The sequence below is a fragment of the Quercus robur genome, chromosome 3 (assembly GCF_932294415.1).
Source record: "Quercus robur chromosome 3, dhQueRobu3.1, whole genome shotgun sequence".
NCBI lineage: Eukaryota > Viridiplantae > Streptophyta > Magnoliopsida > Fagales > Fagaceae > Quercus > Quercus robur.
This window is the reverse complement of record NC_065536.1, coordinates 67,770,064-67,842,152: the sequence shown is the minus strand read 5'-3', so window position 1 is coordinate 67,842,152 and position 72,089 is coordinate 67,770,064. Positions and strand designations below refer to the sequence as shown.

The following is a 72,089-nucleotide window of genomic DNA, read 5'->3' as shown; positions in this document are numbered from 1 at the left end:
TCCCCATAAGCTTGAGTCTGAGGACCACGCAAGGTCTTGGTTCTGTCTCGCACTTAGCTTTTGTGTTCAATGTGCCTAGTTTCCCCATAAGCTTGAGTCCGAGGACCACACAAGGCCTTGGTTCTGTCTAGCACTTAGCTTTTGTGTTCAATGTGCCTAGTTTCCCCATAGACTTGAGTTTAAGGACCACGCAAGGCCTTGGTTCTGTCTAGCACTTAGGCTTTGTGTTCAATGTGCCTAGTTTCCCCATAAGCTTGAGTCTGAGGACCATGTAAGGTCTTGGTTCTGTCTAGCACTTAGGCTTTGTGTTCAATGTGCCTAGTTTCCCCATAGGCTTGAGTCCGAGGACCATGCAAGGCCTTGGTTCTGTCTAGCACTTAGGCTTTATGTTCAATGTGCCTAGTTTCCCCATAGGCTTGGGTCCGAGGACCATGCAAGACTTTGGTTCTGTCTAGCACTTAGGCTTTGTGTTCAATATGCCTAGTTTTCCCCATAGGCTTGAGTCTGAGGACCATGTAAGGTCTTGGTTCTGTCTAGCACTTAGGTTTTGTGTTCAATGTGCCTAGTTTCCCCATAGGCTTGAGTCCGAGGACCATGCAAGGCCTTGGTTCTGTCTAGTACTTAGGCTTTGTGTTCAATATGCCTAGTTTCCCCATAGGCTTGCGTCCGAGGACCATGCAAGACTTTGGTTCTGTCTAGCACTTAGGCTTTGTGTTCAATGTGCCTAGTTTCCCCATAGGCTTGAATCCGAGGACCATGCAAGGCCTTGGTTCTGTCTAGCACTTAGCTTTTGTGTTCAATGTGCCTAGTTTCCCCATAAGCTTGAGTCCGAGGACCACGCAAGGTCTTGGTTCTGTCTCGCACTTAGCTTTTGTGTTCAATGTGCCTAGTTTCCCCATAGACTTGAATCCGAGGACCATGCAAGGCCTTGGTTCTGTCTAGCACTTAGCTTTTGTGTTCAATGTGCCTAGTTTCCCCATAAGCTTGAGTCTGAGGACCACGCAAGGTCTTGGTTCTGTCTCGCACTTAGCTTTTGTGTTCAATGTGCCTAGTTTCCCCATAAGCTTGAGTCCGAGGACCATACAAGGCCTTGGTTCTGTCTAGCACTTAGCTTTTGTGTTCAATGTGCCTAGTTTCCCCATAGACTTGAGTTTAAGGACCACGCAAGGCCTTGGTTCTGTCTAGCACTTAGGCTTTGTGTTCAATGTGCCTAGTTTCCCCATAAGCTTGAGTCTGAGGACCATGTAAGGTCTTGGTTCTGTCTAGCACTTAGGCTTTGTGTTCAATGTGCCTAGTTTCCCCATAGGCTTGAGTCCGAGGACCATGCAAGGCCTTGGTTCTGTCTAGCACTTAGGCTTTATGTTCAATGTGCCTAGTTTCCCCATAGGCTTGGGTCCGAGGACCATGCAAGACTTTGGTTCTGTCTAGCACTTAGGCTTTGTGTTCAATATGCCTAGTTTTCCCCATAGGCTTGAGTCTGAGGACCATGTAAGGTCTTGGTTCTGTCTAGCACTTAGGTTTTGTGTTCAATGTGCCTAGTTTCCCCATAGGCTTGAGTCCAAGGACCATGCAAGGCCTTGGTTCTGTCTAGCACTTAGGCTTTGTGTTCAATATGCCTAGTTTCCCCATAGGCTTGCGTCCGAGGACCATGCAAGACTTTGGTTCTGTCTAGCACTTAGGCTTTGTGTTCAATGTGCCTAGTTTCCCCATAGGCTTGAATCCGAGGACCATGCAAGGCCTTGGTTCTGTCTAGCACTTAGCTTTTGTGTTCAATGTGCCTAGTTTCCCCATAAGCTTGAGTCCGAGGACCACGCAAGGTCTTGGTTCTGTCTCGCACTTAGCTTTTGTGTTCAATGTGCCTAGTTTCCCCATAAGCTTGAGTCTGAGAACCACACAAGGCCTTGGTTCTGTCTAGCACTTAGCTTTTGTGTTCAATGTGCCTAGTTTCCCCATAGACTTGAGTCTAAGGACCACGCAAGGCCTTGGTTCTGTCTAGCACTTAGGCTTTGTGTTCAATGTGCCTAGTTTCCCCATAAGCTTGAGTCTGAGGACCATGCAAGGTCTTGGTTCTGTCTAGCACTTAGATTTTGGCTATTAACTTCTCTCTCCGTAGGGGATTCAATGGACTGAACAACTAAGCCCGCGAGAGTTAGCCCCTTGTCAGGTGCCCAGGGCAAATGTCTAACGTCAAAAGCCCCTAGGACCACGTTTCACTTAACAACCCTTCCCGCGTAATCAACGCTTTGAAGTATGGGCCTGAGTGGAGGCTGAGTGACGACAACGACGATGTGTTTTGGGAGACAAGGGAGGGGCTTTCGTGTAGCTTGTACCACCGCCACAACAGTCTTTCTGATGGACTCCTGATGGCAAGAGCTCGACCCCGCCATGATTGGTCGTTGCATTTGCTAACGCTCCAGCTCTTCCCACAAACGACACCAACTGTAGGGTCACAATTCGGGGTCCGGGCCCAACAATTATATGGTTCCGGCCCAAGGAGCTCTAAACAATGAATTTGTAGAGAGTGGGTTACTAGAACTAGGCTTTGGTGTGTGAATGACGACCATCAAGGTATTTCCCATGGGCCAAATTTAACAGAGAGAATTAGTCCTCGGCAAAATCCGAGGAGCTTTTTTTGGTGCTTCCGATGTGTTGGGGATCCATCCCCCCCTATTTGTTTCTCTTTACTCCCCTTTTATAGTCGTTTTCCTCCTCCTGACTGGGGTCTCCAAGGCAGGTACTTGTTCCATCCGCCCTTATTTCCAGTTGTTGGAAGTGGTTGTAAGGACAGAGAAGTATGGCTGTGTCAGGCACAAGGCATTGAATACAATAAATGCTGCCTTCACTTGTACACTTTCGTTCTATCTGTCGTCTTTCTCCACTTTCGTGCTTTCCCTGCCCTGTGGAACGGTATGGAGTTTCGCCATTGATGGTCTGTTACCTCTTTTACCCTCGGCTATATCCATTTGAGGAGGATTTTTTCATGGCCAAGGAGGGGTTTTTCCATAGACTGGGCCTCTGACCCAGTATAGATATTCAAACGGGCCTATTAGTCTTTTTCCCCCCATAGTAATCATATAAATGTCTTCCATAAAAATAATTAACTATAAATATTTAATATATGCATTTACTCTGTTAGCTAATTCAATGAACTATTTTGATATAAATGCAAACCTTGTTAATATAGAAACCTAAATAAAGAAATCTCAAGGAATGAACCATATAGGCACATAGTATAACTTTATACTCTCTCACATAAAGTCTTCAGCTTAACTTGTGCATTAACCATAAAAATAAATAAATAAATCCCTTAAAAAAATAAAAATGAAAGATAGTAGGACTGGGCCTAGACTTGAAAGTTGTTTTTAATGGCTGGGATCGAGCTCAAAAGGTATGCTCCTCCCCCAGCCTAGGCTAAGCTGGGCCCTGTGTTTTTCTTTTTTATAAGTTAAGCCTAACTTGACCCATGACCAGATATACTCCCCAAGAATTGGACGAATCGTATCCAATACTGAAAATACAGTTTCTTTGAATTTCGGCTTAAATTGAATGAGAGATTAAGCCCAATATCTGACCATCATGGTGGGTATGGGTGTCCTTTAACTCAAGGGCTTGGGCACGCACAAGATTCACTCAACCTAAGATGGATCTCCCATTCGGTAACAAACTTACATTACTATGCTCGTTAGGCCAATATCTATTGATAAAAAAATATAAGACATTTATTTTCTTATCATATTTATTTTATAAAATAATCGATTCTTCCTTCATTTTTTTTAGTATAAAAAATGCAATTATCTTTTTACTAATATGGTACAATCTCAAACTTGGGTCATTGATTTAAGATGGGTCGAAATCGAATTCTATTATGGATTTACCATAAGAGACCTAAAGGATTTGGATCTACTCTGAAGATCATGTGAGTAAAGTTTGGGACTTGTTAGCTCATAAATTCTACTTGGCAAAAACATCGAATTGAATAAATGAGGTAAATCTAAATAATTTTACAGTCTTTTCTCAACAAAAATATCTAAATTGTTTACATTTTCTATATTCTACTACATTTTTTTTTTTATTGCTAATAAGCGGAGGAAGGGGGATCTGTAATTTTGTATCCAAGTTTCACAATACCACATAGTCACAAGAATACTCTGCGACATTCTTTAAGCGTAATTTCTTCCCTACATAATCAACCTACTTCACTTCGTTTTTTTTTTTAGGAAAGGATCAAATGTGTAAGCTTAATGGTGCATCACATAGCCCAACACAGTCAGGCTAGGCAAGATGAACACTTTAAATTTTGTTTTAAATTTTCACTTTTCCTTTTGTAATCATATGAAAATCAGAAAATGGGTGGTATTTCTCTGCCTTGATAAATCTTGAACTCAAACGTTACAACAAAATACAAATTGCTCAAATTGTATATGTTGTACACCATCTACGATTAATTTGAAGTAATTAAAAGGACATAATATATTTCATAATTATTGACATTAGTCATAAACCAACACGATGCGTTGAAAAAATTAAGACTTATAAGCGTTAATTCTAAATTCTTCTTAAAATGATGTGATTTTTTTTTCTCATGAAGTATAATTGATATAATGTATTAGATTTTGTTAATTAAGCTATCTATATTTTTTATTTGAAGGTGCCTTAAATTTTGTAAGTTTTTTTTTTTTTTTTTTAAAAGGAAGCATAATACATTTTACATTCAATTATTATATAAAAATGCGAGATATTTTGTAAATAATGTAATATGCTTTTAGTACTCCTTACAAACGGTTCATCATCTATACATCTTGATTAGCCTAAAAATAAAGCAAATATAAGTACATTCATAACTTATATTAGGAAAAAAAAAAAAAGACTTTGTTTTTTAGAAACCTAAGAAAAAAAATTCAACATTATACTTAGAATATGACATAGTTCTCAATGAAACCACTACAAAAAAATGGGGCTATCCCAGCGTTTTCAAAACCGCTGGGATAGCCCTAAAAAGCGCTGGGATAGGGTCAAAATTCCTATCCCGGCGTTTTTTTTCCCGGCGCTTCAAACCGCTGGCTTTTGAGTGTGGGGATAGGGTCACGTGGAACTGTACCAGCGCTTTTCAAAAGCGCTGGGATAGGTCCCGGCGCTTTCAAACCCAGTTCCGGCGTTTTTACTTGTGTTGGGACAGCCTTTATGAAAATGTGAATATAACCTATACCAGCGTTTTTACTACTTGTGCCAGCACAACCTATGTCAGCGCTTCTAAAGCGCTGGTATAGGTCATGGATGAATAAAATTTAAAAGGCCTATACCAGCGCTTTCAAAAGCGCTGGCATAGGCGGTACCTATTCCATCGCTCTCAAAAGCATTGGGATAGGTCATTTAAAAAAAAAAAAAAAAAAAATTTCCAAACCCTATTCCAGCGGTTTTCAAAGCGCTGGGATAGGTCATTTTTTTTTTTTTTTTTTTAAATTTATATTTTTTGAGCACCTGTAATGTACCTACAATACATATTTTCCAATACCTATTTTATAGCAACGGTAATGAACCACAATTCATATTTTCCAATAGTAAATACAATAACACATTAAACCAAGAAACTAAATATATTTAATTACACCATATCTATAATTACATCCCAAATGTCTAGAATGTTATATATACACAAAATAAAACATCCCAAGTGTCTAGGATGTTATGAGGCGCACCTACACTACAATTTCACCATTGCACATTGAGTTTCAAAAATATAAGTCACAAAACAAACAATACTCCTAATAGAAAATACTCCACCTTTTCTCTCCAACAACCACCCACCATAGCATACTATATGTATTTACTTAGACAAAATACAAGAAATTGACAACAAATTGAACAACAATATGTTAACATTCACAAAACAAACAACACTCCCAATATATTCCACCTTTTCTCTCCATGCAAACCACCTGCTTGCTCCTAAACAACAACCCACCACATTATTTTACAATTTAAGGGAATTAAGAAGTAGATCTTACTCACCCTTTAGCAATCCCAGTGTTTGCCCACAGAAAGAAGAAAGTAAACTTCAAACAAGCTGCCACTCCTGCAAAAGAGAAATGACCATTGCTCACTACTATGATAACTTAAATGACGTAAATTAATCCAACTAGCTTTTAACCTGCGCAATGCGCAAGATCATTTTATGTATTAATGAGCTTACTTTCAATATAAACTTAGTTCTCATGCTTCCACTACATGCATTCAAACCTAAATAATGGTAGCATATTTAAACATATAGTATCCAATATCCCCTAAAATTTTTAAACATCTCTTCAAATCACTTCATGTGTACTTCCCTCATTCCAAATGCACCACATCAAACACAGCGGGACAATTGTGCAACAAAGCTACCCTTTCCTTTTCCAACCCACCCCTTTCCAACATTCCATAAGGCACAACATGGTTTTGGGCATGAAACAGAATGTGCAAAACAAAGCAAACACCAATAATCTCTACAATTTCAATAGAGAAATAAAAGCAAATCACTAATTTTAAGAAACAGAGAGAAATAAATTGTAATTTATTAAAAAACCTACCCAACCTAGGGTAAAGTTTCTATATGTCACACACAATTAATAGAACTTCAAACACACAAATTCATAATTATCAAATAATTGATGCTAAGATGAACACATGTCATTCCAATAATCCAAACTCATAGGGAATCCTAAAAACAAATGTGGATAAACATAAACTCACTTATGTATTTTCACCTTAATTAAATTGTAGTTCAAGCTTTCCAAAATTTTGTGATGGAAGAAGGGAAATTTATCATACAATTTCATAACACAAAAACCATTATATGAGACTTCTGTGTCTAACTTATAAGCAAAGACTAAAGAGTCCTAGGTTTAGTAGTAAACAGTTTAATGTTTTGTTTAGTTCAAATGATTTTAAATACTTAAGTGAATACAATTCCAATAATATCATAGAAATAGAAGAAGTCCAATAATATTCTTCAAGAGATAGTTAATTTAAAATTTTGAACACATATAGTAATTTGAAATTTTGAACACATATAGTATAAGCGTTCATTCATAAATTCTAAATAATTTAAACTATAAGCTTTAGCAATTCCTAATTGGAAAATATAATGCATCAAGTATTGTCATTATAAAAAAAAATTAAACTAAAATAACACAATGATGATAGTACAAGAGTGCTAAACTTTATTCAAGACGTATTATGCTGGCCATTATTGGTTTATAACTTTTATAAGTCACATGGCATTTATGTGACACACCTCTATTAATTATTGTTAATAGCATATGGATTAAAAAAAAAAGGTTTGTAATTAAACCGATCTTCTTTTTTTTGGTTAAATAATTTAACCAATCTTAAAGCACAAGGTATGTGATTAAAACAATAGAGGTGAGAGAGTAGTTGTTGAATTATAGTTCATGCAAGTTGAGTAGTGAAGATTTCGATGTAGGGGATTTGCTACTCACAGTCACTTTTGGGCTCCCCCAAATTCTATCTGAGGATTGTGCAAGTCTCTCAATATCCAACACAACCGTTACTGTTTTATCTATGGCTGTAATGTTAGTCTGCAGAGTTAATCAAATATATGTATGTATTAGAGGTAAAAATAAATTGTCAATAAGAACTAGCTAGTAATCTGATACTCATACTGTCATGATTTATTCTATTCAACAACCAGTAGGTTACAAGTTCTCTTTCTAAATCTTTATCTATATCTTAAGAGAATAGCATATCAATTTTAACAAATTAAAAAACATAAAAACAAAATTTAAATCATTGTGGGAAAGGGAAGCTTTAGCCTGAACCCTTAACAGCTCATTATGAATCCAAAAGACAAGATAAGGCCACAACACACAAACACACATGCTAAAAAATTTTACCCCTTAATTTGAACCACCTCTGAAGTATAGGGTTTAAAATGTAATTTGCTCTAAGATTTATTGATATTTGTTGCCTATTTATTTCTCAATATGATAGACCACTTTTCTATAGTCTTTAGAAGTGACTGCAGTCACTTCTAAAGACTACTTGAAACTATACTAATAATGGCTGTAATCACAAGAAATTCATTAATCTGAAACAATTTGGTGAAATAATTATTATGTATCATTAAAGGTAATGTATGAAACACAACCAACTTAACTAAACTAAGTCTTATACCAATTAATTAATTTAGGATAATCCTTTAATTAAAATGAAAGAAAATAGTATATTCTAAATGACATTTAATCATTAAAAAAAAAGAAGTGGAGTGGCATTTCAAGTATATGCTTTTCTTTTTATCTTAATCAAAGAAGTATCTTAAATAAATGTTATGTTCACTCCACTTTGAATGATATTTAATACCCCTTAAGCATACTAGATTTTTAAGGCTGCAGCAAGAAAAGCGAATGACAAAGAGAAAGATTAGTGACTTGTGATTTATCCACTAAAATTGTGGGGGGGGGGGGGGGGGAGAGAGAGAGAGAGAGAGAAATACGTCAGAAAAAAGAATGAGAATTTAAAATAGCTAGGTTGCCATTAATAGATCGGTAAGAGTTCGTGAAGTAAATCATTTCAAGCATCTACACAATTTATAGACATGAAAAAATATAGTACTAGAATCAAAACAACCACCACCACAACATAACAATAATTTTATTTTTTTTGGATAGGTAACAACTTGACAATCAAAATTTAGATCTAATACGAAATCAAAAATCAGCATGAGTACCAAAGAGATTACAATAGATTCAGTAATATCACCCAATCAGACAGAAGGGCATACGGCAAATTTTCTAAGAAGAATGCCCGTGGTACAAAAAAGAAGCTTTGTTTTTTCACTCCTGAGATCACAAAATTAAAGCAAATATAAGTGATACAGTTGACATATATATATATATATATATAACCTGAAAGGTACATTTTAATTGGCACTGCTAACATGATTACTACTTCAGTTTAGTCCTAAGTATATTGATGGTGATCAGTAACTCTCTCTGCTAGTTTATATACCCACACCAAACAAAACATCAAACACTTGATTCTATATACTATAAAGAACTTCTCAGCCAAACACGTCAACATCAGATTACTAACAAAAGAAAAACCCAAAAAGAAAGACACATAAGGCAGGATTTGATATCACAACTGAACTCCAAAACTGTATGTCTTTGAAAAAGATTTAAGATAAGTGAAATGGATTGTGTCAAACTATAGAATACTGAGAAAATAACAACAAAATGCAGTCAAAGCAATATAAGATGATGCCTCTGATATTATAAGCACCATTAAAAAACAATTAGTGGAGCAGGCATATAAACACCTTGCACTATCAAGGCGGACTTGATAACCAACCAAAGAACCATCCTAACCTGGTGAAGGTTCACAACACTCATCAGCAACTCTTTCAGCCACAGAAATAGCCTACAATACAACATAGCAAATATAAACTACAGTTGCCAAGTAAGAAATAAAAGCCTGCCCTGTGTTTCAGTATAAAGCAATCTCAAAATTAAAATTATTTGCAGAAAATTATGCAACAATCTATCTCCTAATGATTAACATAGCAGTCTTATAACATAGTATCAACCAGTCCAGATTAAATATGTTTTTCGAGGATTAATAACAATAATCACACAAAGGATGGTTAACAAACAATGAGGATAATAAGTTAAATAGAGATAATATGTTTCCACCAGTGCATTTGCAGCTGTCATATTGCCTCATAATGCCCCTAAACAAGGCTCAAATAGATTTGCAAGGTAGAGCCAAGCAACCAAAGCCACCATCAAGACAATATTTGCAAGGGAAAATGACTACCAACTACACGATTTCAAGCAACAGGGTAATGATTTTAAGTGTAATAATCAGATAGATGAAATATTTTAAGTTATACCAATTTCCTTATATCAGATAATCGAAATTTAAAAAAAAAAAAAAAAAAATGTACAGAGGCAGATTAACGATTTTTGATGTAAACCTTAGAGAAAATTTTTGTTAGCACTACTGCCATCTACAGTTCCTCCAAAATAGAGCAAACTTTAACCAAAATAAAAAAATAAAAAGCCACAAAATGAACTAAACTTTAACCAAAACCAAAACTAAAACCCACACAATCAACCAATAGTTACACAAAAATATACACATAATCCAAACCAAACTTCAACCAAAATCAAAAATAAAAAACCAGAAATTTAACAACAAATATATATACAAATATTGCTACAAAATAGAAATGAGAGCTAGAGAGACTTACCTTGCTTTGTACAGAGGCAGATTAACGATTTCTAATGTAAACCTTAGAGAAAATTTTTGTTAGCACTACTGCCACCTACAGTTCTTCCAAAATAAAGCAAACTTTAACCAAAATCAAAAATAAAAAGCCACAAAATGAACTAAACTTTAACCAAAACCAAAATTAAAACCCATACAATCAACCAACAGTTACACAAAAATATACACATAACCCAAACCAAACTTCAACCAAAATCAAAAATAAAAAACCAGAAATTTAACAACAAATATATATACAAATATTGCTACAAAATAGAAATGAGAGCTAGAGAGACTTACCTTGCTTTGTACAGAGGCAGATTAACGATTTCTGATGTAAACCTTAGAGAAAATTTTTGTTAGCACTACTGCCACCTACATTTCCTCCAAAATAAAGCAAACTTTAACCAAAATCAAAAATGAAAAGCCACAAAATGAACTAAACTTTAACCAAAACCAAAATTAAAACCCATACAATCAACCAACAATTACACAAAAATATACACATAACCCAAACCAAACTTCAACCAAAATCAAAAATAAAAAACCAGAAATTTAACAAAAATATATATATACAAAGATTGCTACAAAATAGAAATGAGAGCTAGAGAGACTTACCTTACTTTGGGTAGGGTTTGTGGTTTTGGGTAATATTTTTGTGTTTGAAATTTTGGAAAAAAAATGGTGGGTTTTGAGTAAAGAAGAAGAGAGGAGGAGGGGAAATGGGTTAAGGAAGAGAGAGAGGGAGAGGGAGAGGGAGAGAAAATGTGGGTGAGAGGAAAACATCTGAAGCAAAGAAGAGGGAGACCAAAAACAAGAGGCCAAAATTGTGGGAAGGTGAAAAAAATAAGTGGGAAGTCTGAAAACTTTTAAGTGGTACGAGGGACCTATCCTAGCGTTTTGGAGAGGCCTATCCCAGCGCTTTTAGAAGCGCTGGAATAGGTGGACCCTATTCCAGCGCTTTTAAAAGCGCTGGGACAGGCCTCTTTTCATGAGGAAACGGAGCTCATTCTCCATACGGAAATGGAGAGACCTGTCCCAGCGCTTTTAAAAGCGCTGGGACAGGTCATTCTTATAAGGGAATGAGAAAGACCTCTCCTAGCGCTTTTAAAAGCGCTGGGACAGCCCATTCTCCATACGGAAATGGAGGGACCTGTCCCAGCGCTTTTAAAAGCGCTGGGACAGGTCATTCTTATAAGGATATGAGAAAGACTTGTCCCAACACTTTTAAAAGCGCTGGGATAGGTCGTTCTCATAAGGGAATGAGAAAGACCTGTCCCAGCGCTTTTATAAGCGCTGGGACAGGTCTTTCTCATTCTCCATAATGGAAATCAGTAACCCTATCCCAGCGCTTTTGGGCTTCCTATACTAGCGTTTTTGAAAAACGCTGCTATAGGCCTCCTATGGCAGCACTTTGTAAAGCGCCGACAAAAAGCGCTAGTATAGGTTTATCTATTACGGCGGTTTATAAAAACGCCGGGAAAAAAACGCTAGGACAGAACGATTTTTTTGTAGTGAACAACTCATTTTTCTACACAAACCTCTCCTCCCAAAGCATCACCGAAGTGAATTGAATGGACTAAAATGCTATACTGATGTGGCTTAACAAAAGCGTAGCAACAATAAATGTTATGATTTAGTTTTTAAATATTATATAGATATATATAGATGATCTGTTATGAATTGTGATTAGAGCAACATCATTTTCACTTTGACCTAACATTGACATCATTTTTATTATACAACAATACATTTATTGATTCATTTAATAGGAAAAATTCCAAAAACCATTACCTAAAAAAGAAGTATTACATCCACAACATTTTCCCAATACTTTCACAATAAATTATAGGTAGTAAGTTGTTATTGATTATTGTAAGAACTCAAAAGAGAAGCCCAGACTCACTTAGAGTAGAGGCTCCCAGTTCTTCGAGCCCAATACAATAAATGAGAAATTGCACTTTACCCACCTATGGTTTGGCCCGTTTTAACAGTACCAACATGTGGTTTGAAAGTTATCACTTAACCCACCTGAGGTGACCTTTGTTAGACCCCCGTTACCCACCTCTGCACTTTCCGTTAGAAAATCCCCTTTACTATATAAGCTAAAATTAGAACCCAAATAGAACCTCCAAAAAGAAGAACGAGCTATCTCCCTCTCTCTACCTTAGAATCCCTAAAAATCTTCAAACTCATTTCTCTCTTTACTCCGATTGCCAAAATGAAATATGAACATGTCTTCTTCAAGTTATTACTCGGGTTCCAATCTCCATTCATGTTCTGCTGGCCATTGTTAGCTACGAACTGCTTTAACTTTGAACAATTTTGGGAGAAGGTTTTATGGGTGCTGCTATTATGATGTGGTGAGTAAGGTTGTCAAAATCGGGATCCTACATAGGATCGTGAGAGGTAGGTGGGATCGTGGATCGTAAGATCCTACATTATTTGAGAAAAAAACAAAAAATACATATTGGTATGTTAAATAATCACATAAATTATACATTCATTGATATAATTACCATACATCACTACATTCATTTGTAGCATTATTTAAAGATGCTAAAAATCTCAAAATGTGACACTCTAATGGAATATTTTTTATTTGAGTCTAACTGACACTCTCTCTATATTAGAGTGGAAAAACTTGATCTATTGGGATTTTATTTTTCATTTGGGTCCAACTGAGCCTTCTATCAAGTTAAAGAAGATTACAAGAAACCAAGATTGTTTGGGATCGTCAGAATCGTACGATCCTACCAATCCTGAACGATCGCAAAGATCCTTGAAAGATTTAGATCGTTTTAGGTAGGTGGGATCGTAAAATCGTAGGATCGTAAGATCCAGATTGGGATTTTGACAACCATGGTGGTGAGTAACAGTTGGTTTTCAATTTTTTACTTTTTTATTTTCTAGTTTTGTTGGCTTTATGAATACCTTAATTTGATTTTGTTTGTAGGATGATAAACCTACTTGTAAATACTTTTAGGTGGTTGGATGGCAAAACATGTAAGTATGGGTCTGAAGCAAGGAAGTTAATACCGTACGATACTTTAGGTGGTTGGATGGCCACCAATACGATATATTTCGGATACCAATCAATACCGGTGTATCATTTCGAGTTTACGACTATTTTATATATTTAATATATATAGATATATATACACACACACACAAAATCTCTATTCTGGAGCATATATTTATATTTATATTTATATGTTTAGTAGTTAAAGTTCACATAATAATAATTTATTATGAGCACTTAAATTTAAATTTATAAGCATATAATATTTCACTTATTGTTTATCTCTAGCTCACATATCAGCCTATTAATTAATAAAAATATTAAACTAGTGAATGACAATAGTTGAAAATTTGAAATAAAAGATGTCATTAAAATTTCAAACTTTTTTTTTGATATCAAAAAGGTAGAATCATTTTATTAAAGGAAAAGTAATACAAGTATAATAGGGTCCATGGGTTGTACTAGACTGATCAGCAAGCCTGAGCTGTGGACAAGACATAAACCAATAAAATACAACTCAAAATTCTAGCTAGTAGGCTTGAGCCAGTAAACAAGACATAAACCAATAAAATACAACTTAAAATTCTAGCTAGTAGGTCCTTTGATTTGCTACCAGTGCCCGATACTCATCAACTCAAATATCAATGTCTACACGTGTGGTGTTAGTACACACAAAATAAGACTACAAGAACCACACAAAACAAAAGAACCAAGGGGGGTGCAGCTGTAGTCTAAACAACAAATAAGAAGAAGAGAAAAAAAAAAAGAAAAAAAGAAGAAGGGAAGTGAACAGACGAAGCTAAAAGAGGAAGATGAAGGGAAAACCAGCTAAATGTTAACGACAACCAACAAAGTGGTGCTGAGCCTGAAGGCGACGTGAGCCATTTGGTTCTTCTATGTTTTGTTTTGTGTTTTGTGTTTTTTTTTTTTTTTTTTTAAGAAGCTTTTTGTATCGGCTGGTTTTTACTTTCCGCCCGAAATGACCGATATTCTCCGATACGGCCGATATTTTTTCCGATATGAAACAAGGGGGCATTTGTACCAGTTTACTGGCTGGTACGGTATATGCTGGCCGGTATGGTACGAAATTGACTTCCTTGGTCTAAAGTTGCACCCATTGTCCTTGAAAGATTCAATATGTACAAGAATCAAGCAAGAGTTGCACAGGAAAAGGAAAATGAAGCTAGTGATAGGGAAAAAGCAGCTATTGAAAAGGAAAAAGTAGCCAAGCGAAGAGAAGAAAAAGCTAGGGTGAAAGAGATGATAGCTAAAGAGAAGTTACAGAACTAGAAATTTGCACTTGTTGTGTTATGGGGTTTTTTGCTATTTTTTTGTGTTTTCTATTAGGATGAGAGAATTTGGAACAAAGCCATTGAGTCTGCCTTGAAGGCAAGTTGTTGTAGTTATTGTATAATTTTGGGTACTACCACTTTTGGCAATGTTTTGTGTTGATATCACTATTGAGAAGTGTATTCCATGTATTTGGCACTATGTGATGTTATTGTTTATTTGCATTATGTAATGTGTTCTTTATGTAATGTGTTCTTGTTTATGTAATGCTGTCTTCTTTATGTAATGTGTAATGCTGCCTTATTTATGTAATGTGTAATGTGTAACTAATATATAATGTATTCTTGTTTATGCATCCCACAAGATTTTGTTTACATCAAATGAAGAAGCATAAAGAAGTATGTTTTAAAGTAAGAGTACCATTCCATACATATATAATAACATATACAAAATATTGTTTAAAACAAGTGGACTCCACCTAATATTAATGGCTAAACAATGCCAAAGTACAAAAATAATAGATGGTTCTGTCCCCACTAAGATAATCACAAAATAACTTTACAATAGAAAGTTATGACATGCCACTATTAAACATGTACAATAACAAAAAAGTAAAGTAATACAACTGAAAACACACTCTTCAATCTTCATTTCCCAAAGCCCTTGTCGTTGCCCTTGTCGTTGCCCTTATCCTTATCCTTGCCTTGCATACTATCCCTTGTTAAGAACATTGCACCAGATGTCTGAGCTCTTAATCCACCTCTTCCATATGAGAATAGATGACTTCTCCCAATTACCCTTGGTGGTATCAACCCCCTTGAAAGCTGCAAAATATATAGCAACTCCATATCAAGATCTAATCTAGTGTTTTATGTAAGTATAAAGGGTGGTGTTTGTGTATATACCTGAGAAAGAAGTTCTCTTATGTCCCATGTTTCCTTAGGAGTATAAGAGATGAGCTGGCTGCATGAGAACCATTGAGCTGTGGGTGTTTTACTTGGTGGTAGTATGCTTGAATCTGCTGCAGATGGTGGTGGTCTACTTGAAGCTAAAACAGATGTTTCAGTTGGCTGTGTGTAGGGTTTGCCTGTTGGCTATCTCAGTAGCTACTTTTCTAGCTAGTTGACTGGTTGACTTACTTGATGGGTGGTTGGCTTTATTGTTGGATGGCTAGTTACCCCACTTATTGCTTGGATGGGTGGCTGCTTATTTTGTTGCCTGATTGACTGGGCACATTGACTGGTTGTCTGCTTGGCTGCATTGTTTACTGGTCCAAGTGTGTCTTGCTTGCTGATTGGCTGCCTTGTTTACTGGTCTAAGTGGATGCTTTGCTTGCTGGTTGGCTGCCTTGTTTGCAGATCTAGGTGGCTACCTTGCAAACTTCCTTGGTGGTTGTCTAGGTGGCTGTCTAGGTGGCTAACTGGCTGGCTAAGGTACTGAAGTTGCACCCTGACTTGGTTGGTCAGTGCTTGCTTCTTGTCCCTACAAAAAGAATTGTCTTTCATCAAAAAAATATTTGTAATAAAATTGTCATAGTGAACACCTTTTTGCTTTACTTACAAATTTTTTTTTGCCTCTCAAGTCTCTGTCTCCTTTGCCATGGTGTCTCACTAGTTATTCCAGCCTTACACTTCCTTGAATTATGCCTCTCCTTATGGCAAATCCCACATTTTATAGGTCTATTTGACCTTGAAACTTTGTATGGGTTGTTTGGCTTATCTGCATCTTTTTTCCTTTTCATTGGTAGCCTACTTGGAGGCTTGTACACAATTGGAGCAATAAAGACAGGTTGGTTGGTTTCAATCCATTCATCTTGGTCAGGCAATGGGGTAACCATCTCCTTGTATGCAGCCACATAGGCATCCTTTCTATAGCATGCATGCACATAATCTTCAAGCCTCTCTAGATTCTTATAGATTGCTGCAACACCATATTTACATTGGATTCATATCAAATCTCAAACTCTACAACTACAACACTTTCTTGTAATGTTAACCACATGCCTTTCATACTCATTATCAACCTCATATATAAAGCAACTTGATGGAATAGCAGAAAATGACTTAGAGCCAGGTTTTATTTGCTCAAGCTTCTGTACTATGTTTGGACATATGTCACTAGTGCACTTTTCAATCTTAGTCCTCTTACTATACATTCTAGTCATCAACCTAACCCTAATCCGTTCTAGCATGACAATGATTGACTTATCCCTAGTTTCGAGTATCATAGAATTAAATGACTCACTAAGATTGTTCACATAACAATCAGAGATGACACTTAGAGTGAAATATGACTTGGTCCATTAGGTTAGTTAGATGTCTGCTAGGTATTCTCATGCTTCTTTGTCCAAGTCCTTCAAATCTTACATTCTCTTTTCAAACTCCCTAATTGTTGTTGCTGCAACACACCTCCATTATGCAGTTTTCAATTCTAAACCCTTGAAGTTTAACTTAAAGTTACTGTAAATATACTTCACACAAAATCTATGTTCAACTGTTGGGAACAAAATCCCCATGGCAGGTATCAATCCTTGGTTATCATAAATAAAATCAAAAAACATCCAAAGAACAAAAATGAACACCATCTGCCTATCTAACAAAAACAGTGCTTTCAAAAGGCAAAAATGTAATGACTAAGAACAAACAAAAATCTCAAAAAGCAAGTGAATTGTATTACCTTCTACCTATCTGACCAAATTTAGCTTATCTGGTCTCCCAATATCATCTATAAATGTGTGTAAAAACCACACCCAAGAATTCTTGTTTTCTTGCTCAACTACACCTAATGCAACAGGGAAAATATTGTCATTTCCATCCCTTGCAGTTGTTGATAATATATGTCCACCAAACTAGCCCTTCAAACGGCAACCACCTAATCCTACAAGTGGCCTGCACCCCCCCAAAAATCCAACTTTCTATGCATTGTATCTCACATACATTCTCTTGAACTTAGGTTGTGTGTTAGGTTCAGTGATCTCAGTTTACAGAATCACCTTACTCCTCATATCAGTTACTCTTATCATCTCACCATAGTTCCTAAGCTTCCCATACTGCAACCTCTTATCACCTAATATGAACTCTCCAGCTTTCCTCTTAGTTTTGTACACTTGATTTATGCTTAAGTCCATAGACACATCCTGCATAACTCGATGCTTAACACCAGAAATTACACATATGTAGAAATCATCCAAGTACTTCCTAGCTATATATGTAGAAGTGACTTGACTATGCTTGAATGTCCTCCCACATGTACAAGTTGGAACCATGGTATTTATCTAGAAGGTTAACTCCTCTGAAATCTGTGATGCATATACCCTCCAACTACTTTCATACTTGCAGTGGACAGAAATTTTGGTCTTTTCATTAAGCTTGAACTTAATGTCCACGGGCTTTTTCACTACATATTCCCTCAAGGCAGCCCTAAACACTTTCCCATTTGGAAACTTCATACCCTTGCATAACTGAGGGTTACTCATGCCAGTCTTCTCATTGAACTCTGGATATCTCACCCTTTCATCCTCATCCTCAAAACTGTTAATGCTCCTAGTGTCATCATCATTAAGAGCTTGATCACTGGCAGCAAATTTTGGTTTCTTCCCATTATCTGTAACCTACTCCTTTAAATGCTCTCCCTTATTTACCTTTTTAGTATCTTTTTGATACTTTCTCATATTGCCACCTCATTGTTCTGAGCACCAAATATGTCATCAGGATAATCTGGTCTTTCATACCCTTCATCTAGCCAATCAGGTTCATCCACATGAACATCTTCACTACCAACAATTTGTTCATGGGTAGCATTGTTATCCACATTTTGCCCAACACTACCATCCACATGCATTTCTCCACAACCAACAGGTTGCCCACCCCCAACATTATCATCCACAACTCCACTAATACTACTATCCCTTAAACCCTCATCAAGTTCTTCACTAACATCATTTTAGTCAACTACAGATGATTTAAGAGAGACAATATTGTCACTGCCCGTACTGTGTTCACCCATTACTGGAGTCATCTCCTCACAATCAGTATCATCATCTTCATCATTCATTTCCCATGCCTTTTCTACTGCAATTGGTTGATCTGGTTCAACTATAGGTTCTTCAATAGTAATTGGTTCAACTTCAGATTCTACTTAAAGTGTGATTTCATTTGTTAGCCATTCAACATGTAGTTCACACATGTAGGTCACATCATCATCTGAAGTGATTAACCTTAACCTTTTCTCTAAGTTACCACCAGGTATTAAATAGTAAATCCTACTGTTAATAGGTCCCCCAACATCAGCACAAATGTCTTGTATCTCAAAATGGCTTAGTAGATCTGGATCAACATCACCCTTTACATATACCTCACCATCTACATACTCTAAACCGGGGTTCCACTTAAAATTTCCACTATGGTGAATAGTAAAATCAAAATGAATTTCATCAACCATCTACAGGAGTTAAAACACATGCACAAACAACAGTAATTAAATACATAACCAACACATGCATAGAGAGCACCAATCATTGACAAAAGCAAAATAATTTCATACAACATAAAATACCATTTAACGTGGGGTTAGGGGAGACAAGAAACACAACCAACTAAACAATTTGTCTCCATGGATCACAGACAACATAAAGATGTATCTATCCAAAATATTCTTAAGGACCACAGTCATCAATGTCAACTATAAAATTAAGAAATTATTTAACAGAAAACCACTAATTTTATGACAGAAAACCTTTAATCAGAATCACCTTCATCAATCGTTACACATTGAAAAAGAACAAACATAACAATGGTAAACCCTACAAAGTCATTTCATACCTAATATAAAGGAAAACCCAAGCTTCAATACACCTACTTGCTTACAAATGTTCAAATTTCACTTTGGCAACCTAAGTAAAGAAAGAAAGGGATTATGGGTTTGGGGATTTTTAGGGATTTTAAGGTAGAGAGAGGGAGAGAGCTCATTCTTCTTTTTGGGGGTTCTATTTGGGTTCTAATTTTGGCTTATATAGTAAAGGGGATTTTCTAACGGAAAGGGCAGAGGTGGGTAATGGGGGTCTAACGGAGGTCATCTCAGGTGGGTTAAGTAATAACTTTCAAACCACAAGAACGTACTGTTAAAACAGGCCAATCCACAGGTGGGTATAGTGTAATTTCCCCTACAATAAATTTTTAAGAAAGTGGTCTTTTGAGTCAATTGCAATGCTAAGGAAATTACAAGCTTTGGGACAACAGGACTGACGCAATTAATATGAATGATGGAAACACCAATTCAGTATACATTCTTTCTTGGGCACATCCGAGGATGGATTTCTCATTAACAGTCATTGCATCTCAGCCTTCCATCTATACGTCTCAGGGAAGTAATTTGGATGCTTGTCCCATCAAGGCCCTTCTGGAGGTCGTAGAGAGAACTGTGAGCTGTGGAGTCATTGTTCAAATGTATTTTCCTCATAAATGCGACCAGTTCAGTTGGTGCAGAGTATTAATTGTGGAGGTGGTAGTCACCTTCCTAGATATTTTCCCCCTCCATTGCTTACACTACTCTATTGTCTTCCTTAGAGCTTTACTTTCCAATGCATGACTTACATATAGTACTCTTGAGGTGCATTTGCTCCTCAAGAACCTCAATTGACGAGTTAGTTAGCCTTCTTTCCTCAGACCTTTTATTCTCAGTTTTAGTCCGGTTTTGAGTGATCTTGAAGTCTTCCCTCCTCAATCTTGGCCCACATGTCAAACTTGGGTTTACGCATGTGTGGGCCTTTGATCATCCTCGAACAGGGCCTATAGCCTTAGAATGTCCTCAGACCATTTGCTCCCACAATTATAATTTGAATACACAACTTAAATTACTTTTTTATCCATCCATAACAACCAATAACAAACTACCACTTAGAATTTGCTATGAAAATATTGTGGACATAGCATTTTTTAAAATAAAATTCAACAACAATAATCAAGCACTAGTTCATGTATTCTTTTTCATCATTCTATTTTATTCAAAATCACACTCTCTATTAGTTTGCTTAATTGGCAAGTCTTTTTTACTACTTTCTATTAATATTATATTTAATCTTGCTCCTCTTTTTTTTTTCTTTTTTTTCTTTTTCCCTCAATCCCTTAAATAGAATTATATATATATATATATATATATAGTCAACCTAGTTAGTCAAGACAATCCTAGGATCACTAGGCCAAAACAAATGAAGCCTACTGGCTAGGCTAGTAAGCATAGAAGCAAACTAGGAGTAAAGCATGAGTTATAACCATAGCATAGATGTCACAAATTCTTCAAACCTGTCATTACTTTCTCTCTTTCACTTCAAGGTTTCATCCTCAAGTTCAACCTCTAGGAAAAAGAGGGAGGCAAGCCTACAAAGTGAGGTGCTCATTTTCAACCTCCCAATTTCCAACTTTCTATCATCATTATTATTATTCTTTTTTATGAAAACTTGCTATCATTCTTGTGATCATTATATATATATCAGACATGAACTATCTTGAATTTTGACAAAATTGGATTAACTCTTTGCACCCAAATTCAAAGTTTTTGACCCCTACATGTTCCATCCTTGTAGGTATGTGTAGCCCACGGTACCTAGGTTTTGTGTAGCACGTGGCCACAACCCAGTGCAAAGCTTACTTGGGGTCTCTATTTTATGAATGTAAACGGTGTTTGTGTGTGTATACATGCCAAAGTTTTCCAAGGCTTCAATTAGGAAATTTTGGCTAGCATAGGCATGTGGGAAAGATTGTTCACAAGGAAAAACATCAAGATCTTAGTTTCAACTTTTGGTCTATAGGTTATCATGATCCAAAGAAAGTGCCAATAGCTTCCGAGTCATACAACATTATTAAGTTGACTCTAATATTATTTTTCACAATTCAAATAAAGTGCTAATCATATTTGTGTTATGCCTCCAAAAGGATTAGAGGTATAACACAAATGTGGCATTGGTTCCTAATCGGATAAGTATGGTCATTTTTCACAGACTAGTTGCACCAACCTTTTGTTTTTATTTAGGAAAAAAAAAACTCTACATTGTTAGTAATTTAAGGTCATGTTTATGTACCGGAAAAATAAAATATAAAATTAGTAATTTAATCCATTTGAGGTGACCAATCTTCTGAACGTTAAGAGAAAGAGAGATTTTTTTGAGTTTAATTATGCTGACTCTATTCATAAATTCCTACGTACATAAATATTAGTGAGAAAATCATCCTCACGGGCCATCACAATGAACTCCTAAAACATAGGATCCAATTCTTATTTAACTACAAATTAAAATTAAATACTAATCCTAATCCTAATCCTAAATCTACTGCAGAAATCTTCATCCTAATCTACAACAAAATTTTATTTGAAATTCAAGAACTTCATTTGAATTCAACTTGAAAACAAATATCTCTTATCTTCTTATACTGCTATCCACGTGAAGTTCACTCTCCTTTTGGTGTTGTTTGAACCATAACATGTTGTATGATTGTCATGGTTCTCCAAAAGTTTTAAGAGGTTGGCTAAATAGTTTGAGTGTGAGGGTGTGGTATCAATGTTTTGTTCATTCTATTTTTATCAAATGGCATAACAACTCAAACAGTCAAACTACAAGATACAAATAAATTAAACAGACAATGGAAGTATGGGACTTAAAGTGAAAATTTTTTTTTCTACACAAAACCATGTCCATCATAAATTAAACAGACAATGCAGTCTGACCAGTTCTATTGATCAATTTCCAGGTTGAATCCCAATCATCTTCATGTAACAAAGCAATGAAATTGTTTTCAGTGCTTTTTTTGACACAAAATAACTCTCACAAGTATTTATTCACAGACCATTCACATCACATATATTCCTAATTTCTACCACTAATTTGAAAATCCCTAGTACATATTTATTCATGTTATTATGCTAGGTTTAAAATCTCTAGTACATATGTGATATGTCATACATTGGCGATTTATTTTCCCTATAGAGAGGGATGCATGCCAGTGTTCATATGAAACCTATTGGTTGAAGAGGAACATTCTTTTGTTTTTGTTTTTTATATGGAATTTTTTTTTGTTTCTTTTGAGAAATACTAAAATATACCTATTTTAAAAGGGACTTCTTTCTCTCTCACTTTTTGCAACAAGTCTAGAAATATACGAATAAATAAAAAATCACAATTCTTTAGAGTTAAGACGGTCCATTATGACTTGTTTAAATAAAGATGAAATTAGCGATTGATTCAAGTGATATAGTGATATTATTTCAATTATAACTTATTTAATGAAATTTTTTTTTAAAATACCGCTTTTATATATATATATATATATATATATGGGGTCAAAATAGGGAAATTTCTCCCCAAGAACAATATTGAGTCAAGTTGACTAAAGCAGGCCAAAGTGTGCTACAAATATCCATAGCCCTCGTTGAATGTGGGCTGGCAACTTGCTCTCACTCTCACAACTCATTCACACACACTCACAACTCTCACTATCTATTCTCTGTGCGTGTTTACATCTTTCTTCACACACAAACATAGAGTTGTCAATGTTGACCACTCCCTTTGTCTCCTGAAGGTTAATGGCCTTCTTTGCATAAAGCAAGTGCACCTTTGTTTTTTCCCCTCACAAAATTTCATACAACTTTAAAATGCTGATAGAGACCAATGCACCTTCGTGGTGCAAATAGGCCTTGGTTTTCACACACCAAAAGAAGAAGCATTAAGCTCAGTACACATCTCTTGCTTCCATTCCCATTGTGTTCCTCATCCTCAGGCAGTATCTTTCCAAGGCTCCACCATTTTTCCCCTTTACCCATTAACACTTTAATTATTATCCCTTCACTAATTAGCCTTTATTTTCTTTTTCTTTTTCTTTTTTGTGCTAATAATTAGCCCTTATCCTAAGAATTAGAATGGAATGAACACAATAATATGGAACACAATAATATGGGACACAATAATTCTTAAATAAATATTAGGATATGACATTATGGAAATACTTGAGAGGTCGGCCTATATCTCCCCAATATTTTTAGAGTAATTCTGGTGCCACATAAAGTGGCACAACATTGGCCACAACTCGCCCATGTGGCGAGTTGTGATTGGTGAAGGGGTGTCCCCACATGGGCCCATGGACACCCCTCCACCAGCCACAACTCACAACTCACCACATTGGCGAGTTGTGGCTAGTGTTGTGCCACTTTATGTGGCACAAGAATTTTTCATATTTTTATCATGAAACCCAACCCTAGTGCTAAGGGGACCCATTAGGGCTTTACTCTTTTCGGTAAAGGAACATGAGCCCAGTACCAATATGCCCAATAAAAAACCATTCTAAACAATTAAGCAAAGAATCCTTTGCCCTAAATAGAAGAATTGACCAAATACAACAACTTAGTTGAATAATTTCACTGTTTGGATTGACAAGGTGATCCAACCAAGTGTTCCGAGGTAGAATCTTCATGAGCCTACCATCAAATTGCTAGGAAAGTTTTTTTCACTTCAATTAGCTTGTTAGAGGAGCCGACTATCATTTCAACATTAAATGCTCTAATAACCCATTGCCACATCCCCACATTAAATGAGAAATGAGCAAATTATGGGTCTTTAGCCGGCACCACATTAGTACATTCCAATAGTATTTTCTTCTTTATAGGTCTTTGAGAGCTCTTAGTTTGGATAATGCATACTGATTTTTCTTATATCATTAATATTTATTGAGCCCCTTGGAGAACTAAATCCACTAACCCCTCCCCTCACTTATTTGGGAGAATGAGTTAGTGTCTGAATCATAGTTATTGAACCCAAACTTGCCCGACCAATCGAACTGGAAACTTGGTGACCCGGCACATAGATTAGTCGAAGTGCTTGATTAGACCACTTGTGTATGTAATCCGGTCAAACCTAATGGTTTTGGGTGAACTATTCAACCCAGGAGGGTTTCAATGACTTGAATTGCATATCTTGATAATACCGTAATTTTCACGTAGGAGAAAACCTAAAGAAATCAAAAACAAAGTTTCACTGCCGTGTCCCATCAAATTCAAAGTTACTATTATTGTGATTTATCACTTTTCAGCCTATACTTTCTATTTATGCTTTTGACTATTTATATAAATTGTTTTGTTCTATTATGTTTGTGTTAAGTGTCGTTATTAGTTTTCAGCCTTTAACATTTTCTATTGTTTTGTTCAACGTTTTTGCTTTTATTTCCTTTTTTATTATATTTAAAATTATAACCATTCCTACATTAATATAACCTTTTGTTAAACATGTTTTTAATTTTATTTTAGTTTAATTTACTGATTTCATATTTTATGAATTTTAAACTTATATATAAATATATAAAAAAAAAAAAAAAATTATTCGACCTTGTGGTTTGACCAATGATCTACTGGTTAAACCAATAACCTAGTAATCTGGCTTGTAGATAGGGTCAACATCCAATCCAATTTTAATACCTGTGATTTGAATTATCTCCATTATTTATTTAAGACATTTTTTTTCTCTTCCCGTATGTATGTTAAAATATTTAGTTTTCTAAAAAAAAATCCCCATTATTTATTTTGAATCCATCAAAAAACATTGAAGAGCAAGCAATAGCATTGATTATAATTCAGTATCCTATCTCACCGACAAAAGAATACAATTATTACGCAAAATTGTCGTGACCCTATATATTTAGAGATTTTATAATTACCATCTAGTATGGGCATATGGTAGTGACTGCCAAAAGTTCTTACATAACTAATATATATATATATATATATATATATATATATATATATAACTAAAATGAATTAAAAACTTTAACTAGAAGTAACATATGCAAATTTAAGGAAAACTTGTATGCAGAAAAGGTTTAAGCAATAACACTAAGAAAAGAACAAAAATTGTCGGTGGTGGTGGAGCAGAACTTGAACTTTACCGAAGGCTGAATTAATAGGACTTTAATTAATCTTATCATCCTTGAACTTTGCCAAAGGTTTGATAATGTTTCCTCGTAATTCATAGTAGTAAAGATGTATCTTCCTTGTAAACTATGCTTGGAGCCAGGTGTTATTGATTTGACAAAACCTCAAAACTCAAAAGTATTGTTTATACCAATTGCAATTGCCTCACTTATTATTATTATTATTCATGATTATTACTTAAAATTCCGACTCCTAATAATTGGAGCAAAGGCAACTGATTCAACTGAACCTTCCTAGTATCTAAGAAAGTGGCAATAAAGATGTTATTAAATTTCTTTGTAATGACTTTGACTGTACTTAATCAACATCCTAAGAATATTAAAGCAATGACAGAATTGAGCTATAACTATTTAAGTATTATACTTTAAATTTTTCATTCTAATTCAATGTCATATTATGTATTAACATTACAACAAAATCAATACTATCTTTTTCAAGAACATAATGATTAATATAACTACATGAGTGAGTTTAATTGAAAAACTCAAACTAAAAAGATAAGTAATGTGCTTCAAAATTTAGGTTAACCCCTTAATGATGAGAGATTCCTTTGGTGGACAATCTTTTCACACCCATAGAGCATCAATATCTGGAATTGTAAAACTCCTAATATGCTATATTTTAGCATCAACCCGCAAAAGGGAAGCATTACGCCAGAGGTTAATTGTAAACAAATTTACAACTGAGTTACAGTATGTCCTAAATTTAGAACCTATTGTAGCAAGGTTGCAAAAATAAAACAGTGTTTTTTATTCCTTCTTCTCCTAAAATATCTCATTCTCTCTCTTTTCAGTCTCTCATCTCCTCTCTTTCTCTCTATTATTTTATTGTATAAATATATTATTTTAATGTGTTGTATATGAAAATAAAAGTTGGGATGTTGTGTGTATTGTAAAGTGGGATAATATAATAGTTAAAATAACTTTTTAGATAGTAAAATAGAACATTTTTTTGCAATCCCAAATGCTAACGGTTGTTGTACAACATTTGAGAGAGAGAGAGAGAGAGAGGGAGAGATGGCTTTTAGTATAAATAACAAAATCCAAGTTTAGTTTTTTTAAAGTTTTGTATTTTAGGTTCTTTAATTCAATTCAACTATGTACTTGGTAATTGATCCATCAATACATACAAATATTATATTCTTTTAAGAACAATTCAATTTGATCTATTGGTTAAAGTAGATATGTGATTGATTTGAATTAAACCATCCCAAAAGAAAAATTAGTACTGTGTTTCAAAAGTTTGGTAAACCCCATGATGAGCTATTCCTTTCAAGGATATATTTTTCACACCCAGTTAAAGGATAAAGTATTCCTGTTTCTCCAGCTAAAGGGACAGTTGTTAGATAAACTTTTTACAAAGGGGGAGGGGTGGCTGGCTTTTTGTTGTTCGGCACTCTGCAGACTGCACTCATGCAATGGTTATTGGAATGGGAAAGTAAAGAGGAAAGGTATAGTGTCAGAGAACTCAGAAGATATATATTTTTTTTTCAAATTCCACTTTTGCTTTTTTGATTGCACACGTGTAGCTCACCAAGGCATACAAATGGCTCTCAGGGGTCTTGTCGCACTTCAATTTTTATTTCTTATATTATTTTTATATATATATATATATATATATATCCCACCTATGCCGATGGGGTTCATTCATGTATGAGTGGGAGTGGGTCTCTCAACTCTCAAAGCATCCAAAAAGGAATGAAAAAGCATGTTCAGTGAACAGTGTTAGCTAGACAATAATTTCTTGATTTTTCTGTTGCCTTAATGCTATTATATGTTGGTTGGTGGATTCCACTTACTTAATTTTTGGTTAAATTTTTTAGGTGGGTTCAAATCTCACTTATACCAAAATGGTAAAGTTTAATTGAAAACCAATTTTAGAGCAATTTTTTCTAACTTATTACGTGACGATTTATATGATTATCACTTTGTTTTATTTAAACAAGTCACACGACTTGTTAAAAATGTTAAATGACTAAAACTACACATAAATAGTCTTTTTAGTAACTACATAGTGAGTTGAAGGAAGATTTGGAGCAAAACTTTCTTTCAAAAATCAATTAATATTTTAATCTAATATTGATAAAAGAATAAAAAATCATAGAAAAAAATACCACTCGTATTGAATTTATAAGAAAAATGATATAAAATAGTTTTACATGGTTTTAAGAGTCTTATAATTTAATGACATTGCATAGCCTAACTTATTAAGAGAATTAGGGTTTAAATCCCCTTCTCCCACTTATTGTTAAAGAAAAAAAAAATGTAATGTGGTTTTATCGAATTTTATTAAGGAAGTAAAAATTATAATGGTATGATTACAATTTATGATTTTCCAATGACTAAAATTGAACTTTTCAAAGTTTAATGGTTGAAATAGAACCTAACTTAAATTTTATGGACAAAATTGATACCCAAAATGTATGTATGTCACAATTAGAAAAATAACATTGATGCCTCCTTATTATGGAAATCAATGGTTACATGCTTAATTAAGAAGCAAACCATTTTATAAGTTGGGTCCAAACCTGTTATTCTCATCGAATCTTCTAATGGAACTTTATTAGTACATGTTTTAAATAGATTGTTGTTGTTGTTTTCAAAGTCCTAACAAAGTACCTGATCACACGGTTACATAAATATTCTACATGTACTATATATAGTCTATGGATGGAATTAATGAAACTGCAATTGGTACGAACATCTTCCTATCAATTATTGAAATATTGCTGGTTGTTTAGGGTCATTCTAAGACTAACTTTTCATCAACACTTTCTATTCTTACTTTTTTTTGCATTGTTTTATATAGTATTTATAATTATTTTTGTACCACTCGTATCTTATATACCATGAAAGTGAAACTAATAAACTTGTGGAACTTGAATATTTAGCAAAATGAGAAGAATGGTTATGGACTTTGAGAGGCATATGTCAAAATTTTAACCCAAGGTCCTCTTGATATAATTTGTTATTAAGGTGACTATTTTAAGTGAGATATTTTTTTATATTTCAACATTAATAATCACCGCGCACTCTTGGCACAATGGTCATTCCACAAGTATAAGTGCTTGTGGGGTGTAAGGAGCAATGGTCGGGATTTAAATCTCTAGCAAAAAACTTCACACATATAAATGCTTAAATTAGATTAGAGTATAAATTCTATCTTGTGTATATATATATATATATAAAACATTAATAAAATATTTTAGAGTTTATATTTAGAGTCAAAATTGTATTTTTTTTTATATGCAAAATCATTAATTAAATTTTTGTATTCAAGTTCTATTAATTAATTTACTTAACATAATCCATCTTAAGTAGGATTTTTATCAACTTTAATTTTGAAAAACTCCTATATGCTTAAACAACTATAATAAATATTGTTAATAAGATTCTATGAGCAATACATGCGTTTGATAAATAAAATAATTTTGTTGCATTAAAATTAAGATATTTCCTTCTACTTTTAACACTTCACAAAATAAATTTATTTCTAAAAATAAATCAAAATTATTTAGAATAAAATTAATATTATATTAAAAAAAAAAAACATTTGAGATAAAGAATAATATTTTTAAAATATCATTGTCTAATTGAGAACCTATGGGACCAAATTTATTGGGCATTAGACAATTGGCAATTGACTTAATAGCCGTATATTTTGACAGGGGAAGACAAGAGAAATGGACAAGGATTGTAACCTTCCTCTCTCCTAACTCTTCCCCCTTATTAATATTAGGCTTAATAAATATATGTGATGACATCTAACCACTCCCTTAAAATCAACTAAGGTCGGTGCTTTCCCTTTCTTATATTTACGGTAAACCTAGATTGAATTTAATAACGGAGTTTATCATAAATGTGAAAGGAATAAGTATCATATTACCATATTTTGGGGTATTTAATAATTACTCTTTTACTGCATTTTTTTTCTTCACAATTATCATATGTAGTTATAATTAATTGTCTGTCACTTTCATATAAATTCATTATTTTTTTTCCATTATTTATAGTATGTCACATCAGAGTTGTGGCACAAAAGAGTGTGGTACTCTTCTTCTTAAATTACTTAACTAATTATACTTGACAACTACTAATCATTATTAAGTTAGACCATGAAACATCTTTTCATCTTAAGTGATTGAGGAAACAGGTAAAAAGTATGATTAAAGCTTTACCACGCGGAACCAAGGGACATCTTCTACCATAATTATCTTACCCCAGACATAAAATTAATTATATTCTAGCTTAGTTGTTAACTGACGCAAGTAATCACTCATTGTCAACCAAATTGCATTTCTATATACCATGCCATGACTTATCTACAGGCTTGAATCCCACCATCCAATGGACCCCAATAAAAAAAAATGTAATAAATAAATAAAGTTGGAAGTAGGTTTTATAGAGTTGTTTATCTAGACAAAAAATATATAATTTTTAATAGAGATAAACTATAAATTTACCCCTGAAGAAAATTGATTGCACACTAATAAAAAAATGTCCAATCATTCCAATTGTTCTTTGCTTTGCTAAGTCCGTGGAAATCTTCAAGGATTGTGACCCATTAAGATGCGCTACAATATTTTACAAAAGAAAATGACAGTCTCATGAAAATAACAGAGCATCCTTCCCATTAGGAGAAAAGGCCAAGTAAAAAGTACTGAAAGAACATTTTATCTACATTTTTACTGAAAACTATAGGAGAAAGGCCAAATGCCAAGCTAAAATAACAAAGCATGCTTCCTAATTTGTATGGCTTATGCCTAAAATTTACGCATATTGTATTTTTCGAATGTATGTGATTGCTTCTAACTAAGTTATTGAAAATTCATAACCAATCACAAAGTTTAATATTAAGACTTATTGCTGTTACGTGTATTGGATACAATAAATCCCTTATTATTGAAAAGAAGTTATATCATTAAGAGTCTTGTAAATCAACGTATTATTCTTTGTTGTGAATATCAAATCATTACACACACAAAAGAAAAGAAAAAAGTTGAAATAATTGAAGTGACAAATTGCTAATGGTTTCCATAAGAGTCTAATTTTAGGCCTTTATGGTAATGTTGTTCTAATAATATTGTTTGTATTTTTTGAAAATATGTGTGGGTGAAAAAGTATGTGAAAATATATGTAATGTTATTTAAAAACTGAAAACTATTGTTTAAGTTGTGATACCAAACACCTCTTTTATTTTTTATTATTAAAACTTACCACCTTAATTATTGGTTGAAAAAAAAAAAAAGAATCGTGGAGGTAGGTATATTGTATTAAAAAGTTATATATATATATAAAAAAAAGGGTAACATCATGCAGGCACATCAAGAAAAGTAGAAAACAAACAAAGAAGCTTTGGTTTATTAAATAACCTTTAGATAACAAAATTTAGTGTTGAAGAAAGAAAGAAAGAACAGTGTTTTTCCCATTTGTCCCTGTAAATATAGGCAAAAGAATTGTCCACAACAGGAATTTCACTCTCTCTCAAAATCTACAAAAGACCTCGACATGCTTTGAGACAGTGTAGTGGAAATCATGTTGACTCACAGTGTATGTGTATCTGCTTCGACCTCACCACAAGCCTGAAAAATAAAAACCACTCTTTCTCTCTCATTCACTCTCTGGTATGCAAAAGGGTTTTACTCTAAATAACCCATTTTCCCACTTTCTTTCTTTTCTGCTCTCTCTCTCTCTCTCTCTTGCTTGGTTCCTGAGAAACTTTAGGAAAAGTTTAAATAAAAATTTGAACTTGATAATTCTTTCTACAATTTTCTCAGTGACCCAAGAGTTTGTTTGCTCTTTTCTTTCATTTCCTCTGGTTTTGGACTGCCCAGAAGTGGGATTTATGTTTTTTCTATGAATTGAGATTGTGTATGATCAATGTTGTTCTTTGTATTTTAGTTTTAGCTCTGGGATGCTTTTAAAGTTTTATGCTTGTTAACTTTTATTTTTGTTCTGCAATGCTTCTTTTGAATGATATGTGGATGTGTTTCCATATGTCTCTCTAATGTCTTAATGTTTATGTTGTATGCACCATATAATAATTGTTTTTGTTTGTGTGTGTGTTTATTTTTCCAGCCTTATGATTTTTACATAAAAGAATGGAATTTGGCTTCTGGGTTGAAGTGTAGAAGGGTGATGTATGTGTTTTCTTTTCCTGAATGTTTTTTGCAGGCATTTAGATATTTTGTATAGCATTAAATTCTGAGACTTTTGATTCTGTTATGTGATGGAGTCTTGGAGTTACAATTCTGAAGGGAAAGGCATTTTGTTTTCTGATGAAATGGATTTTCAGATTGATGGTTTTGCTAGAAGTAGAAAAACATTAATGGAATGGGACAATAAACATAGTTATAACTTTGAAAGTAATGAGCTTGGTTCTGATAGAGAAGTGGGTGAGAGCACAGAATTCATGGAATTGGGATTCTCTGACTTTGTGAGAAAACCTTTTCATGGTAACCAAGAAGTGGAAATGTTGAGTGGTGAGGTTGGTAGTGGTTCTAGTAAAAGGGTAGTTTCTCCCACTTGTATGATTACTTCTAATTCATGTTTTGGGGAAGTGGATTCTGGAGCAAAGCTTTCAAGTTCTGTCATGGATGCTTGTAGTCAAGATTCATCACTGATTGATTTAAAGCTAGGCAGATTGGCTGATTATGAAGATGCAGAGAATAGCAAGCTTTTGAAAGAGAGACCCATTTTGTCATCGTCTGAAGGATCATCCTTGCTGACAAAGAGAGCGCGCAAAACAAGTTCATACTGTCAGACTGCCTTCTGCCAAGTCTATGGTTGTAACAAGGATTTGAGCTCCTCAAAGGATTACCACAAAAGGCATAAAGTTTGTGACGTTCACTCCAAGACTGCCAAAGTTATTGTTAATGGCATTGAACAAAGGTTTTGCCAACAGTGTAGCAGGTTGATCTTTTTCTCCCTTTAGCTTTTGATTTGATTGTCTTATTCTTAAGTTGTGATAGTTAGCTCAGCACATAGGTATATAAGGGCAGATTCTTATTCTTAGTTTGCGTAGGTATGGGCCACTAATAATGATTCTTATTTGTTTATCATAGAGTATGAAGTGGAAATCTTTGTTGGCTTTGTGATCCAATTGCAAAATACACGTTTATTTAATTATTAAGATGTAAATATGATCAAGAAACCAAGAAAAGGTATGCACCTCTATTTAAATAGTGCATATAGAAAGCCAGAAAGAAGGCAATCAAAACAACTCTAGCAGAAAGTCATATATCCAAAATTCTCAAAACAACAACAACAACAAAGCCTTAGTCCCAAAATTTTGTGGTTGGCTTTGGATTCTCAACATATTAGTTAGCGACTTAGCGTCAGCCACATGTATGTTTTTCCTGCATTCTATTATATCTAAAGTCATATGCTCTGTCACTTCCTTAATTAACATGTCATTTTTTATTACTTCTACTAATGTGATAACATATTCAAAATCTCTAAAACTGAAAAATGAAACCAATCCCTTCAATTGTTTTCACTTAGACCTACACCCTTGAAAGTTCTTTATTAGTCTTTCCCTTCTAGCTAAACCAAAATATGCTAAAGGTTTTGTCCTCCAAAAAAATGTTCTACTCCAATTGATTTCCCAAACTAAACTCTAAAAAATATCATTAATTGAACCACCTCAAACGAAGCAGAGGTTATGACCACATCTCATGAATAAAAGGCAAAGGAATACCACCTTAGCATTCTATTTGAGAATCTTTTGTTTGGTAGAAACACTTATTAGGATCCATGTTTGAGATATGATCTATCCCAAAACCATGGAACCCCTTGAGCATCTGCCTTGTTGACACTCAAGTGAGCTTGGATGTAGTTATTGAAGGGGACATGAAGTTTAAGAGTACATGTAGGTTTAGATATTATTAGAGAGAGAGAGAGAGTCATATATGATTTTTTTTTTTTTTTGTTAGTATGCCTCTTAGTAGGTTTTGTCTTTTCTAATTCAACCGTGTTCAAGTTTATCATAGGTATTTATTTAATTGCGTCTATTTTATCAACCTACATTGTAATGAACGTAGAATCTAATACAAACCTATTATTTTCCATTTTATCAATACAGTTTTATAGATCATTGTCCACCTCAGCTTAGTTAAAGTGCTTACTTCTTATTCTAATATGAACTATGGTCTCTATGGTTAATTAGATTTCATTTGCTGGCTGAATTTGATGATGGAAAGCGAAGTTGTCGTAAACGCCTAGCAGGCCACAATGAGCGTCGAAGGAAGCCTCAATTAGATACCCTCTCTGGTAAATCGCATAAGTTTCTTCAGTCATATCAAGGTATGAACATATGTTCTGGCTAATCACTTTTATATTCAACAAATGCCCCCCAAAAGGAAAATGAAAAGTGAAAAAGAAAAAACATAGTCAATGCATAATGGAATTCCAATTAAAGAAGATGATGATGATTTTAAGTCAACTATAATCTACCATCCATGAAGCAAATATCTTAGCTAAATTTTTTTACGCAATCTGTTGATGGTATTTCCCAAACTCCCCCTGCCCCCTCCTTTTTCTCTGTTATTTTAACTTTTATGCACTTAAAGCTTTCAGTAAAAAAAAAGTAGTACCACTACCAGTGGATATGTTCCTCCAACTTTATAAAATTCTATTTTATGCTTTTATAAGAAAGTTATACATGTACACTCTGTCTGAAATTCCTTCTTATGTTTCTAATAGTTATAAGGCAAGGTACTTTAATTAAAATATATTAAACTCTTAATGCCTGAATTGATAGCCAAGCTGCATTTGAAAAGAGTGCAGCAGGAAGCTGTTAAAAGGGTATATATATATATATATATATATATATATATCGGCAGTTGCCTTGTTCTGTCTTGCTTCCCTTCCATCAGTTGTATATTGTCTCTAACAAATCTTTCTATTGGCCACTGGAGAAATGTTTCATGAATCATGACTAAAATCATGTCAAAGTAATTGATCAATAAGTTACTTTTCATCTTTGTTTAACTATAAAATTTCGTTTCAATAGCAAATATTCTACCCATACTTTAACATTATAAGGGTTTTGCAGGCACGAGATACCTAGGGACTACCATGACAAAGAGAACACCCTATGTTTTCCCAGACATATTTCAATCTGGCGTTATTTATCCAGAAAAATATGAACAAGCTAATTGGCTTAGACATATCAAATTAGAAGGGGAGTCAATTTGTGGTCCTCAATCAGCAATACCTATCACAAGTGGACAGTTGCTTCCAAAAACTTTTCTACATCTGCATGGCATAGGGAAACAATGTTGTTCCGGGGTTCCTTCATCAGGAGCTGAAGAATGTGCTGTTACTGCATCAACTGTCCAGGAATTGTCTGGGGCCTCAATATCCAGTTGTGCTCTCTCTCTTCTGTCAGCTCAATCACAGGACTTGTCAAGCCATTTGACAGGAATTCCAATAGCTAGCCCCCAGGTTATGCAAGATGGCTTTGCCCATCATAGTGTCGGTCAAATTTCTGACAAAAGGGTAAACTCTATGGAACAATATGGACCAAATGGGTTATATCCATATGGGATGAACTCGTTGGAAATTGATAAGATGGGATCTGTAATGCTTTCTGATACTGATCAGGCTGCTGATTTTCAAGTTCACTCTAATGGGATTTTTCAAGAGTCAGATATTTTGAATGCCAAGTATTGTCCTTCTCCTGAACACGCACCAACTGTCAATTTGCTCCAATTGTCGTCACATCTTCAAAGAGTGGAGCGACAGAGAAATTCCAATGAAGTAAAGCAGGAAAATGAGGACTTCTGCTATTTCCCAACTACTAGAGCAGTGTGCAACCCACAAGGTATGTAAAACATATTCACTTTAAGGCCCTATTGATCCGTCCTTTCTGTTGCACTTTTGAGAGTGCTGATGCTTTCCCAGGCAAAATTCTTGTATGTCGTGCTAACGCATGGATGATAGGCACTGGAATGAGGGTACATGGTAGTGCATCTTGAAGTTGAAGAAAAATGAAGACAAAAATAAGACTATCAATAGAACTTTGTTATACTATAGGCATAAAGTAAAATAACAGGGCTACTTATGCTGTTGTGTTGAATCACTTTCTTAGATCAACAATATGTTGATCATTTACTTTGGAAGATCCAAAATTTAGCCCCAATTTTAAGATACCTTAGTTAAATCTATCTTTGATCTTTCCACTTCAAATGAGATAAGCTCATAAGAAAGATCAATGTACAGAAAATAGGGAATAAAAAATGGCATGCCTAGCTTCTTGTCACCTCTTGGATGTCAGTTAAATAAAGTTGTGAAGATTAAATGAAAACTGTTTTTTCGGTGCAGGCTAAGGGGAGGCGGTTGAAGATATGGTTCATCAGAATATCCAACTAACTTCATTTGGTTCTGTTTCAAAGGTTGATAGCAACTTCAGATACCATTAGTAGGAAAATTCCTTTTTCCAAAAGGTAAATAAGAAAAAGATTTGTGACTTCTGCTAGTGTAAAGTGGTTTAATTTAGATTCTGTAAGTTCCTCTATATACCATAATCCCTTTATCTCCATATATTATGCTAATCCAAGGATTTGAATTATTGATGCACCAAATCGCTATATCATTGGAGAATTTTTCGCTGTTATTGATCTAAACAGGGTCCTACCGTCTCTTCGATTGCATGAAGAGTTAGGTTTGAGGGGACATACTAAAGTGCAAAAAAGAATGAGATGACATAAAAGTCAATTCAAGAATCTACAGTCACTAACTAGCATCTTATAGAAATCTTTTTCTATATGAAAATTGTTAATGGGGTTTGATACTGAACATGAATAGATAACCTTTTGACTCATGAGGTAACTTTCCTTATTGTTAGTTTTTGTTAAAATATGCTACAGTTGGAGTGTGTATGTGGTTGGAGCTTGGTCTTAGTGACATGATGTCCTTTGTGCAATTATTTTATATATAACCACTAGATTTGTATAGATTATCCCCATGTTCTGGGAGTAGGCTTGAGACTCTTGACCGGACTGTGCTTACAGATACCTAAAAGAATATATATTTCCATCTTAGGTATTCCTCTAATCTTACCCCACTTCCCAATTGAAGTAAAAGTGCCGTTGCCGCCTCTTCCACTCATCAAACACCCCCCTTTAGCGCACCATGCTCATTATTCAATGAGCTGTAAACTAAAGGCATTCAACAACTGCAAAAAATAAAGCCATCAATTCCCATTTGAATATTGCTTATAATATTTGCAGAGGGGTTACAACTTGTTCATAAAGAAGGATAACCTTAGTTTCTACATATCTTTTTGACAATACAGCTAATGGCTTTAAGCAAAAAAACCCTATTTTATGCATGTCTGTTTGCATTTGAGCAGCCATATGCACCCGAATTGTCGTGCTTCATGTTGTAGTTGTCTCTATCGAATGACATATTCAATGACGCATCTCGAAGGCACTAAATGACCACTTGATGCTAATTATATATTTAAAAATGCCTTAAGCACATAAATCAAAGGAGTTTTTAGAATTAATTTGGATGTGTTTGGTAATCCATGTGAGTTCATGTAGGGACTCTATATATGTTATTCACCTCATAAAAAGGTAGCAAATTAGCTCTTAGATGACCCATATGCAGATACACTAGCATGCTATATTATAGGCTGCATATATCAGGGTAAGTAGTGCTCACAATATTCTCATACCTACCATATTGTTGTCACACGCACCAAGCCAGTAATACACTTATGCATAGAAAATGTGCGGTTTTGAAAATATGAGCTTAAGTATATAAGGCTAATAAACTAAGATCAAAAGCTTTTTGAAAAACTGCACACAAGTATATAAGCTAATAAACTACAGCCAAATGAAGCAAATGAAACTTATGACTTCCTTGAAATAACAAGGAAATCACCCTGTGAGAGAGAGAGAAAGCTCAGATAATTTTCAACGATTGATATCTTGACTAGATTTCCGTGATCATTAGTCCACCATTTATTGGGCTACAGCAAAGATCTACAAAGATAGACCCATGACTCTTTCAGTTGGGCTAATCTGAGCCCAACTCCAGTGCCACCTTTATCTGTCAAAGCTTCTTAGGGAACCACAGAATCTATTCACGAGTAATGTATGTCATTGGGAAAATGTTCAAAAAGATTGTGGTTCTCCTTAAACAATGTAAAAAAATTTCTCACCTGATCTCTCCACTCAAAGAGGTGATGGACTGATGGGATGGGAACCAATTTCTCCTGTCTCTTTTTGAATGTGTATATATGTGTGTGCATGGCGTGTATTAAATATATATATATATATATATAATTTTTTATATAAATAATTAAATATTTTTTTATACATATCTTATTTATATATTTTTTAAGTGCGGCATATTTTCAAAACACTTGCTTTTTCTATTACTTATAACATCCATATTGGTGAAACCATAATTTTAGCTATTTGACTCTATCAAAAACTACTTTATTTATTTTACCTTCTCACTTTACAAAATGCATAACATCAGTGTTTTTATTTTAGTTTTCAACATAATAAAATAATATAAACAATACATTAAAATAATATACTCATTACAATAAAATAATATATTTACTTCAATAAACAACAATCACTACCACATTTATCAAAAAAAAAAAAAAAACAATCACAACCACCAGTCAGCCACCATTTCACACAGCCCACCACCGCAACTACCAAAATCAGCCCACAACTACCCAAGAAAATCAACCCACAACCACAAAAATAAAACCCACGGCATGACACAAAACTAATGACCCACCACACCCATGGAATGACCATGACACTGATGACCCACCACACAAACCCCACAACAAGACCCACGAACGCCACGGCACAAGCCCATACCCACGGCATGACTCGAAACCGATGACTCACCACACCCACACCCATGGCATGACCCACCACATCCACACCCACACCTACACAGCAAAAGAAGAGACCCTCACACAGCAAAGAAAAAATTGAGAAGAAAGAGAGAAAATCTGAGAAGAAAAAGAAAAGAATTTGAGTGAAAAATTTGAGAAGAAGGAGAGAAAGTTTTGAGAAAAGAAAAGAACAAGAAAATGAAAGAGTAGAGAAAATGAGAGAGACAGATGAACAGAGATGAAAGAAAAGGAAGAGAAAAAATAAAGAAAAGAAATCAATAAAATAATTAAAGTAATATGAACGCAGAATAAAAAACATTTTTTTTTTTTTTTTACATTTGAGCTGTGCACTGTCGCAAAGAAGCCAAAATTTTTGGCTATAACTCCACCAATAGAGCCTCATTTTTGCATTTGGTGGTTCTAAAAATAGCAATATAGGTGTTTAGCACCACCAATGCTAGTGCTCTTAGTTATCTCATGAGCAATGGCGAAGCTAGAAAATTTTCATTGTATTCTGTAGCTTTAACTCAGTCTATATATGTGTATCACTTTATTTTTAGAAAACAACAAAAATATTTTTCTAAAGAGATTCAATTATATATTTTTATTAATGACTTATATATGACAAAAAAATCAATATTAGAAGGAAAATAAAGGAGAAAGCAATAAATTAAAGAGCATTTATACTTTTATAAATAAAAAATAAAAAGGGGCCATCACCTAAAATTTGCTCAATACTTAAAATTTTTAACATTAAATAAAGGGGGAGGGGGCATTTTTGGAAAATCCAGGGGCGCCATAGCCCCCCTCCCTCCGCCTATGCTTAGGAGTGTTCATTTCTTTTTCTCTTTCAACTTTACCTCGTTAATATTAAAATTACCTTATAACTTGCTTCTCTCTTAACTTGCTTTGATTTAGCCCCATACAGAATTTTTCGGCCCAAAAGAGGAGAAATTATAGAATCCTTTAGTGGACCATGTCACTTGTCCACAATTCTTCTAAAAAACTTTTACTTGTTTAAAATTGTTGAGTCAGTAATTAATTTCTGTTTAAAATTTTTTTCTAACTAACAATTTTAAACAAGTAGAAATTTTTTAATAGAATGGTGGACCACATCACTTGTCCATCATGTGGATCTTATAATTTCTCCCAAAAGAGGGAGAGGATAGGGATGAAGCACCCATCATTTGATCCTGCCCATAATACTGTTGACATCCTTAAATTATAGTTCCCAGTTTGCTCTCTTTCAAGATTACCATATTAATTAATCATTTTGGCTTTTGCACGTTCAAACTACTAAAAGCTGCTTTAAAAAAAGAAAAAGAAAAAGCTATTTTGCTAAATAATATGCAAAAGGGTCCACAAGGTCATGTATGATTGCAGATGGGAATTATAACCTACTAATATTAAACGGAAAAAAATCTTCTCTATTTCAAATTAAAATTTTTTGATAAACATTAAATATTATAGATCCAAAACTATTTCAAGTGTCACAACATTTAAAGTTTTTAAATAACATGGCATCATGTAAACTGATAAATATAAAAACTAAAATCTTAAAATAGATAATTAAAATCCTATTCCTATAAAATGAAGATACATATTTTGTTGTAAGTATCAAAACCAACCCCTGAGGAAAAAAAAAGAGAAAAAGAGAAAAAGAAAATAAAGAATCAAAATACCAAAAAGAAGCTTATGAGGAAAATTTGATTTTTCCAACACACACATATATATGGACCCTTTCGGTAAAGCGACTGACTGTCAGACTATTAGTAGTGAACTGATAATAGTAAGTAACTATAATAAGTAGGATTTGATTGGTTTTAGTCAGGTTTTTCTGATCCAAAAAAAAAAAAAAAAAGAAGAAGAAGAAGAAGAAAAAGAAAGAAAGAAATACATAGGTTTTGTTAGCCAAATTTTGTATATATATATATATATATATATAGGGTCATGCTAATGAGTGCCCTTAAGGCACTAGTTAAGAATTCAGTTAAAGAAAGTTTTGACATCACTTTTATGGGAAATGAAAAAAACTGTCAAAATATTAATTGTTTTTTTTTTTTTTTTTCCCATAAAACTTTCTTTAATTAAATTTTTAACCAGTGTCTTAAGGGCACTCGTTAACATTTCTCATATATATATATATATATATATATATAGCTAACAAGGTTAGTTCAGTTGGTAAGACTTGAACGCTTTATGCAAAAGGCTTAGGTTCGATTCTCACTGCGAGCAATTCTCCTTGGTGAGTGATTTGTAAGTCCTGTCTAAGGCCTGTGGCTTAATCTGACCTTGGTATAAGGTAGTCTCTCTTCACTTAAAACTTTTTTTTTACAAAAAAAAATTGTATATATATAAATATAGCATATAGGGCTTTGTCATTTATGGTTCAAAGCTTCAAATTAATGATCCCTTAGAATATTCCATCAAAAAGGTTTTTAAAAAAAATAGGTTTATCTGGAGCTACAAGCTAGAAACATAAAACTTTTAGAAGTTAACAAAGGCCACAGTTAGCAGAATTGGTACCAGGAAGCCAAACTTTCAAAATTAGTTCAAACTGATCAGTTCTTAATAGCAAATATTACATAAATAGTCTTAACTCTCATGGAGTAGGTAGTTCATCAAGAAACAAATAACATCAGGAATGATATGAAGTAAACAAGATGAGAAAATAAGTTTGAGGCATGAAGCTAAATCGAAAAATTCCAATTTGATTACATGCTCAACTGCTGCTTTCCAATTGGGTGACGGCATTGTCAGTTAGAAATATTTAACTTCATTCCTGCAAAATATATAAGCACTTATACATATCAATTTTCTTGCTGATCAGCACTTGAAATTCTAAGACTTTGAAGAAAAAGGAAAACCATTTTTCAATATCAAAATAGAAAGATGATGATGATGTACTCTTACATTGTTGTTGCTCCCAGAAACTGATCCGGCTGGTGAGTTTGGAATGTACCTAGCCCACTATTGCTCAAAAGTTAGTTTAGATGATAAGGCTATGAAATGCTTAAGTTTTAGTCTGTGTTTAAAAAGTTGAACATAAACAAATAAACTAAAATATTAATGGGAAAAAGCTAATACTCTTTACTGAAAATTGACTATGATTCTGCTTACATTTTTTGCTGCCGTGCTAAACGCTTCTCGATGTGGTATCTCAGGGTTGGCAGCCTTGATACGTTGTATCTCCTCCCTTTCAAATATAAATAAGTTGAAACATATCATTCTTGAGAAACTACAATAGCAATTAATTATAACTACGTACAAATGTTACTAGGGTCACAGTCAATACTAACAAACTATAGCATCAACAAATTAAAGCACAGATTTTATTATTAAGACAGATATAAGAGTTATTACAAATTTTATTATTGGTAATACTTTTTTTTTTTTAGAAATAATTATAACATGCTGCTAACCCTGCAGCTCGAACATTTTCCCCCCTAGAACCCTAAGCACTTTATGTATAGGAAGGTGCCAGTTCATCTTGACTTATTGGTAATACTTGTTGAACACAAGTTATTATACATAATTTTACACACATCTTATTTTTAAACTAAAACTGTGACTTAAAGTCATGATTATGGGAATTGTGAAAAATGCAATATGTAAGACTATGTAACGGTTTGTGTGTAATACACACAATCCTTTTATTATATGATATTTACAAATTGTGTGAATTTTTGAACAAAAGAAAAAAGAAAGTTAAAAAATTTATTTATTATATAATTGATGTGGTACTAACTACATTTTTAACCATGCCAATTAATAGGCATTTTGTAATAAAACTAATAGAAATTTTAGCATTTTCGAAACATTAATATTTCACTAGTAGTACTATTAGCTATGAGAAGTGGCGAAATCATCAGTAACACACGCGCACAAAAGGAAGACTTCCCCTTACTTCATGAATCGGTTGTAAGCAGACGGAAGTCTGTGCTTCTTCTCAGGTGCTGCAAAAAAATTGGACATATATAAGTTGGAGAAAAGAGAAGTAAGGATAACTTTTCTGAATTCAATAAATATAGAAGTGTTTGAAAAGTGTTTCTACGTTTTACAACAAAGGGTGCTTTTGGAGACAAGGGCTCGCTAGATGTTGATGAGGATGATGATGATGAGTGGACCTTTCTGAAATCATTGCAAAAACTCTGCTTCTCCTTGAAATGAAAACACCTTCCATTAGTGACTAGAAATGAGAAATCTCCTACAATCTTCATTTTTAATTATGCTATTCCAGAAAGGTTATACAATATATTTTTACTAACTCTGCTTTTGTACATACTTAGTGTCATATAGTTTGTTCATAGTCAAAAAAGCAAGAAAGAATGTTATATTAAGTTGATAGTCAGCATTAAATTTTAATCACTCTATTATGTATGGTTGGTGTTATAGAATAAAAACCATTTCAAATTCTTCTTCTTTATGCAGGTGTAGATGTGGGGGTATATTTGAGGATTACTCTTCCTCTTCTTATTTTCCCCCTATTTCACTTCTTTTTTTCTTTTTGGGGAACCGGGATGTGGAAGATTGGAGCTAGGGTTTGCAAGAACACAAGTATGTGGAGACTAACCTGTAGAGAAAGTGAGTGATCAGGACATTGACCTTGGACTGGAGGTCTGGTGCTGATGAAAGAGAGGTTACTACAGTGACCACATTTCACAGTCACAGTGTCCAGCAACCGCTTGAATGGAATCCCAACCTAGTATACAAAAAGCAACGACAGAAGACATAAAATCACAATGTGGAAGCACAACATAACCTAGTAATTAATCAGAAGCAAATTTTATCCTAAAACCTTCTTTAACATATAAATTAACAACTAGTGCTTGAATGGAATCCCAAACTAGTATACAGAAAACATCAGAAGACTCGTAAAATCACAAAGTGAAAGCACAATATAAGTATATAACCTTCTTTAAAAAATTAGCAACAAGTGCTATAATCTTGCAGAAATATAGGACTTGGTTTAATCTTTTTATATGCAACAAATTCTGAGATTAGTTAGGACATGTATTCTTTTCTCTAATTCAAAACAAGGTGCTATGATTCATACCAGAAAAACATGTGGTTATTATGACTGTTTGTCGTTTATATAAAAAGCAGCATTTTCTACATGCAATATATCTACCCCAAACTTTGAAGTGTATCTTCCAGAAATGACACTTCTGATATGCATTTAAAAGGGTTTCTATTTTGTTGAAACATTAGATGAAAAAGACTATAATGATCTCTGTATAGGTATATAAGATTATGGGGTTGGAAAAAATCTTTTACCGCAAGAACAGTGTTGCAGAAGTTGCACCGGACATAGCAGAGATGCTCTGATGGTGGAACTGAGTCCATGGAAACTTTGTCTTCAAGATTCATAGTGAATAAAAGATGAAGAAAAGGAAGCAGAAGAAAAGTGTGTTGAAGTGGGTGTGAAAGCTAAGAGGAAAGTCTAGGGTTTGTGATGATAAGGGAGGTATGGATTGTTAGCTTGAGGTGCTTGGAGTAGAGTCAAAAAGCAAATCTATGTTTACTATACTAGTCATGTATTTGTACCTACACTGCTGAACTTTGTAGTCACAAGCTGACACTAAAGTGACTGACCAAAATCTCTTCATTTTCTCGTCTATGTTGGAAGAGCCCCATGTTCTCATTTTCATTTCACTTTTCCACCTATGTTGTCTGTTTAATTATTTAGTAATTTACTATATAAAAAAATATTCTGCCATGACAAATGAAAAATGAAAGAGTTCTTTCCGTAAATAGTTTAATTGAGCCAAAAGGTAGGTTATCAATTTTGTTTGTCGATTTTATAATGAATGATCTTGAACATTTGTCTTACTAAATCAATCATGATTTGTCAATTGTCATTTTTAGCTTATGATAAGAGAAGTTTAGTTTTCTGTTTTCAAACCCCATGTCGGATAGAAAATTAATAAGAAATTAAGTGCACTAATTGTTTTGTGAGATAGCAAAAGCTTTGATACCTATTTGTTATGTCTGTGTTGCACACAAAAGATTGGAGATTTCCAAAGTCTCTCAAAGTATCAATTAGAGTTTATAGTTCAAGTTTTTGAAAAATTGATGATCAAGGTGAAGTTACTACTTCCAGTATACATCAAGTTGTTGGAATGAATCTTTAAGAGGGTACTTGAAATCGTGAACTGGAGTGTGTTTACATTCAACAGAGTTCACTTATAAAAGAATTTATGAATTTAGAGCTATATTGAGGAATCTCAATAAGTTTTACATGAGGTAGCAATTTAGGATATGGTTATTTCATTTGTAAATTTCAATTCTATATAGTGAATATGTTTTACTTGGGTTGGTGGTTAAGCCCTCACAGTGGCTTTTTACATACTTTGGAATAGTTATTCTATTTGTTTTCTCTACAACATCATATTCATTTTTACTATACGCAATATTTTATGGCTTTAACCAAAGCCTCTTGCACAGTTGGACTACATAACTTACTTGGCTTAATTTATTAACTGGTTAATTGGCACAAACAGGGTCTAAATTACCTAACAAGGAGGTTTGATAACTCCTATAAATAAAGTGGTGGTATAGCCTTTTAGTTTGTGTGAGAGAGAGAGAGTAAGAAAACATAACTTTATATAGTGAGAAAGTTAAGATTAAGTTTTGTTGAGAGCACCTATAAGACTAAGTGTATTGGGGATTTGTGCGACGAGGTTGTATGCATGGTTATGTAGTCTTATGTTGCTTGTCTGCATTATTTTGTATTATTTCACAACAAATTACTATCAAAGTTTTCGTTATCACAACATGAGTTTTTTTTTTTTTTTTTGAGAAACTATCACAACATGAATTGGGCTCGAATAATTTGGGTTTTAAAATATAAAAAAAGTGAACATAATTTAGTGGCATAAATTTAATCTTTTGACTCCTTTAATGGATTGTTTGAGCACATTTTATGGAGCTTTCCAAGCCTATCTACCTCGAGTAACTTGATTCTTTAACCCTTGTTTTCATTTTCACTCATAAACAACAATCCAAAACCACGTTGATCCAAAATCTGTTGTGTTTCTCGTCAGTTTCTTAAAAATGTGGGACACAGATAGTTCCCATTGAAATTGAGATGTCCATAAATGCTACCTTCCCAGCTGCCCACGTGAACCAAGGGTATATTACTGACTTTCACTTCCTTGGAATTTTGTTTAATTAGCTGATTATCTGCCTTAGCAAATTATCTAATGTTATGACAAATTAACAAAGTAGTTAGACCTAATGCTTTGTCAACTTTTATATCTAAGTATCTCTCAAAACTTAATCGTTATAGAAGATCATTGATTACGTGTAATTAAATGATATTTAAATTCTTTTCTTATATAACTTTAGGTTTTTAGAGCTAGTACTGAAAGTTTATTATGGTATCATAATCATCGTGATTTTGAACTAAATATATGCCTTTATTCTATATCTTCTATTTCAAACTATAATCTTCGTTATAGGATAAGTGGTACCTTGTTACAAACTTTCTAATCCAAACCTGTTTGATTGTATATAATGCATACGTACCAATTGTACATAGATGCCTGACCCCATTAAGTTTATGACACTGAAATATCATGCTTGCAAAGCTAAGGCAAAGAGAATCTACTTTGAAGATGAGGGGGACATTAGCTCTGCTTGTCCTGAAGGGCCATGGACTATACTTGAGTGGTCATTGATTGTTCAGTTCATAGATGATGGTGTATGCATGCTCTTTCAAAGGAATTTATATGTAGTCAGGTGCAGGTTTGTCTCTTCCACAGAAAAGTAATCCCAGATGAAATGGTGATCACTTAGAATTTTCATTGATTGAAATGCAAGAAACTAAGGATCTCCCTCAACTAAGCCATTCAAATTGTCAAATTGTGCTTGTTCATTTATCTGAGGTACTGTTTTTTTTTTTTACTGAAATGCATGTGGGGTTGTGGGTTTACAATATCTGGCAAATGTGCACAGCCGGGAATTGGACATATAACCAGAAGCACCAACTTAAGCATCATATAATCAAAGAATCAAACCCATTCAGTTTAGTTAATTAGGTTTAACTAGTTGGGTGATTCTCAAAAAAAAAAAAAAAAAAAAAAAAAACAAAGGGGTTCAACTAGTTAGGCAGGGGTACTGGGTTGCATACTTTGCATGATTTTTTTTTGAGTAAAATTTTTATACTTGCAGTTTATATATATATATATATATAAACACCACCAATTTCCTCTAGTTTCCTAGTCTCTGAATTTCAACTTATGAATTTCATTTAGTTCTCAATATATATACGCATGTATATATGATAATATAAGGACGCACTTAGCTTAGTTTAGAACGAATTACAAGCAAGGTTATCACTCATCTTAAATAAGAAAAATAAACTTTCAAACCAAGCTCAGCCTTTGTAATAACAAGCCTGCAGACAACTTGGCATGCTTTTGTGATTGTTAATGTTAAGAAGTTGCATGGTATCCAACAATCACCATATATATGTAACATCGTATATTCAATCAAAATTAAATGATGAACTTTTTCAGTGAACATTAAACACTACTCTGACTATTCATCCATAATCATTATTCCACTTGACGTACGTGATTTCAAATTGTTGAAAGAGTCAACAAGTTGCATGTAACTCAAAACTTTCACTATATGAATCCATGCATTCTATGAAATAGTTAACTTTCTCCTCCTACTAACTGTTCATAATTTTTTGATATCCATGATTGCAACCATGTCCTACTACCTAAACTTGTTTTTAATGTAGCATGTAGAACTAGAAGCAAAAGTTGTTAAAAACTGCTATCAGAGACTGAGATACCCTTCTGATACAGCAAGATAAAATACTTTAAAAAAAATGGAATCATTGACAGGTCCAACCACATCAAACACAGCTTATATGTGTAGCTAGATAGCGCGCGACTACAACATCAAGTAATTCCAGGTAAATAAAAAGACACTTATTGGGTCCAAATTATCTAATAACAAGGTTAAGTACGCAACATTTTTTTACAATTTTTTTCCATAACTATAGCCTTTTGTGATTGGAAAAACATCATTTTCACTTGTATTCATAATTGACATATAACTGTTGATATAATCTGTTACATCATCTATTACATTGTAATTGATATGTATATAATAAAAATAATATCTGTAATAAAACAAAGTGAAAATGATGTTTCAATCATAACAATCATGTCAATGGTTATGAAAAATATAATATTATTTCAGTAACATTTGAGAGAAGTTCAATGAATGAAAAAGATACATTCAGCCAAAAAAAAAAAAAAAATGAATGAAAACAATCATAACAATCATATATGTCAATGGTTATGAAAAATATAATATTATTTCAATAACATTTGAGAGAAGTTCAATGAATGAAAAAGATACATTCAGCCAGAAAAAAAAAATGAATGAAAAAGATAGACAAGAGAATAGGTCCTGTAATCCATTCCTTCCTTTGTGGGTGCAATGTAAAAGAAGGAAACTTGAAGTAGACAGATGCTGAAGTCACATGTCACTGTCACATAGTGAAAGAAAATGGGAGCTAGGGCAAGGACCAGTAGATGGGTGTTTTTTGGGGTGTCATTTTAGTGATGGGACGATTCCTGAATTGCCAAAATAAGAAACAAAGCTATTTGCACACTTGGGAATCTCCACCTTTCTCAGCTAGTATAAAAAACTATTCTCCCAAGGCTCACTTTCGCTCCAGGCCTAAGCTAGCTCTCATCAGTATTCAGTACTGGTACTAGTTGATTTATTTACCACACTTTACTGTCTCTCTGTGATACAAAGTTTAATTTATGGGAGGGAACTTTTGATGCCCACGAGATTCCCATGTCTCCCTTGAACCATTGCAGACAGTCCCAATTCATTTCACACCTTTGTTTTCTGCGTAGTTCTGTTTATTAGCGGATTTGGACACATTCATTTTGCCTATGCTCCTCTTTCTTTTGCACCTTATTGGGAAATTTTGATTAGACACTCTCTCTTTCTCCATTAGACCAAAAGTTTGTAAATACTGGAAATAAATATTGAGTTATTGACAGCTTTGAAATAGCTAGGAGCCCAACTAAACTTAGATCTCGTGGAGACACGATATCTCGGTTGATATTTTCTACAATAATAATTGATAGTTTTTTTTTTTTTTGGGGATTTTAATCAATAAAACCTTGATCTGAGTGGATAGCAAATGTTGGGATTCCCTCATATGTCTTTAGTTATAAGAGGGGTGAAAAAGTGGATGAATAAAAATCAAATAACTATCATGCTTTTTTTTTTTTTTTTTTTTATGGGTTGAAAATCAAAAAACTATTATGCTTGTAGTTTGAAACAATGGAGATAATGGGGGTAATATAGAGTATTTTCTCTCCCATTCTCCCTAATTTGGAAGGGACAAGAATGGTGGTTGGGTGTACATAAAATCCTTAAACACCATATCTTCTTTTCTCTCTATCTTTTTAGGTACCCCAACCAAATGATAGAAAGTCATAATCTCCTCTTCTTTTTCCTTTCAAACTTTTTAGTAGTTATCTCTTTTTTTACCCTAAAACCGAGATTTTAGAAACTCTCACCAAGATTTAAAACTATGATTAGACTAAGGGTATGTTTGGTTGGAAGTGGAATAGGGTGGATGAAAAATAAAGTTGAGAAAATAAGGAAAAAAAATAGGAGTGGGTGTTGTTTGATAGGGAGAGAAGGGGAGGAAATTTTTTTGCTGGAGCTAGACATTTTTCGCCTGAGCTCACAAAAAAATCAATCTCTTCGAATTGGAGAGAAAATAAGCGTGAAAAGGTTGTTGCCTGCCCAATTACCAAATTTCCCCAATTTAACGAGTCTCACCTACACTTTTCCAGCACATGAAAGACATATCTGATATCTCTCTCATTCCTTTTCTTTTGTTTCTTTTATGCTCTCTACATAGCCACAACCACAACCACAACCACGTGAAACAACAACATATCCAAATTTGTTCTTTGCCAAGGTCTTTTTTCTTTTTTGTTTTGAGCCTATAAGAGCATCCACAGCAGTGGAACTAAATTTTTAGCAATTTAGCTCCACTAAAAGTTACTTTATCTATTTTACCTACACACATGCTGCAGCGGCGGATCTATTTTAGCTTTCAACATAATAAAATAATATAAACATCACAATAAAATATTATATCTACTACAATAAAATAATATTTCACTACCAAAAAATTATTACACCGCCAACCTCAATCACCTCTACCGTCAACCACAGGCACAACCACCACCAACACCACCACCACCGGCGGCAGTCCACAGCAAAAAAAAAAAAAAAAACCCACAACGAGCACAAGCCCACTGCCACAAACACAAATACAAGCCCACTTGCCCACAATAGATCGGAAAACACCAACACCACCACCACCACCACCACTACCGGCAGTCCACAGCAAAAAAAAAAAAAAAAAAAAAAAACCCACAACGAGCACAAAAGGAATGGGCTTCGGTCGGCGCAAAAGGAATGAGCACAACGAGCGCAAAAATCCCAGTCTATAGTACCGGCTCCAACGGTCATGATCCAGGGTGCCACGTTGGCCAATGAGGTTCTGATGGGCCCACTGTTTTCGGCAGAGTAAGAGATGAAAATGCCCTTCTCAACCACCGTGAAAGCTCCGATTGCGATGGTGTCTCTGTAATACGGAGCAGACCCACCACCGAGAGAGAGCAAAAGCACGTCCACGCCGTCGCTTATGACCTGATCCATACCCGCAAGAATATCGGATCCGAAGCACCCAATGCTCCAACAAACTTTGTAAGCTGCGACGCGCGACCGACTCGCCATTCCACGCATCGTGCCCTGCGCCGACGAGCTAGAGAGATCGGCGAGCTAGAGATGAGTGAGGGAGATGAGTGTTTGTCTATTTGATGATTGAGGGAGATGAGAGTGCACGGTGAAGGAATGAAATAAAAGAATGAAAAAAATAAGATTAGTTTTATTATTTTATTCGGTAGTGGGAGTAAAAAATTATTATTGTTTTTTAGATGAGTGCTACAGTGCACATCTATAGATAGATGTGCACTGTAGCAAATAAGCTAAATTTTATACCTTTGGCTCCACTGCTGCAGGTCCTTTTTGCTATATTGGTGGAGTTAAAATAGCATTATAGCTTTTTAGCTCCACTGCTGCAAATGCTCTAATATATCATATATAATATATTATATTATATTATATATAATAATAAAGGAAAATAATAAAATGAGCACAAAAAATAATAATTAATATATTATATTATATATAATGTTAATTACTTTATTAATTTTAGTTCTTAATAATTAATATTTTCTTCTTATTTATTGAGTACAAAGAAATTATATCTTATATATTATGTACTAAAGACATAATAGTAAATTTATATAAACTGCATTTTCTATCCTTACACTTTTCTCCACAACAAAATAAAAAAGGTTTCCATCCCTCCAATTAACCAAACACACATCGAAAGAAAACTAAATATTTTATATCCTCCTAACCAAATGGACCCTAAGAGTCCAAAAGGAGAAATTATATGGTCCTTATGGTGGACAAGTGATGTGATCCATCATTCCAGTAAAAGACTCTCATTTATTTAAAATTGCTGAGTTAGTATTCAGTTTTTATTTAAAATTCCACAATTTTAAATAGGTGAGAGTCTTTTATTGGAATGGTGGACCACATCACTTATCCACTATAAGTACCTTATAATTTCTTGTCAAAAGGCTTTATTTATTTATTGCTTTTGTTTTTTAAATAGTTGTTGAAATCCATCATCTTAGTGAGTTATGAATCTTATGATTTCTAGTTTATATATTCACATTAGCCTCACCATTAGCTAAATTCTAGCTAAAACCTTTACTTTTTATTTTTCCAAATTTTAGCTAACCTACACCTGCACTAGACTTTATATTATTTTTCTATTCTATTTACATATTATTTGTCCCCCCCCCCCCCCCCACACACACACACACACACATATATACTTTTTTTAATTTCTTCCCAGCCTTTATAACTCCTCATCTTCTACCTCCTCCCTCCTCTAATCTCTTTTGAAACCCTACTTGTAGTTGTTTTAAGAAGCCATGTGTTGATGCCAATTTTTTGATCCATACCCAAAAGCCCATATGGAGGAAAGCCCAATGAAAAGCAAGGCCCAAAGGCCCACCAAGAAGATTAAAGAGCAAGAGAGGTCCAAAGAAAGAAATGAAAAGGAAAACAATCTGCAACAGAATACAATTTTGTTGCAGAATACAGTTCTTTAACAGAATAGCTTTGGCAGATAAAGACAAATTGGGCCCAAGACCCTTTTGATCCAGTCAACATTATTTGGCCCACGAAGGCCCAAATCCTTTTGTATTAAAAGATAGGCGTGGAAACTAATATGAAGAAGCACGATGAAAAGAAACAAGGAACAACAAAAAGTGTCAGCAACAGGAATTGAGTGAAGGAAAGAAAAGTCAAGCCAAATTAAATGACAAACACAGCAGGAAACACATGAAGAAATAAGACAAAAACACACAACAGAATGAAACAGAACTAATTTGTTACGGTAGAAATGGCGTGGGAATGAAAGAAGATAAAAACAGAAGATAGTGGAGCAAGCACAAAAGGGTCGGAGCACCACCAACCTGTACCCAGCCAATACAAGGGGGGTGGATTCATGGTCAAGGGGATTTAGAGGGTGTGATTTGGTGGTAAGGGGAAAATGGGTCTATATTTGGTTTCTAGCTGTAATTTCTTTTGGGAATATACCTTGTTGGGATGGTATCTTACCCAAAAGAAGTAGTAGATGGTTGGGACCATCTGATGCATGCCATAGAGTTAGGTAGTGAGGTAGTCCAATCCTTATCTATTTGAACCTAGAGGTAGAGGTATACAACAAGAACAAACAAAATGGAATTTTGTCATGAAATGAGTAGTGATGCAGCAAACGTATACTAAGCAGAGGTAGTGGCTGGGCAATCAATGGGTTGGTGGATAGTCTTGAAGAAATGCCCACAACAAACCAAAAATAGTTGGTGAAACCTTAGTGGTAAAATGGAGAAATCCCATTGAATCGATTCACTATAAAAGAAGGTGAAGCACCTCAGGGGGGAACCCATGGTAAGAGAGCAGTAAGCACCTAAGGGAGGCACTTAGAGAGAGAGAGGCGCCTAGAGAGAGGGACCTAAGAAAAGGAAAGACCAAAAGGGGGAACAACCCACGACAAGAGAGTAGTAAGAAACTAAGAGTAAAAAGAATGGAGAGAGAGAAAGAAAGTGGTAAAAAGAAAAGAGAAAACACGGCAAGAATAGGGGCATGCATCAATAGACTATCTTTTCCCTCCCTCTTAGCAAACCCACTCTTTGAAGTCCCTCAAAAGTAATAGCTAGTAGCCATTTATGCCTATTCTCTAAAATGCATAACTTTAATGGCAAAAGCTTATGACAAAATTGTTCAAGTTGGGGTTTGGGTTCTTTCTTGGTTTACTTATTCTATGGGAAGATTCAATACTTGATTTCAATTGCATATATATTTGATTTCACTTGTTAGAACTTATATCTGCTGTATTTAGTTGTTCTGTTATAGCACGTTTTTTATTATGTTCGCTGCATCAGTTGTCATGTTGTGGTATCTTTATTTATTGTACTAGTTATTCTGCTATAACACCTTTTTATTATATTTACTGTGTTACCTATTATACTAGCTAAACCTTTTCTGCTGAAATTTTCTTATTTCTTTGTTGTTACATGTTTTTTTTTTACACGAACTAATCATTATCCTACCATAATTTAAGTATATATACATATATCTTGTGTCTCATGTTCTGCAAAATATATTTTATATATGTATATGTGAATACATATAAGTACATATATGCATATATGTATGTATATATTTGAGAATATGCTAACCCATGTAAACTAACATTTGCTTGATGGATATTTTCTTTGGGTTTTAGATTTGTTTATGTGCAGGAAGTAGAAAAGTATTTTTGTAGTAAAAAATGAAAAGCAGTCATTCATGTTGCAGAAAAGTGTAGAAAACTTTACTGTACAGCAAAAGGTTTTACTGCACAGCAGAAAACTTTATTGCGCATCAGAAAGCTTTACTGTGCATCAGAAAGCTATATCGCATAGCAAAAGGTTTTATTGTATAGTAGAAAGCTTTACTGCACTGCAAAAAGTTTTACTGCGTAGCAGAAGTTTTTATTGCATAGCAGAAAGTTTTACTGCACAGCAGAAAAAAGTCGGTCCTATGGTAGAAACTGGAGAAAAGTTCGTTCTGTGGTAAAAGTAGAGGATAAGCTTACTTTGTAACATCTTCCCTTGGACTTTGGACTCAATGTTTGCGCACAAACTGGCAGTGGCAGAATGGTACTTTGGAGCCCATTTTGTGAAGCATTAGGCCCAACTTCCTTCTTAGAAAAAGCCTAAACTAAGTGTTGTCTAATAGCATCAAGGCGCGTGTCTAAAGTACAAGAAACTTAAAAAGAACCCTCGACACTATGCAAGGATTGTTTCTCAAAATTTAGCTAAGTTTACGATTTTTCAAACACAAATTGAAAAATCCAACCAAGCAAGAGGTACACATCAAAATACATTTGTTGCTAGTCTCGACAGCATTATAATCCGAAGTGGTTGATTACTTGATTCAACATTTCCACCTAAAAAGTTATAGTAACAAAAAAGAAAAATTGTTATAATCAACTCCTAAAATTCAAGGCCAGTTTAATACAATTTGAGGCCTAAGATGATAATTTTAAATGGAGCATTTTTTTTTTTTAAATATTTAAATATATAGTAATTTTACATATCAATAAAACATTTAAATTATTCTCACTTCTTGAGATAAAAAATTATTAATTAAATTTTTGTATTTAAATTTTGTTAACATCTCCTTAATATGAATTAGGATATTATCATTATTAATTAATTAATTGATTTATATATATATATATATATATATATATTTATTTATTATTATGAATTTTAAATTGATCAAATCGAACAATATCCCCAACTTGTCCTAATTTTTTTTTTAGCTTAATGGTGTTTGCACCATCATGATTAGTTGTTTAGATTATCATGATTAGTTGTGTAGATTATCACTAGTGTGTAATATCATATAAGAAATGTTGTGGATTTAGAGTTTCAATTTGGTGAAATTTTTGACATATATAAATAACTAAATATAACGCAAAGGTTTAAAAGAGTGTATAAGCTAATCCACTGATCAACAAAGTCGTTGTAGTATAGTGGTAAGTATTCCCGCCTGTCACGCGGGTGACCCGGGTTCGATCCCCGGCAACGGCGTCTTTCATTTTTAATCTCATTTTGTCCACTTCTCCTTGCACCACCTGTCCTACCCTAACCAATCAGATTCTCCTGTCACATAAAACCTACCCCAATCCCAGTAATTTTAGCACTACTCAAAATAAGTATTTCGTTCCCGCCAATCTAAAATTCTAAACCCTCTCTCTCTTACCGCGCTCAGGCCTTTATAAACCAAACACTGCTCATTTCCTCCATTTTTTTTTTCTTTCGAAAATCTCAGAAACTCATTCTCGCATTTTAATGGCGAAACCTAAGGAAGACGAGAAATTGGACGGTTTGGAAATCAATTCCATTGGATCTCTGTACAGCGGGACTTGGGACAAGAAGTACTGGAGCAGCTCTAGGGTTCGATTTTTTCACTCTCTCTCCCTCTCAAATTTTGTCAGATTCAATTCCAACCTAATTTCTCTCTTCGAATCATTTTTGCTTTGTTTGTGAATTTTTTATCTGTGAAAGTAGATTAAGGTGTATTAAGGTTTAAAAAAAAAAAAATTTTGAAATGGATATATATTTTTTATACATTTTATTTAAAACTCATAGAGGAATTGAAGGCTTAAAACGTTTACTCGGTGATTGAATGGATGGTGCTGGTTTTTAGGGTTTTGGAAGGTATGTGACAAAGCGGTGTAGTGGTTCTTGATTATGGAGAATCATGTGAATTTGTATTTTAAAAAATCATGGAAAGAATAATTGTGATTCGGAAAAATGGTAATTATAGTGCCAATGAGCTATGGCTCAAATGGTAATACTTGAAAAGTGTACATGTTTAGCTTACTTGTCATGGAGTGTGGAAGAATTGAAGATGATATACCAAAGCTGTGATTATTGAATGTTGGGTTTTTTCAAGCTTTTTGCCTGCAGAAATGGTCCATTTCATGTTATCTAACAGTGTACACTGTGCAATATTGTTTTAACGTTTTAAATGATGATACGCCTTTAAATTTGTAACATTTAATTCAGACGATGAAACGGGTTTTTTTTTTTTCAAATGGAGAGGATGAACTAATTTTTCTAGCATGCCTGAATAGGATGGATTCAAGTATATGCATTTTTAAGTAAATGTGGGGAGATTGTTTAAGCAAAATAGGTTTGGGATAATATTCAAACATTTAGTTAGTTTGCTTTTGGCTCTGCTGAATCTGACCAAAACCCTCAACAACTCCAGCTTTGTTGAGGGTTTTGGTCAGATTCAGCAGAGCCAAAAGCAAACTAACTAAATGTTTGAATATTATCCCAAATAAAAGGCTTTGGATTGTTAGAGTGCTACATTTGATGATTCACATCATTATTAACTTAGTTGTAATTCTCTTATGAACAAACATTTATGGATTGCGTTAGTTTATGATTCCCAATCGGTTCAACAAATGATCATGTAATTATGAAAGCTTGTTGCTAAGTTTTTAGATGCTAATAAAGGTCTACTGCATATGGTACATTGAGAATAAGGAATAACTACATGGTTGTTGTTCACTGCAATAGGTTCCGCTGCCTAGAACTCATGCTGTGTCACTTTTCTTTTCGTGGGTTACAGTCTGTTCACACTTGAAATTGACTGGATCTTATTGTATTATAGGGAAAAGATCGATATCCTTATCCTGTAGGGTATCAAGTTGTTCGAGCATATAATGGGAGCACATATAAAATTGAAATTCATGAAGGTCCCAAGGGGCCTTCGTTTGTGGTATGTATCCAGGTCCTGTTGATCTTATTTTGTGGTGCTAACTAGTTTTGGGCTGCGATGTATTTTAAGCCTATTAATGAAATATGCAAGTTCCATACTGATTGTGCAGATTTCTTCTGATGGACATTCATGTTCTGGGCAAACTCCAGATATTGCATGGGGGAAATTTCAAAAGAATGGTTGCCCTCGCACAAAGACATTGAATGGCAAGAGATTTTCAAGCAAAATAGATGGGGTGGAGGTAGATATTGGTGACTTTCAATCACTTAAATTTGTTTCAATGCAGAAAAACATGATTATGATGTCATTACGTTTATGCATATATTTTTTGGGTCTTGTTAATTGGTGCCCTTAGGGCAATTGTTAATAAATCATTTTAGGAAAGTTTTGACACCACTTTCATGGGAAATATAAAAAGTTGTCAAAAAAATTAATTGTTTTTTTCATTTCCCATAAAAGTTTCTAAAAATATTTCCTAAACCAATGCCCTTAGGACATCCATTAACTTTTTCCCATATTTTTTTTAATTTGGAGGAAAAATTAGCTCTTATGTTCTTAATAAAACGTGGTATATAGATGATAGTTAGGAACATAATTTTTGTCCTTTCTATGACTGGATCTTCTGTTTCAGTCATTTACAGTCTCTTAGTTCAATCAGAACCTCATTTTCTTGACTATGGTTGAATCTATGAATTTTTTATTCATTTTCCTCTTTTGAATTAATCTTTATGCTGCATAATATTTTACTTTAAGTGAACTGGCAAGCAGAAAATTCATCCTTCTTTCCTACAAGCAAAATTAAAACAAATTAAGATTGGTAGTCCAGCTTGTTGTGCTAGATTAAAATCATTGTGTACGCATGTTATGTGCAGTTTTTTGGGTTTAAAAATCAATTAGTCCAAAGACTACTTCGGGAACTGGTGGCAAATGTCAATGGAACTGCAGAGCGAAGTTTGCTTTCCTCCAACTTCTGCAATGGGGCTTCTAGAACTGATCATGACATTCGACACCCAGATGCGTGTACAGTTCCTGATTTGCTACCATTTTTGGCAAAACCACAGAACACAGGAAAGAGAAGTAGGAAACGTGAAATCATAAGTGCAAAGGCAGTTAATGGGGCTAGACTTAAAAGATCCCGACCTCAGGATCTAGTTTATGATACTGATACTTCAAGATTAACACAAGAGAATCAGAGGAATTATAATCGTGGGTGTTTCATGCCTGCCTCTGCTTCAGAAGAAGAGTATGACGTTTGTAAACATCCAGGGGCTTTACCAGCATCAGTGCACTTAATATCTGGAAGCAGAACAGGGGCTTTACCAGCATCAGTGCACTTAATATCTGGAAGCAGAGGAGAAAAGAGTCACATATCAGTCAAAGATGAGATGCCATTGGATTCTATTGGCTTCTCTGATCATCTCAGAGAGGAAGTTGTCCCCACTCAAGAAGAGAGGGAGCTCGATGATTCTGAGAATTGTAAATCTGCCGGAATCACCAACAACTTGCCTGCAGAGGAGAAACCTGTAAGCTCATCTCAGGTTTTTTTTTTTTTTTTTTTTTGGATGAGTATATTACCAAAATGAGACAATCTAGTTCACAAGAAGTGTACAAGAAGGTCCCATTAAGAATTACAATCTGAAATTCGTACAGTCAAGAAAAATCAATAAAGATGTGAAACTGGTGGAACAGCAGGCATCCTGTCATACAACCGTCCCTGAAAGGAATATTTGTGTGACAAAAACTACTCAAAAGTCAAAACATGTAGGAAGTGAACCTCAAACTTCTCTCTCCACTACAGCTTTCAACACATTTTACCTTCCTTTCCAATGGTACTTTAATCTTAGTGATTTGCCCTAGAAGCTGATAATTTCTTGGTTACTTTGAACTCCTGTAAAACTGCTTTTTTATTTTTATTTTTTTTTTAAACTTCCATAATATTTATGTGCTAATTATATGTACTTAGCTCCCCCGAGGTCTAAGTTGTCACTGCTTTTGCCATTTGTGGTACATTTATGTAAATTTGTGGTTCTGTGGTCAGCAAGTGCAGCATGGGAAACATTCTTAACTTCTTACAGCTTGGTAGGTTGCTAGATACTGAGGTGGAGTACAATTTTCAAATTGCAACAGAAAACAAAAATGGAAATGCATTTATTTCAAAAGACTCTCCAGGTGTTCAGGGTGTTGATCTATGTGCACCGGATACCTTTGAGTGTATGCAAGGTAATCCTCAGCTTGTTTACTGTGCTTAAGCTAAATAGGCCCATAGTTGATGCCCAAGCTCTTCTGTTCAACTGTCAGTGATGACTTATCATCTAACTTTTTTTTTCTTTTTCTTTTTAATAAAAATTGAGAATGGTTCTATGCAGATAATACTTCTAATTCTGCTCAAAGTTCCCATGATAAGAGTACATACAGTGTGAAAGAAGCGTTAACTGCAGCTGACTTGATCATTTCTGAGGGGTTGGTAGATGAATCACATCTACAGGAAGAAATAGTCACATCTAATTCCAATGCGAATTCTGAAAAGAGTGATTGTGATTCCGTTGGTCAGGAAATGGTCAAGTCAATGATGACATTTCTGCTTCCACAAGCAGTTCCTTTGCTCAAGAATTCCTCTAGGAAAAAAAAGGCTCCAGTTAAGTCTCAGGGGGAAAATACTGAAGGCGCATACTTTGAAGATATCCCACCTGGTACAGTTGTTGGACCTTTTGCTGATTATTTTAATTTCCAACATCTGGCATAGTAGCTTTAGCATATCTATACCAAGTGTTTGTTTGTTGTATTGTGGTATTCCTTTTTATCTTATAGTTGCATCATTTTCTTTCTTTTAAACTTGCAGCTGTAACACTTACGAACAATGTATATTTGGAAAAGGATGAAAGGATGCATATCCAAAGTACAGCTCTTGGGTCTGGACCAAGTTTTGAACATACCAAGTCTGTTGTTCCTGACAGTTATGAGGATGAACAATGTGGGGATCTTGTAACTAAGCAGGTGATACTGTCTTCTGATATTGGTGAAGCCGATCTAGTTACTTTTGATAAAGACACCTGTCCTTCCAACACTTGGGACACTTGGGGACAGCTTATTGGGCAGAATAAGCCATCAGGCTCTCATGTTGAAACCAATGGGAGCAAAGACATCCTTTGTTACAATGAAGTGCACGTGACTCTGAATGAAAAGCCTCAGAAGGGTGATGGATGTGTATCTGAGTCCATTTTGGCTTGCACATCACATGGCAATAAAATTCTTCCCAAAAACATTAATTCTTGTGCTACCTTGGATGAGAACCTGTTAGAAGTTGAAATCCTTTCCAAGGAAAACCACCTCAATACTGTACCTGATTGTACTGAAGGTAATGTCATTATGCCATGCTTTTTCCAGTAAATTGTGTTCAGTCCTCATGTGATGAGAATAAGTCCCAAACTGATGTACCCAATTTCAGTCTATTCCACGAAGCATGATACCATAGTTTGTACTAGCCTCTAAAGAAAATAACTATTAATGATCTGTAAGTTAGTTCCTTTTTCTTAAGAAAGAGGGATCTTGGAAAGTAATATATATGTGCTGGTTATTTATTTGGGTGCTGTAGACCATGAATTAAGACGTTATTTAATATCAGGCTATGAACTTTTAAAGTAGTTGAAACTTCTGAGATACCTATCTTTCATTTCAAATTAATCCTCATTTTTACAAATTTAAACTCACCCAGAAACTTCTTGTGTTACTACAGATAATAATACAAGTGACACTAACCAAAGAGCCGTGATTAATTCAAAAATATCATCCAAGGAAATCAGTGTCAAGAGAGCGGTTGCTGAACCTGGCATTACATTCTTTACTCAAACACCAAATAAAGTGTATAACCGAAAAAAGGTCCAAAAGATATCTCCGTTATCAAGTAAAAATATTGTTCCACTCTCAGAAAGTATCATATGCAGAAACCATGGAGAGCATCTTGACCCTGAAACAGATCCTGCCACTGGAACTTTGCTTGCTTCGGAGATTCATCAGTTGAATTCTTCTGATGACAAATCAAGTAAAAGGGACTTATTTGGAGCTCAAGTCAGGCTTGGAGGACAATTGCATGGTTCACACACACAGAATATGACTATTAATACCAATATTGCAAAATACAATACAGCTGCTGCTATGTCACAAAATCAAGCAATGTCTTTTGCCTCTGATGACAAGGATACTTCATATGTTTTTCAACCATCTGGTTCACATGTAGAAAAATCTCAAGTTCATTTTGACGACAAGCCGGTTGGGAACCGGGATCCTTTGGATCCAAATAGTCCTACTTTATTTCTGAATCAGAATACTAGCTTCTGTGAAAATAACACTTCGAGTGTCAAAGGTGTTCCAACTAGTTTAGACATTAAACTTCACAGGAATTTGGAGCTTAATAGTGAGCTAAATGGCATTGTTGAGCTTGTGGGATGCTATGTCCACCCCATGCCTGTTTCTTCAGTATTCTTGAGCACCAAGGATAATGAAATCTACATTTGTGTTTTATGTGGCCTTCTGGTGGATAGAGACAAAACCCTATTCATCTATAAGTTATCAAAAGAGGAACCAAGAGTAGGATGCCCTTCTTTTGTTGGTCACACGTCCATAACATTGCCGAGTCTGAAAGATTATTTTGGTAGAGAAGTAAGTTTTTATATGTATAATTCCAGGAATTCATTTTTATTGTGATAAAGTCCTTCGGGTGGTCACCTATCACCTTTCCTGCTCATTGTTGACTTTGCATGTTTGCATTACTCTGCTAGGTTGAACTGGAAAGATCTGGTTTGCAGTTTACTCCAGATGGCCAGCTTCTTGTTTTATTTGACAGCATAAAAACACCTTATTGCAGGTTGTATTACTATGGATTTTAATTTTACAGAATAATTACATGAAACAAAAGTAGTGATTTCCCATATTTATTCTCAGGGAAGGGAAAATCCAGTGCTTGTGTTCAACATGTAAATCAGACTGCTTCAAGGACAATGCAGTAAAGATTGTGCGAGTAAAATTTGGTTATGTTTCAGTTATTGTAAAATTGACAACAGTTGACAATTTGCAGTGTATGTTGGTTTGTGAACCTAATTATCTTGTCACTGTTGGAGAGAGTGGGAGACTGCACCTGTGTGTCATGAATTCAACATGGAGGTGAGTCAGTCTCTTACTGATGTCATGTCTATCTGGTTTAACTTTCTTTTCTTTCTCTGAGAAATTGCTATGGTGTTGCTTCTAATGTTCAGGTAGTTAAATATTTGACTTGCATTTAGATGGAAGCAACTAGTTGCTTTAGTTGCACCCTGGGCTTGTTCTCTTTGATTTGAACAGTTATTGGTCCTTTATTATATGAATGAATATAACAACGCATGCTTCTACCCTTTGTTCTCCTCCAACATGTGCATCCATGACACTTTTGACGGTTTTAACAAGGATAATGAAGAAAACTCATCTGACCACCCTACAGTACCGCCTGGTGTCTACAGCTATTTTTATCAATATAATCTATTCATGATAACCCTGCTTATATCTTTTTTCATGATATTATCTTCTGAGAACTTTACCATGGGCTATTTCTAAAGGGGACAGCAAAATTTAACATCCAAATGGAGAATTTTGGTGATTGAGAAGCTCCTTGTATTGTGCAAAGTAACTGGTGGGAGATATTTCAAGGGAAAAAAATAGTATGGAATTGTTACTGTTACGCATTCATTTCCAAACTTAATATAGGATTTGACTAAAGCTTGTTTTACACAGGCATGCATGCACATGGGCACACACGTATGAACTTGTTCAGACGTGAGAGTTTCTTAAGTCTAATATACCTTGACATCTACATTTTAATGTTAGTCAGAATTAGTTATGTTTATGCATATTCAAATTGGCAGCTTCTTTCTAACTTTCCGTTTCTCATTATGAAAATATGTTTAAAATAGTAAATACACCATTTGCAGTGCACGGACAGAGGAATTTATTTTCCCACCTCGCGACACCGCCTCTCCTGGCATAATGGAGTTGAAGAGAATTCCAAAGTGCGCTTCGCTAGTTGTGGGTCATAATGGTTTTGGGGAATTTAGTATATGGTATGTGTTCTTATTCTTCTCTCCCCACACTCTCCCCCACTTCCACACCCCCCCCCCCCCCCCCTCCCCCCTCCCCCCTCCCCCTAGCACTTGTACTGAAGGGCTTCTGCTCACAGATTCGTCAATTAGAAGATCATGAATATGTAATTCTTGAGGGTATATTTTGTCTCTAGCTTGTAGACAGCATTGCATGAGTCTTTACTAACTTGATGATTCATAATTTATCGTAGTTGTGTTACTTACCTTGGATTTCATCATTTGGTACCAATCGCATCAAATGCAGCTTCTTCTGTCACATGAAGTGTGTTGCATCTTCTTTAGTTTAATTGTTATTGTTGTTGTTGTTGTTGATAATTTGATAATTAGTGAAGGGGGGATTTGAACCCTAGATGTTTCCTATGGAAACACTAGGAGGTTCTAAGCAGTTGAACTTTAAGGCTATTGGCCATGTCTTGGCACTTTCAAGTAGTAAAATTTTGCATTCATTGGTAATCAGGTTTTTTTTAGTGAATTTAATCTCACAAAATAACAGATATATGTAAGTTTCTATTAGCCTAGAATCTTTGGTTATAGATCCATTTTAATTGGTTTCAAGGAATCTGAATATAATTAAATTTACTTCCCAGTCTAGTGGAGTCTTACTAGTTTTTGGTAATCATATGCATAATAACATAATAATTTTGATTTCTAAGCTTTCTTTGAGCAATTATGGATTCAAGGGTCTTTTCTGATTGCTTGAATGCATTCTGAGTAATTTTGTTGGCTTTTCTTAAACATGGCTATGTGTTTTGGTCAACATTGAGTTCGTTATATCATTCTAATTTTGTTCAATGTTTCAATTTCAATCAGTTCTTCTAGACACTCATTTTCTGGGAGAAAGTTTGGGATTTATTTTGATCTTGACCTGGTTTAAAACAATGCTGAAACTGATATTTAATCACATGTGCACTGACTGCTATATTTAAAATTTAGAAACCTTAGGATATACAGTATGATCTTCATGTCATCAAGTCTGAATCACATTAGAGGTATGATTAAAGATATTCTTTTGGGCCGTTGGTTTTACTACAGGAAATTTTTCTAACTCACATGCTTAACATATTTTTATTAGTTTTCCTCTGATGTAGGAAATGTTTCAGCTGTTTGTAAAAGTTTCCCATCTATTTCTAATACTACTACTTTTGGATTAAATTACATATAATCTAATCTGATACTCCATATTTTATTCTTTTTCTTTTTGGGTGTTATACTGTATTTATTTTTTTATCGCTGAATATCCTGTATTTTCTTTGTATCTGCTGCCACTGGCAGTTTTAATTAGCTTGACAGCTTGTAACTACATTGATGTCCCTTTTCTGCCTTCTGATAGGTTGCTGTTTTTTGTTCCAGGGATATTTCTAAACGTATCTTTCTGTCAAGTTTCTCTGCTCCAAGCTCTACAATTTATCAATTCTTTCCAATCAGTTTGTTTAGTTGGAAAAGAAAAGGCCCTGTTTTTAGCAATTCTAGTGTTGATGAAAATGCCAAAGGGATTATGGCTGCAACAAAAATGCGGTTCTCAGATAACAGTGAGAATAGCTCTTTTCTTCCATTAAATGGGGAAGATATAGCTGTCTGGCTCCTTGTCTCAACTATTTCTAACTCTGATGCTCAAATTATACCAAGTGAGTGCCAAAATGATTCGGTAGGATGGTGGAGGCTAGCTTTATTGGTGAAAGATATGGTTGTGCTGGGAAGTGCATTGGATCCAAGGTGCTAATTTTTATTGAATTCAAATATTGGGTTTAAAATTTTCGAATTTTGGAGGGTGATAAGAATGTCAGAAATAGATCATTCTAATGTGTTTTGTTTAATATTGTCATAAATTTAGTTTTGGTGAAGGTCAGTAGAATGAAGTTATTCTTGAGGCGTGCAAATGACCTCACATAGGACTGAAATGATTGATGTTAATCCCTCAATTCTCCTACTAGTTGATGTGGCCATGTGATGGCTACAAGAGGAAGGATTTGTGCTGTTAAATTCTTATGGCAAACAGTAGGGATCATTTAAATTTCTATGCAACATCCAGATGCCTTTAATTAATAGCTTTTAATTATTATTTGAATACCCATTTACCAACTGTACTAATACAAGATCAGTGCAGAAGTTAAAATACTAGAACCGGACATTCCTCTTTTTTTCTGGGAATTAGTTTGAGGAATTATATTTATGAAAGGGTAAACATATTTCACAATATTCATGCATTTGTAGTTCAGATTTGGAAAATAATCTTCTTTTTAAGGCTAGTTGACTGCAGGAAACTTCTTTTCATATGTGAAACTCCATGTTATATCATGCCAAGAATGTCTGAATGTTAGAACTTACTGTGCAGGGCTGTTGCTATTGGTGCATCAGCTGGTCATGGGATTATTGGCACATGTGATGGACTAGTGTATATGTGGGAATTATCAACAGGAACTAAACTTGGCATGTTGCATCATTTTAAAGGTATGGTTCCATTTTGGCAAAGAAGACTTCCTTCCCCCATCCTCCAAAAGGAGAAAGGACTGGAGGGTGAAATTATGAGTTTAAAATCCAATGGGTGCATGTGTAGCTTTCCAATCTAAATTTCTATTATCGTATATATCTGTAAAATGTAGTATCTAGTGCACAAGACTATTGTTCTACAAGGTCCAAGAGAGGATATATATACACACACACACAGACTTGTGCATTGCACTTGTATAAAAAGTTTGTGTACACTGTAATTATGTATATGCACATCTTTTCAGTTCATTTGCCAACTGACATTTTTTTTTGGTAAAACGGGCAATTGTTATGCATTCTTAGTCTTTTGTTAGTTTTCTGATTTGAGAATTGCTCTTGCATGTTTATTGCATATTGTACTACATCCTTTCTATCCAAAAAAGAAGAAGAAAGGAAGGTGCTATAATCCAGTTTTTAACGGTGTATTTGGGTTGAAGAGTGCCTCCTATTGACCTGCAGAGTTTAGTTTCTCCTGTAAGGAAGACAGAACAATCTCATGTTAATGTACACCTCTTATTAATGCAAAGCTTGAATATTTGCTCTTCGGCACAGCATCAGGAGTAATCATAGTAACCATGGACTCATTTTTCAAGTGAAAAAAAAAAAAAAAAAAAAAAAAAAAAAAAAAAAAAAAAAAAAGAAAAAAAGTAAGGCCTAAATTTGTCATATTCCTCAGGGTTGGTTTGGTTTCAAATTTGCTGCTTTGATTTGAATATTTCAGGCTTGGGTTATAAGCCATTAGTTTCAACTGTTCAATTGATATATTTTTTCCTTTAAATTTTGATTGGTGTATTCTTTTTTCTCCTATTGTATCAGGTGGCAGTGTTTCATGTGTTGCTACTGATGATTCAAGGGCAGGTGCTTTGGCAGTAGCTGGTGATGGGCAGTTGCTGGTTTATCTGCACACTCAATGAAATTCATCATCTTAACAAGGGGACAGATATGCCATTTTTTTGTTCCGTCAGCTGTAATTAATATTCTTCAGGCAGTGCAGCCTAGATTCCTATAGCTTCGGTTCAGCTTGGTTACAAATGTACATTGTTCAATTTGTTCATATGTTCCATTGATCTTGAAGAGATACTGGATCAAACCGGATCCATTTTTGAAAATGGGGTATAAAGTTCACTATCTTTCTTTTCACAAACAATCAATTTCTCCCTTAATATTTCCCTTTTCTGATCCATAATTGTGAGCAGTACTTTCCAGACCATATCAATGTGATTGTTTGAGTTAGAATTTTTCTGTTGAGGAATGAGTTTGTATCAGTACCAATGAGCTCTAGCTCAACTAGCATCTTGTACACTTATAAGTGTTAGATAAAGGGTGAGGTCATGGGTTAAAGAACTATTGGGGCCTCTATAACTTACCAATAAAAAGAGAAGAAAAAAGAATGAGTTGTATCAGCAAATTGATGATGAGCATCGAACATATTGTTGGCTGTAATTTAGTTAACTGATGGTACTTTGAGACAGATTGGAGGGTCTTGCCATGATTGTCGTGAATCGTGATTACACCCAAGTTAAATGCATGTGAATCAGAGGCAGGAATATAGTTGATGATCTGATTAGTATTAATCTTGATGCTCTTGACAAAAAACTGAAACAGGAGTTATGGTCATATCAACTGAAGCACCCTGATGGAATTCAGATTCTTATCTTTTACAGCATGACCGCAATAGTAATTAATTGAGGTTCAAAGGATGAATCCATTGGAAGTGACTCCTGCTGAATTAAGAAATTTCGGGGGTGGTTGAAGCACACACCAATTACAGATTTGCATGCACTGTAAGAAACTTTGTACACTAGTATCAAAATGTGATCAAAGTTGAGAGGTCATTATTCTTGTATTCAAAGGGTCTTAACCAATTGTATGGAAGCTTGGTATCTATAGGTAAGGGTTTCAAGATTCAAGTTCCCAACCCTTGGGCCACTGACCAAGAATCTCCTATTGCATATAACAATATCAAATGTCCCCTTGTGATTTATTTGAGGAGAAAAGCTATGGATAACTTTTATGCCGTAACTTTTATGACAATGCTAGTTGCAGATCCACGCGTTGCGCGTGATAATTTTTTTTAGAGTTAGTTATTATTATTATTATTATTATTATTATTATTTTACTATTGTCTGTGTAACTTATGTAAAATTCTTATATGATAAAATTATTCAAATCATACTATGTAATAGAATAATATTATATTTTTTATAATGTAATAGGATAACATTTAACATCAAAGAGAACAAAAATGAAAAAAGAAAAAATATAATATTATTCTATTATATAACATGATTTGGATAATGTAGGGACACAATTTGTAACGATCCCAAAATGGTGTTGGGCTCGTACGTTAAGGGTCCAAACAATATAATTTGTAGAGCGTGGGCTGAAAGGCTAGGCCTTGGTCACCGGACAGTGGTTGGTCATGGTGCTCATGGTGAACGCATAGAAGTGAGCTAAGGTTGTCCGTGGATCTTGTCCATGGAGCTTAATGCTCTTATTCTTCCTTTCCCTTTTTTGGGTACCCTCCTTTTTTTGGCCTCCCCTTTTGGCGCATAACCCTTTACATTATATAGCCCTTCTCAGTTGATCCTGACCTTCCATCTGTTGATCAGGCAAGTAACTACTCGAGTACCTATCCCATCAGCCGCTTCCTCCTACTTTCTGTTAGTTGCAATAACCGCAGCTATACTGTTCAGGAGTCTTTTCCCATCAATATGGCTTGGACGTTTGTTGGCGCATTCAATGCGGAGGTGACATCTTTTCCTTGAACCATTCCCACTCCGTATCCCCATGCGAGTCCCATTCTACTCGCCTTTTCCTCTGGGAGCGCTTGGGAGGCTACCTTTGATGACATGTCGTTCTTCCCTTTTAAGCCTTGGGATGCCAAGGACAGGGTCATCATCAGTTACATCTCTAGGCTATTTGGTCTTTCATTACTTGTCCTCGGCAACTACTCTCCTCGGCACGGGCCCTGGGTCCTAATGGAAAGTGGGTCGGGACATAAATTCTCTGGCCCCACAATAGCCCCTCAAAATCCTACTGTCCGGATCCTCGGACGGATATGAGGGTTTTGATGACATCAGGCCTCTGTCAAAGCTTGTCAATCCTTGTCACCTATCGGTTCCCGAGACTCTTCGTCTACCCGAGACACGTTCTTGGAGCCTTTGGAAGGTGAAACGTGTCTACATTAAATGCGGGTGGCTCTGTGCTTCTCACGTTCAACGGCGCAATGGTGATCTAACGGTGAAGATTTCCTTACCTTTATGGGTGGGAAAATTCATGCAGTTACTTTCGATGGGAGGTATAAATGATTTTTGGAACTGATTTGTCTCTTCACTTTTGCACTTAAGAGTTCTAGTGCATATATCCTGGGTTCATCCAAACTTTCATCCAAATTCAAGTCTATCTCTAGCACAAAAAGCCTGTCCGAGGCACCTTTCCTCTTTTCTGTAAGTGCTCTGCTTTCACTAACTCGTGCTTTTTCTTTTCTGGGTTTATTTTTCTCTTGTTCTTTTCCTTCTCCTGTCATCCTCTGAGTTTGTTTAGTAGTTCTTGGAGATGGTTAAATTGAGAAAATTGGTTGAGACTGAAGAGATGATGGAAAAGTTCATCACCGATTATGGATTCCCCCCAACGTAAGTCTGAGGCATTGCAAGGTTGGGGAGTGACATCTTCAGAAAAGGACGGGCGAGGTGGTAATTCCCATTCTCGCCTTCGTAGAGGGGGGGTATGAGAATCCCCATGGGGCTGGTAATGAGGAGTTACCTTAGGCATTTCCGATTAGCTCCCACCTAGTGCGCTGCAAATATGTTTAGGATTCTGGGTTGTGTGGATGCCTTAAACGAAAAAATGGGGCTAAGACTAACCCTTCATGACGTAAATTGGTGCTACAATCTCCAAAATTTGAAGGGCAAATCCTACTACATGAAGACGAGGGACGATAGGGTTCGGCTAATCCAGTGCCTCCCCGACTCCAACAAGGGGTTGAACAAGGACTTTCTTATCGTATCTGGGGAATGGCATGATGGCCTTCCCTATCCAATGGTGGAGGGAGAACCAGGTGGGGTATAGAGAGTAGGAGAGTGCCAATCCTTTGCGCCGTTTCAATTTGGTATGGTTCGGTTATTAACCATGTACATGCCTCTTTTTGTAGATCCAAACGCCTTTCACCGGTACTTTCATCTGGTTAACCGGGTTGATTTAGAGACTGTTCTTCAAGCGGTGGTTTTTGTAAATGACGAGGATGATCAAGTCAGAGCCGCTCATAAAATCTTAGGATACGATCCCATCTAGAAGTCATTTGCCGACCCGAAGCACGTGATCAATGCTAACAATCCTCGGCTTCCGAAAATCACCGTAGTCGAACAAGGGTTTTTGATCTCCGAAGGATCTCCTGTCCTCGAGGGCATCCCATTGGTGGACTCCTCCCCGTTTCGTCAGGCAGCGGAGAACGAAGGTGATTTGGATCTGTCTGAGGAGGGATTTGGGGCATTTAACCAAGCTGACCCATCCGAGGATCCTTCTGGTGATCTAGGTGACCCTGACTTGTCCGAAGCGGAACTGTTGTCAGTGGGAACATCCTCTAGAGTCGAGATGGGTCTTAAGAGAAAGCCCTCGACCAGCTTGTTCGACCTCATTGAGGGTCAGCCGGGGAAGGGTGCACAGGGAAAACCGCAATCCAATGCTCCAACTCCCCCACCTTAGCCCCAGCCCGTCCAGACTAGGTCCTCATCTATTAAGTCGCAGCCACAATCTCCTTGCCTCAAACTTCCTGCTCCTTCTCAATCAGCTCTACCTCCTCGACCGGAGCCCGCTAACTTAAAGAGAAAAAGGGGTCCCAAGGGTAAGGAACCCATGGATGGGGGAAAATCTCAATCCTCTCAGGAGAGGGATGAAGCCCCGCGAGCCCAAAAACAGTTAAAAATTGGGCACCAAAGTAAGGGGAAAGGGATTGAAGCCCAATCCGCGTCGAGTGCTTGGCTTCCCGCCCCAATGCTCCACGGGGAGCCATTGTTGGAAAATGCATCCATGAGGAACCTCGGAGACGGCGATGGCGGTTATGTGGCCGATGCGTTAGGGAGAACCATGCTGCTTCCCACTGATATGGAAGAGTTGAAGAATATGAGGATGCAGGAGGTTTTCCTCAGCACGAAGAGGTACCTGGGTATGGTAAGGCTCCTAAACTTTATAACTCCATCGGTTCTTGCTCCTAGATTCTTGTTCATAATGTGTTTGTTTCAATTGACAAGCTATCCAGGCTACCTATAGGATGGAGGAAGAAGTTAAGGGATAGAGCAAGATCGCCAAGCTTGAGCGCGGTAAACGAATAGATGCTACGCAGGCCCTCAAAACTTCCGAGACTGACCTCAAGAAAGCCAGGGAGGAATTAAAAGAGGCTACCCGAGCCAGGGATAGTGCCGCGGTAGGTTTAACTGGCGCCCAAAAACAGGCCGAGGAACAAACAAAGCGCCTACTCACTACCGAGGAGCAATTGCAGATTGCTAAGGAGCAGATCAGTGATCTAAAGAAAAAACTGATCGAGGCAACAATGCTAAGGGCGTGGCGGAATTTGCTAAGAACGAAGCCATGAGGGCCAAGCAGGAGGTTGAGTTTGCCAGAACTGAGGCCAAAATTGCTAAGGACAAGGCCGAAGAGGAGGGTTACGAGGTGGGGGTGGCTGAAACCCAGGCCTCCCTTAAAGCTTAAATCCCTAGAGTATGCAGGTTATACTGCTCCCAGGTTTGGAAAGAGGCCCTCAAACGAGCTGGGGTGGAAGCTTCGTCCGACTTGTGGAAGGCGGAGAGCGTATTTTATCCTCCAGCCATCCGTGAGACCGCCTCCGCCAGCTCCGAGGCTACAAGCGCTTCATAGGAAGCTGAGGCTACTCAGTCAGAAGCTGCTCAGATCATCGTCACTCCTGGCGAGTCGACTGAAGGAGGAGAGCCTCATGACGCGACAGAAGCGCCTGGAGGTCTAAATCCCGAGATGCCTAAAAAGGGTGTCGAGCTTATGGTCAGTGCTCAGACCTCTGGTGTCGAGGAGCCAGCAATCTTTGTTCAGCCCCTACAGGCCATTCCCCTTATTGATGTCCCCAAGAGCACCGAAACTGATCCCGCTCAGCCTTCCCCAGAAGGGGATGTCTCCCAAGGCCCCGAAGCTAATCCTGCTCAGCCTTCCCAAGATGTGGTCAAAACGAGATCGAAGAAGTAGAGGCCCTGACCAACTTTTTTAGTTGTTTCTAGTTTAACTGTTAACTAGTTTTGCTTTTGTTTTGAGGACTTTAGAGTTTGCTTGCAATTATACTCTTTGACCGCTTATATGAAATTCTTTTTCTTCCTTTTTCTTTTAAATTACATGTTCGTTGCCCTTGCCGATATTTACTATTGTTGCGAATCTCATAGTTTTTGAACTAGTTATTTTAACATGTATGAATGGCTGTACATATGATTTATTTGGGATTACATCCTGGAGTTCTAACTTACCCATGCCCATGGGGCGTTGAACTTGTATCTGACCATACTTCTGGGGAGCCAAAGGTATCATCCGAGGTGCCAAGTGTGTTGCTAGGTCGAGCCTGGTACTTAGGTTTGAGTAGTTGGTTTCCCCATAGGTTTGAGTCCGAGGACCACGCAATACCTTGGTTCTGTCCAAAACTTGGATTTTTCTTTAAGTAGTTGGTTTTCCCATAGGTTTGAGTCCGAGGACCATGCAATAACTTGGTTCTGTCCAAAACTTAGAATCTTCTTTAAGTAGTTGGTTTCCCCAAAGGTTTAAGTCTGAGGACCATGCAATACCTTGGTTCTGTCCAAAACTTAGGTGTTCTTTAAGTGATTGGTTTCCCCATAGGTTTGAGTCCGAGGACCATGCAATACCTTGGTTCTGTCTAAAACTTAGAATTTCTTTAAGTAGTTGGTTTCCCCATAGGTTTGAGTCCGAGGACCATGCAATACCTTGGTTCTGTCCAAAATTAGAATCTTCTTTAAATAGTTGGTTTCCCCATAGGTTTGAGTTCGAGGACCATGCAATACCTTGGTTCTGTCCAAAACTTAGGTTTACTTTAAGTAGTT

The 72,089-nt window shown here is 35.2% G+C and overlaps 4 protein-coding genes and 1 non-coding gene across 8 annotated transcripts; 3 read left to right on the top strand and 2 right to left on the bottom strand.

Annotated features, from left to right (window-relative positions):
* The first annotated feature begins 30,986 nt into the window (after nucleotides 1–30,986).
* LOC126719056 (squamosa promoter-binding-like protein 6) lies at nucleotides 30,987–36,159 on the top strand. Its single transcript, XM_050421605.1, has 5 exons — nucleotides 30,987–31,169; nucleotides 31,720–32,457; nucleotides 33,713–33,849; nucleotides 34,601–35,371; nucleotides 35,872–36,159. Exons 2-5 carry the CDS (start codon nucleotides 31,775–31,777, stop codon nucleotides 35,874–35,876), a joined length of 1,596 nt encoding a protein of 531 aa, XP_050277562.1. The 5' UTR covers nucleotides 30,987–31,169; nucleotides 31,720–31,774; the 3' UTR covers nucleotides 35,877–36,159.
* A 5,036-nt stretch (nucleotides 36,160–41,195) lies between these two features.
* Nucleotides 41,196–43,904, bottom strand: LOC126719994 (protein CRABS CLAW). The gene is made up of 7 exons (XM_050422484.1): nucleotides 43,697–43,904; nucleotides 42,993–43,121; nucleotides 42,474–42,579; nucleotides 42,327–42,375; nucleotides 41,540–41,615; nucleotides 41,333–41,389; nucleotides 41,196–41,201 (listed from the first exon to the last, which is right to left on the bottom strand). The coding sequence occupies exons 1-7, from the start codon at nucleotides 43,787–43,789 to the stop codon at nucleotides 41,196–41,198; spliced, it is 516 nt and encodes a 171-aa protein (XP_050278441.1). The 5' UTR covers nucleotides 43,790–43,904.
* Nucleotides 43,905–49,165: 5,261 nt separating this feature from the next.
* On the bottom strand, nucleotides 49,166–50,221 carry LOC126719993 (subtilisin-like protease SBT1.8). Its single transcript, XM_050422483.1, has 2 exons — nucleotides 49,939–50,221; nucleotides 49,166–49,212 (listed from the first exon to the last, which is right to left on the bottom strand). Exons 1-2 carry the CDS (start codon nucleotides 50,219–50,221, stop codon nucleotides 49,166–49,168), a joined length of 330 nt encoding a protein of 109 aa, XP_050278440.1.
* A 4,415-nt stretch (nucleotides 50,222–54,636) lies between these two features.
* TRNAD-GUC (transfer RNA aspartic acid (anticodon GUC)) lies at nucleotides 54,637–54,708 on the top strand. Its single transcript has one exon. It is a non-coding gene; the product is annotated as a tRNA-Asp (tRNA).
* A 185-nt stretch (nucleotides 54,709–54,893) lies between these two features.
* LOC126719055 (uncharacterized) lies at nucleotides 54,894–66,201 on the top strand. Of its 4 annotated transcripts, XM_050421601.1 has the most exons (14): nucleotides 54,897–55,074; nucleotides 56,303–56,410; nucleotides 56,520–56,651; nucleotides 57,283–57,933; nucleotides 58,486–58,630; nucleotides 58,777–59,100; nucleotides 59,250–59,765; nucleotides 60,144–61,066; nucleotides 61,186–61,271; nucleotides 61,349–61,567; nucleotides 62,368–62,496; nucleotides 63,886–64,248; nucleotides 64,868–64,983; nucleotides 65,839–66,201. In XM_050421601.1, exons 1-14 carry the CDS (start codon nucleotides 54,970–54,972, stop codon nucleotides 65,934–65,936), a joined length of 3,915 nt encoding a protein of 1,304 aa, XP_050277558.1. In that variant the 5' UTR covers nucleotides 54,897–54,969; the 3' UTR covers nucleotides 65,937–66,201. The 4 variants fall into 4 exon arrangements, with proteins under 4 accessions (XP_050277561.1, XP_050277559.1, XP_050277558.1 ...); XM_050421602.1 differs by lacking the exon at nucleotides 56,303–56,410 and having other exon boundaries at nucleotides 54,896–55,074; XM_050421603.1 differs by lacking the exon at nucleotides 57,283–57,933.
* The last annotated feature ends 5,888 nt before the right edge of the window (nucleotides 66,202–72,089 follow it).

Bases quoted from the DNA above. Each gene is read 5' to 3' on its own strand.
- LOC126719056 (XM_050421605.1), top strand. From the start codon at position 31,775: ATGGAGTCTTGGAGTTACAATTCTGAAGGGAAAGGCATTTTGTTTTCT. The intron at 32,458-33,712 runs GTTGATCTTTTT...ATGGTTAATTAG, and splicing joins TTTTGCCAACAGTGTAGCAG to ATTTCATTTGCTGGCTGAAT. The intron at 33,850-34,600 runs GTATGAACATAT...AGGGTTTTGCAG, and splicing joins GTTTCTTCAGTCATATCAAG to GCACGAGATACCTAGGGACT.
- LOC126719994 (XM_050422484.1), bottom strand. From the start codon at position 43,789: ATGAATCTTGAAGACAAAGTTTCCATGGACTCAGTTCCACCATCAGAG. The intron at 43,122-43,696 runs GTAAAAGATTTT...TTTGTATACTAG, and splicing joins TCTGCAACACTGTTCTTGCG to GTTGGGATTCCATTCAAGCG. The intron at 42,376-42,473 runs GTAGAAACACTT...ATTTTTTTGCAG, and splicing joins AGCACCCTTTGTTGTAAAAC to CACCTGAGAAGAAGCACAGA.
- LOC126719993 (XM_050422483.1), bottom strand. From the start codon at position 50,221: ATGGCGAGTCGGTCGCGCGTCGCAGCTTACAAAGTTTGTTGGAGCATT. The intron at 49,213-49,938 runs GTACTATAGACT...GTAATTGGGCAG, and splicing joins GATCATGACCGTTGGAGCCG to GCAACAACCTTTTCACGCTT.
- LOC126719055 (XM_050421601.1), top strand. From the start codon at position 54,970: ATGGCGAAACCTAAGGAAGACGAGAAATTGGACGGTTTGGAAATCAAT. The intron at 56,652-57,282 runs GTAGATATTGGT...TGTTATGTGCAG, and splicing joins GCAAAATAGATGGGGTGGAG to TTTTTTGGGTTTAAAAATCA. The intron at 64,984-65,838 runs GTATGGTTCCAT...CTATTGTATCAG, and splicing joins CATGTTGCATCATTTTAAAG to GTGGCAGTGTTTCATGTGTT.